Source organism: Molossus molossus, unplaced genomic scaffold (genome assembly GCF_014108415.1).
Source record: "Molossus molossus isolate mMolMol1 unplaced genomic scaffold, mMolMol1.p scaffold_m16_p_12, whole genome shotgun sequence".
Classification (NCBI taxonomy): Eukaryota; Metazoa; Chordata; class Mammalia; order Chiroptera; family Molossidae; genus Molossus; species Molossus molossus.
In genome coordinates this window covers 38123168-38183953 of record NW_023425347.1, presented here as the reverse complement: position 1 = coordinate 38183953, position 60786 = coordinate 38123168, and the positions used below count along the sequence as shown (strand labels likewise).

The 60786-nt window shown below is 38.5% G+C and overlaps 1 protein-coding gene across 1 annotated transcript; it reads right to left on the bottom strand.

Annotated features, from left to right (window-relative positions):
• Positions 1-20737: 20737 nt before the first annotated feature.
• Positions 20738-60426, bottom strand: SYDE2 (synapse defective Rho GTPase homolog 2). The gene is made up of 7 exons (XM_036256079.1): positions 59691-60426; positions 49508-50206; positions 41337-42439; positions 37211-37337; positions 31001-31182; positions 27009-27240; positions 20738-21213 (listed from the first exon to the last, which is right to left on the bottom strand). The coding sequence occupies exons 1-7, from the start codon at positions 60424-60426 to the stop codon at positions 20738-20740; spliced, it is 3555 nt and encodes a 1184-aa protein (XP_036111972.1).
• Between the last annotated feature and the right edge of the window lie 360 nt (positions 60427-60786).

Sequence of the window (60786 nt, the reverse complement as noted above, 5' to 3'; positions counted from 1 at the left end):
GAGTCATGGGTTCAATTCCAGTCAAGGGCATGTACCTCAGTTGTGGTTCAGTCCCCAGCCCTGGTTGGGATCGTGCGGGAGGCAACCAATCGATGTGTCCCTCTCACATTGATGTTTCTCTCTCTCTCTCACACACACACACACTCTGTCTGAAGATAAATGGAAAAATGCCTTCTGGTGAGGATTGAAAAAAAAAAAAAAGAAATACACAGCTTCAAACTTCTCTCCTACCCCCAGTCCTCGATATCCATTCAGGGCCCCAATCCCAGACAGAAGTGAAAATTAAACTTGGCTCCTAATTATCAGGTTGCTTTTGGTCACCTCTCCTAAGAGTGCTCCCTTTGGGCCACTGTACAGATTGTAGGGCCATGTGCTAAACAAAATATTAGCACGTCAAATCCAGAAATATATGTACAAACAAAGGATAACATGGGAAGATCATGCCGGGTTTATCCAGGGAATACAAAGTTAATTTAACAGTAGAAAATAAATCAGTGATTGATGAAAGGAGAGAAATCATGATGCCAAATAGATGCAGGGAAACATTTGATAACATTTGATAGCCAACCCTGATAAAACAATAGCAAATTTTTAGCAACTACAAAAAGGAGGAGACTTCCTTAATCTGATGCAGGGAGTGTAAAACAGTCCTACAACAAACATCGACTTCATGGTGAAAAGTTGAAAGCTTGACTCCGTTGTGTGGAACAAGACACGGTGCCCACCATCATGTCTTCCGGTCAATATTCTACTGGGCATTAAGCAGTGTGGACGCGAAAAAGAAACCTCGTGTGAAACTCAGTTGTGAAAGAGCTTGGTGTATCTCAACAAGAGATTCAGTGTCAGAGGAGTGACTGACAGGGAAGTGGGGCTGGAGGGAGACGAGGCTGGAAGCGTAGCTTGGAGCCTGGTTGTGAGACTCCTACAAACCAAACTAAAGAAGCTGGATTATAGTTTGCAGATAATGAGGGATTAATAGAAGGGCTAAGGAGGAAGGTGGCACAACCCACTTTATATTCAGGAAGATAAGGAATGGATTAGAATAGGGACAGTCTCATGGCAGGAAATCCTATTAGGAGACAGTAGGAATAGTTGAAGGCAAAAGATTAGGATGGCCAGTACTGAAGCTTAACGTGAAAACAGAAATGAAAGGCCAGTTGAATAGGGAAAGGAGATGCCAAGATTTATAAGTTAAGGTGCTAGAGGAAATGAATTCAAAGTTTTATTTACTACAAAGGTCAGACAGATAGCAACACTTAACCCTCTGTGCTCCTTTGGACAGATGTGTTTCCACTGTGCAACAAGTTCACTTCTATCAAGTCAGGCTGAGAGCGTTCACCTTGCACCGTGTTTATAAGGGGTGAATGAAGACCTGCACATAAGATGTCCATGCCCAGAACACGTTGGCATCATCATTGTGGGAAGGTCCTAGGACTCCTCATTACACTTGACATATTTCTTCTTCTTCTCTTCTCCTCCTCCTCTCCTCCTCTTCTTTCTCCTTCCCTCTCCTCCTCCTCTTCTTCTCCTCCTCTTCCTCCCTCCTCCTCCTCCTCCTCCTCCTCCTCCTCCTCCTCCTCCTTCTTCTTCTTCTTCTTCTTCTTCTTCTTCTTTCTCTTCTTTCTCTTCTTTCTCTTCTTCATTTTAGCCCACATACATGTTTTGGGTGAACCCATCCAGTCTCATAGTTTTAAATACTACCTATACCCCTGGCCTGGATCTCTCCCATAAAATCAAGCGCTATATATCTATTTGACTAATGTCTCCACTGGGATGTACAATAAGCATCTCAAATTTGAACTTGATCTAAAGTGAGTGCCTGGTTTTCCCTCCAAAACCCAGTTTTCCTGCAGTCCTCCCAATCACCTTGCTTCTAGTTCCCTGGGCAGAAACCTTGAAGTTATGTTTCATTCCTCTCTTTCACAATCCACACCCACTCCGCCAGCAAATCTTACTGACTACACCTTCAAAATATATACAGAACCTGATCCCTTCTCTCCTTTCTCACCATGGATCACGCCACCATCGTCACTGGCTTGGGTTGTTGCGGTAGCCCCTACCCTTTTCCCTGCGTCCGTGACCCACTCCAGTCTCTCTCAACAGCAGCCAGATGATAATTTCAGATGAATGTCAGAGGCTGCCGTTCTCCTCCTCGGCTTCCCAGCACACTCAGAGGGTGAGCCCAAGGCTTTACTCTGACCTACAAGCCCTCGTGTGATCAGATGCCCCCGTCACCCTGGTTCCATCTCTCATTCTCCTCCCCTCTGTCACACCACCCGTCACGCTGCCCTCCCCTATTCCCACATAGGACAGGTGTGCGTTTGCCCAGGATGGCACTTGCTGGTCTGCATTTTCTCCAGTCACTTTCCATACTTTGTTTTCATGTGTTAGACAAGAAAAGATATTCTGAGTGCCTATGGTGTGCCAGGGTTTACAGTTTTAAATGGGATGTTCAGGGGAGGTCTTACCAGGAAGGTGACATTTCAGCAAAGACCTGGGAGGGTGAGGTTTTTGCCCGGCAGTCTTCCAGGAGAAGTGCGTTCCATAACCCAGTGCCCCATTCCCACCCTAGCCGACTACCGCTCAGGTCTGCTGGACAGCACTGAGCTATGTGGACACCCCTCAGTCAAGGGCAGCTGGGACTACAGAGAGCAGGGCTGTCATGATTGTGTGACATAAGCCATTACCTGGGGCTGGCACATTTTTGTCTCAAACAAAAGCAAGGTTTTATTAGCACAGAAGAAGGGGGTAAAGAGTGAATGTCTGCCTTTGGGCTATCAGGTGAAAAGTTTAGTATAGCATCTGGCATATAGCAAGCAGTAAATCTGTTTGCTATCATTTTACCTAATTTATAAATACAACATGATTATAATATTCTTGCTATAGAAACTAAAACATGGAGTTCATCTAACTTATGAGAGTAGTTACTATTGATTCAGTGTGATATTTGCAGTGTGTGTGGATAACCTCAGTTTTTCCAGGTCTCATCAGCTCACCAGCCTATGGTCACCAATGGGATCGCATACAACAGCCGTAGCCCAAGTTTTATGAGATCCTGCCTCACCTGCTTATTGAGTGTCTGATCCTTCTGCAAAGGGTCTCCAGGAGTGTCCTGTAGTCCCTGGGATGAAGGTGGAGTCAAATATGTTTAAAAACAAGCCTGAAACCACTAGGTACCCAAGGTCCCCCTCTCTCAATATGCCTGATGGCCTGTCACAAGGGGGGAGGCTGTGGGACACTGCCCCTGTGCTAGTTTGTGTCCTGCGAGAAGGTTTACAGGTGGAAGAGGTGGGGGGGGGTATCAGGGGAACTTTGAGACCTGTATGCAGGTCTGGTGCCTGAGGAAGGAGAGAGGGAAGGAGGCGAGGGTAGAATGTCTTGGACTACTCAGCACATTCACTTCCCTTTGACTCTGAGGCACTGAACTCCAGCAAACTCCCTGTGCTGTCTCCTACTTCCCTGGGATGAGGCCCTTCCAAGGCTCCTCAACTCCTTAAGCAAATGTTTTTTTCTCTCACCCAGACTTTCCATTTGGCAGACAGGCCAGACCTGCGGAATCCCAGAAAAGAACACAGTCAAACCTCAAGCTAGGAAGCTAACTGCCTGTAATTGAAGATGTAAGAATATTGGGCATGAATAAAAACGAAATTAACTGGTGTGCCTCCTTTCATTCCCCTTAACTCCAACCTTTTCCCCTTTCCAAGTGCACCGTGGGATCAACCCAGTGTTCTTTTTCTGCCTTTAAGTCTTTTGGTCTGGCGTACAATGTACTGAAAAGAAAGGGAGCTTGGGATCCTAGCAGACCGAGTTCAGATGCCAACTTCATCACCCCCAGGCAAGCTGCACTGTCCCCTGAGTCTAGGTTATATCATCTGTAAAGTGGGGATAATAATTATACCTACTTAATACAAAGACAATGTATATGAAATGCCTAGCATATAGATGGTGCTTAATAAATGTAGTGCTTCCTATTTTGCTTGACCTCAGGTACACACACACACACACACACACACACACACACACAGAAACCATAGTGTTTCCTCTCTGTCCTATGCAATAATGTTTTATTTTAACATTGTTATTATTAATAATAATGGGCCCTGGCCGGTTTGGCTCAGCGGTTGGAGCATCGGCCTGCGGTTCCGAGAGACCAGGGTTCGGTTCCCGCTAAGGGCATGTACCTCGGTTGCAGTTTGTCCCCGGCCCTGGTTGGGTTGTGTGGGTGGCGGCCACTCGATGTGTCCCTTTCACATCGATGTTTCTCTCTCTCTCTCCCTCCCACTCTATCTGAACAAAATATTTAAAAAAAAAGAAGTGTCCTCGGGTGAGGATAAAAAATAAATAAAAATAAAAATAAAAAATAATGGGAATGTCTCTCCCTCTCAAATAGGACTTACGCAGGGACTCTGCATAGTTTAATATTAGCCTTTGATCATTTTAATAATTGGACTTAGTATTTAAAATCTAAACAGCAGCTTTCTTTTCTGCACAACTAAAATGCTTATGGCTACTTGGAAAATTAATTACTCTAATCATGCTTGATTTACTTAGATGGTTTAATCAACATTCAACGTTATAAATTGCTTTTTACCCACCAAGGAATGTTATAGAATTAAATGTATTTTCAGGTGCTCAGATAAACATGCCACCCGTGTGCACTTCTGTTGAAAAGGCAATGGGTCCAGTAGACGGCGGCCCGGGTCCACTCCGGCAGCTTCCCTCATCTACCACTGTAAATAATTAACATCTCACTGGGCCTCAACCCTGCAGCCTGCTTGGGGTAGATGGAGTCCCACCAGGTTGCTAGGCTGCCATCTCCAGGTCAGTACTGTGTAACTGAGCAAGGACCCAGGACGGAAATTAAATATCTCAGCGAAGGGCAAATTGAACCCTGTGTGATGAATTCATTCCCTCCATGGCTGATGAGCTGTTTGAGGGTCACAGGCTCACGAAAACAGCTGCACACACCACCAGAGTAGTATCCCAAACACCAAAGAAACCAACCACAAGAGCTCACTGGGGGAAACAATAGTTTAAGAGAAGGAAGTATAATTGCTTCCAAATGCTTTCTTGTTCACAAACAGGACATTAAAAACAGACACAGTAAGTATGGTAAACAATGTGGGTTGTGTTTTCCTGCAGTGATGCTAATGCTCCGAACTTAAAAGCACAGAAAATGAGTTTGCGCTAAGTCACCTGTCCACGTGACATTCTAGGCTGTTTTTATTCTTTTTTCTTAAAGAGAAAGCAAGATGTAAAATGGAAGATTTCATATTCTTCCCTGTCAACTAAAGATATACTTTCCAGCCCTTTTTAGGAGCTATATTTCAAGGAATAACACCCTCCCCCCCAAAAAAAACTCTAAAAAGAAAACACTAAGCCAAATCTAATATATGACCAATGTCTGCTTTATTTCAGCCTTAATAAACAAACTAAATTAACAGTTGAAACTGATAACTATTTTTCACTTATAATGAAGTTTCTAGACTGTATGGCTCTAAATAGAACAAATTTAAAAGAAAAAAAAAAGAATAAAATTTCAATTTTCCAGAATCCTAACAACCAAAACTAGAACTTCATTATTTTCTAGTCCTACAATGAACATTTATTATGACAACAAAAGACAAATAAGCGTCTTGTTCTTCAGAGTGCTGATGGAGTTGCTGACTAAGAGTGTAAACTTCTGGTCTCAAAGAGAGTCAATATTAGCCAGAACAAGACATAATGTGTAGGAGGAATCCACACACCTGCCAATAGGAAAATGACAAAATATGTTATATTCAACCAGAAAAGGAGCTACTCTTCAGTTGTGTTGAGAAATGATACAAATTTATTCATTCTGCCAAAGAAAGATATCCACAAATTATTTAGGGCAAAACCAACTTGTGCAACAATTCATATAATATGACCCCGTATATTAAGCTTATATAGGTATGTGTACAAATATGTAAATATTCATATTTACACTGTATATGTGCTTCTAGAAGTATAGCCATCAAAATGTTAATTGTGTTTGCTTTTGAGGGATGAAATGGGAGAAGAGGGGAAGTGTGCAAAGCAAAGAAGGAACAATCTGATAAAGACTGTACATGGCTAATCTTTTTTATTGGTTTTAGAGAGAGAGGAAGGGAGAGGGAGAGAGGGAGAGAGAAACACTGATGAGAGAAAACATCGACTGGCCACCTCCAGCATGCCCCCGACTGGGGATTGGACCCACAACCTGGGCATGTGCTCTGACCAGAAATCGAACCCGTGATCTCTTGGTGCATGGGTAATGCTCAACCACTGAGCCACACCAAATGGGCGACGGTTAGTTTTTTTTTTTTATCCTCACCCGAGGACATTTTTTGATATTTTGTTCAGATAGAGTGGGAGGGAGAGAGAGAGAGAGAGAGAGAAACATCAAAGTGAAAGGGACACATCGAGTGGCTGCCACCCACACGACCCAACCAGGGCTGGGGACAAACTGCAACCGAAGTACGTACCCTTAGCGGGAACCGAACCCGGGTCTCTCCAGACCACAGGTCGACGCTCTAACCGCTGAGCCAAACCCGCCAGGGCCGGCTAATCTTTTTTAATCTACTAGCCTTTCCCTCCAGATTATTTTGAAGCAAAGGGACTTGATTATTTTGAAGCAAAGGGACTTTTACTTTTATTAGATCTGTATTACTTAAATATTTTACAATAGGCCTTTATGATTTGACAGTGGTTGTGTTTACTGCTGAAAACTTAGATGCCACACTACTAATAACAATAACTAACATTTCATGAGCCCTTGCTACAGTGTCAGGTACTATTCTAAATACTTTAATACATTAGCTCATGTAATTCCCTCAACAATTCAATGAGGTAGTGGGTACTACAATGGTTATGCCCATTTTACAGTTAAGAAAACTGAGACATAGAAAAAGTAAGTTCCTTTCCCAAGATAGATAACAAGACACAAACCAAGACCATCTGGCTCCAGAGTGCATGCTTTCACCTGCAATAGTGTGCTCCTCTGTGAGAACTATATGTATAATACATACATGTACACATACACTTTCAAGAATGCTACTGAGTTATAACTTACATAAAATACACTACATGCATTTAAAGTATACCACTGATTAAAGTTTGACATATATATATATATACACACACATGAAATTATCACCAAAATCAAGAAATAAGCATATCGCCCTGGCCGGTTTGGCTCAGCGGTTGGAGCATCGGCCTGCGGTCCGGAGAGACCCGGGTTCGGTTCCCGCTAAGGGCACGTACCTTGGTTGCAGTTTGTCCCCGGCCCTGGTTGGTTGTGCGGGTGGCGGCCACTCGATGTGTCCCTTTCACATCGATGTTTCTCTCTCTCTCTGTTCCTCTCTCTCCCTCCCACTCTATCTGAACAAAGAATGGAAAAATGTCCTCGAGTGAGGATGATTAAAAAAAAAAAAAATTTATAAAAAAAAAGAAAAGAAATAAGGCATATCTATCACCCCCCCTCCCCGCAAAGTTTCTGCATTCCCCTTTCTAATAGCTCCCTCTAGCAGCTCTCTCCCAATTCCCAGGCAATCATTGTTCTGCTTTCTGTTGCCATAGATTAGTCTCTGCATTTTCTATTTTATATAAATAGAATCATATGGTATTTACTTATTTTTATCTTCTTCACTTTTGAGACTCATCCATGTTGTATGTATTGATAGTTCATTACTTTTTTATTGCTGAATAGTATTCCACTGTTTGGATAGACAGGGTGGGGCAGAAGTAGGTTTACAGTTGTGAGTACGTGAAACAGTGTATTCTTGTATTGTTCTTTATTAATTATTGTATCATGCTTCCATAAGAACATGTGGAAACCTACTTTTGCCCCACCCTGTACTTCCACAATGTGTTTGATGGGCGTTTGGTTTGGTTGTTTCTGGTTCAGAATTATTACAACTTAGTCTGCTATAATCATTTCTATACAAGTCCTTTTAAGGACATATGCTTTCATTTCTTTGAGATAAATATTTAGGAGTAGAATGTCTGGACCAGACGGTGTGTATACATTCAACTTTTTAAGATATTGCCACTCGTTTTTCAAGTGGTGTTCCATTTCACACCCCATCAGCAGAGGATGAGTCCCAGTTCCTCTGCATCCGCACCAGCGTGGCCAGTCCTCAGATTCAGCCATTCTAGTTAGTATGTAGTGGTAGGTCATAGTACTTTTATTTATTTATTTTAAGATTTTAATTTTTTTTTATCCTCACCTGAGGGCATTTTTTGCATTTATCTTCAGATAGAGCAAGAGGAAAAGAGGGAAGAAGAGAGAGAGAAAAAACATCGATGTGAGAGAGACACATCGAGTGCTTGCCACCCACACGACCCCAACCGGGGCCGGGGACAAACTGCAACCTAGGTACGTGCCCTTAGCGGGAACCGAACCCGGGACTCTGGTCTGGGGGCCGACGCTCTAACCACTGAGCAACTGGCCAGGGCTGCTAATAGTAGTTTCAATGTGCATTTCCCTAATGACTAATGATGTTGAGATTATTTTCATGTGTTTATTTTCCATCCACAGATCTTCTTTCATAAAATGTTTGTTCACATATTTTGCTTATTATTTTGAAGGGTTATTTCATTTTATTATTGAGATTTGAGAGTTCTTTATATATACGGAATGCAAGTCTTTTACCAGAGACACACAAACACTCCCCATCTGTGGTCCAGCTTCTCATTTTCTTAACAGTGTCCTTTGGAAGGGCAGAGTTTTTAATTTCGATGAAGTTTATCAATTTTTTTTTTTTTTTATGAATCATAATTTCAGTGACCTATCTGAGAAATCTTTGCATAACCCAAGGTTTTCTGCTAAAACTTTTATACTTTTGGGATTTACCTTTAGGTCTATGATCATTTCACGTTGATTTTTACATACAGTCGGAAGTGTGAATCAAAGACGTTTGGTGGAGATTGTTCTGGTGTGTGAATATCCAGTGATTCCAGCACCATTTGTTGAAAAGATTATCCTTGCTCCACTGGAACGCCTTTGTCAAACGTCAGTTTTACGTACATGTGTGAGTCTATTTCTGAACTCTGCATTTTGTTCCATAGGTTTATTTGTCTATTCTGATGCCAATACCACAGTGTCTTGGTAACTGCCACTTTATAAGTCATCATAAAATCAGATAGGATTAGTCTTCCAACACTGTTTTATTTTTCAAAGTTGTTTTGGCTAGTCTAGGCCCTTCATGCGTACATTTTTGTTAATCTACAGATGCAACTCTGACTTTCATAAAATTGCCACCAGGAGATTTGCTAGAAGCCCAGCTTCTCTGTCACTCGGTCACTGTGTCAGCACATCCTTTAACAACAGTGTGAGTGCTTTTCTGTGGCGACCGAGGACATAAGCAGGTATGGGAGGGCGAGGAGGCGGTTAATAAAAAAGCTGACAGCCTTCAGGAAGTGAACATGACATGGAAGGCAGCGTTCAGAAGGAACTGAAACTAAAGAAGTCCCTCTGATGTTCTCTTACGCATATTATTTACAAGTGGTTTAATAATAAGCTCTGGTTTTTAAATAAAGGGCAAATAAACCCCATTGTCATTAACACCCAGGATTTTAGTCAGATGATGACACTGACTGTGGGACTATAGAACCAAATGGAAGGCAAGTGCTCCCTGGAGGCAGAGGAGGATTCTGCTGGGAACAGAAGACAAAGGCAAGACTGGCGGGAACTCGGAGGCTCAGAGCTGGCTTATGAAACAAGCTTTATCAAGGGAGGGAGGTAGATGCCCAGTTTTGGCCACCGCAGATTAGCCGGAGTGCCCAATGGCAGCAACTGCCTACAATTACCTAAAAAATCCTTTCATGTTGTCTTTGGCTGCCAATCCGCAGCTCGCAGGTCAGCATGGCTGTTTCCTGCTGCCTTTGAAGAAGGGTCCCAAAGTTCATCCTGCGACATGCAGTCACTGTAGAGGGGAGCAATGGGAGGTAATTGTTGGGGGATAACATCCTGGACTTCTCAAGTTTCCATAAAAGGGAGGGAACTTCTCCACCTCTCAAGAGGGAAGAATAGATCACTTCCAGCTTCTCCCTGCCTCCCTCATTTACTGCTCCCCAGGTCACAGGGCTGACTCATCCAGTGATGAACCGCAGGGCTTGCTGGCGTTGGCTGGGTGCCTGCTGTGTTCTCTCACCCACAGCGCCAGCACTTGGTTTTTTGTAGCACTGACAGGCTCTCTGCCCCTGCCAGGAGAGGCTTGTTTTCAACCGCCTCTTCCAGAGACTGGGTGGAAATGACCACATCACAGGGGATGTAGGAAGAAGCCGACTTGGCCATAGACCTTAGCTGTGTTTTCCAGTTTACCTTTATCAGGAATAAACCTGGTCTTTGGAACTTCATATGTCTGCCTCCTATATGTTGGCTCTAATCTCAGGAAGGGAAGATAAGTGTGTGGTGGTCTCCTACAACCTATGCTAACATTCAGGTAGTCTGAAGACAATATGCTGGTGGGCAAGAGATGAAAGTATAAGCGAAAAACCAAATGAAAATGTAGCCAGGGCCTTAGCTCTCAGAAATCTACGAAGTAGAAACTCAGGATGCAAGGATTGGGTTTTGGCTCTGTTCTTGCCAGTGTGGGGTCTGCAGGGTAGCCGGGATTGACAACAGAGGGCTCATGAAGAATGGGCCCCCCTTGGGACACACACAGACAGGAGGCAGACCTTAGCCCTGCTGTAGGAGACCCTTCTCGTTGCCCATTACTAGCTCCAGGAGAGACGTAGACGAGTCTGGATGTGGTGCTTTTGTCCCTTAAAAGGAGAACAGCCTGGTGTCATCTGTGTTCATCTTCCAAAGCAGCTTTGACGTTTCGTGTGTCCACTGTCTGTGACTGGAACTCAGGATTTCCCAAGGATGGTAAGCGTGCCAAGGTGTGTTATACATTTAGCGTATAGAAAAACAATATGGTTACCTTGTTTGTGACAAAGGATACTGCTTTTCCTTTTATGGTAGCAATACAAAGTTTGACTCGAAAGATAAACAATTGAAAAAATATGTATCTTTGAGAAAATAAGAAAATATCCCACATAGAACTTGAATACAGTAGAAATCCAGACGTTGTCTGTGAATGATGGGAGACTGGGGTAGCTCAAAATAATGTGGAAAGAATCACAAATGCCCAAACAACGCAGAGGTGAATCATAATCACACAAAGTTCATCTCCAATTCAGTTTTGTGCTGTTTTTCCTTTGTATGTTTTTTTGCTTCCAAAATAACACATTGTAAAGTCAAGTCTTCAACTTGCTTTAAAATGTACCAAAATTTTTGCCCTGGTCGGTTTGGCTCAGCCGTTAGAGCGTCGACCTGCGGTCCTGAGAGACCCAGGTTCAGTTCCCGCTAAGGGCATGTGCCTCGGTTGCAGTTTGTCCCCGGCCCTGGTTGGTCGTGCGGGTGGCAACCACTCGATGTGTCCCTTTCACGTCGATGTTTCTCTCTCTCTCTGTTCCTCTCTCTCCCTCCCACTCTACCTGAACAAAAAATGGAAAAATGTCCTCCGGTGAGGATAAAAAAAAAAAAAAAATGTACCAAAATTTAGATAGTTAATGGTGGATAGATGATCAAACATAGAAAAATGTTTACAATCTAGCCGAGTTACAAACAATTTCCAACTTCATATTTTAAAACGTTCATAATAAAATGTTGATAGAAAAAGACACTTACGTGCCTTCTGACCTGTATTGTTTGGTTGGCTTTACAGATGAGTTTTGATGACGGACAGAGATCAAACACGTGACCTTGGACAGACGGCACTTTATGCTCAGACATTTCTTATCTACCAGTTTAGACAAGCTGTTCTCGCTTACCTGATGATCCAAACTTGCTCTTAGGTTAGAATGTGGGCTTTACAAAGGCTGTGGGGGTGGGGTGGGGGTTAGGCAAGAACAGACACAAACAGGCTGGCAACCTGCCCCCCTTTTCTTGAACAAAGGTCAAGAACAAGAGGTCCCTGTGCAAGGCCCGCCGCTGTGAAAGGGTGTACGAGAGCGTGTGCTGCGGCTTTGCTGTCTCGGAACCTCAGTAACTTCACAAAAAACACCTTGGCGCCGAGGGACTTTCCCTTTTCTTGATTTAACACCCATTGTACTTTTCTAAAGTTGGGATTTTAAACTCTCCTTGGAAGAGTTCAGTTTGAAAAGGAGAATTTTGTCAAAGAAGTATGTAGAACATGCACTACATAGATACCTCCATTAAGCAAAAAAAAGACGAACTCAAATGATTGTCAGTCATGTGCCAGTGGCCCTTATCAAACAATAGGGAGCAAATCTAATCCAACTCAGGCAAATATTTAGGCATTTTTTCTCACTTGTGTAAAACAAACACTTGATGTTGAGAAAAATGAAAAGCATTAAATGTAGTGCCGTCTCTCAAAGCGGTCCCCGCTATTCTTTCGAATGAGAGTTCTATTTGTCAAGTTCATTCAACTTTATGAAAATATTTTCTTAAAAAAGATGCATAATATGTTTTTCCACTTCTAGCAAAAAATGAATACTAGCCCTGGCCAGTTTGGCTCAGCGGTTAGAGCGTCAGCCTGTGGTCCAGAGAGACCCGGGTTCGGTTCCCGCTAAGGGAATGTACCTCGGTTGCAGTTTGTCCCCGGCCCTGGTTGGGTCGTGCGGGTGGCAGCCACTCGATGTGTCCCTTTCACGTCGATGTTTCTCTCTCTCTCTCTTCCTCTCCCTCCCTCCCACTCTATCTGAACAAAAAATGGAAAAATGTCCTCGGGTGAGGATAAAAAAAAATGAATACTAAAGTGAATCAGGCCAAAATTAAGAGGATTTATTTGCTCACAATTTCTCTAAAAAAATCAATGCTACCTTTTAACAAAAGCGTTTTTAGAGACCTTCCTTCTTATGGTGAGATGTGCCTTTTCATACACATCATTTAAATAATTGTTTCTATTGAAGTCTGCAGCAAAAAACTACTATAAAATATTACCCAAACTTTACCAACCCAGTAACTTTTTAGGTCACTAATTTTCCTAAGGCCACTCCAGCTCCAAAAAAAACATAAGTCATTCTATTAAAAAAGGTAATGTTACTTTCCCAACCACAAAGAATTTATTACTCAGGAATGAGTATCTGAAGAGTTACATAGACATGGCATTTCGTAGAACTTAGTCTTTTTTTCTCAGAAAAAGACAACCATCCTCTGAGAATCCCTTTACATTTACTCATTTATTAATAATTAGCTGAACATCTATGTTCTAGTTCCTAGGCGTATGGCAATGAGCTAAAGATATAAGATTTCTGCTGCCATGGAGAAGACATTCTAGAAGGGTGGACATAGATGGTGAATCAACCAGGTAACTTCAGACAGTAATAAATGCCTTGTGAAAATGAGCTGGGGTGATAGGGCAGAGCGACAATGGGTTTTTAACACTTTTTCTTCTCAAATTTAGTTTAAATGCAAATATTTTCCAAAGGTATAAATGTTTAGATTTTTAAAAAAATTTTTATATCCTCACCCAAGGACACCTTTGCATCCATCCTCAGATAGAGCAGGAGGGAAAGAGGAAGAGAGAGAGAGAGAAACATCGGTATGAGAGAGACACGACGACTGGTCGCCACCCACACAACCCCAACCAGGGCCGGGGACAAACCGCAACCGAGATACATGCCCCCAGTGGGAACCGAACCCAGGACTCTCCAGTCCACGGGCCGACACTCCAACCGCTGAGCCAAACCGGCCAGGGCTAAATGTTTAGATTTTAATCAAATAGTACCAGAACTATTGAGTACTTGTTAGGAGAAACAGAAATCTCCATCTTCTTCCCCTCCCGATTATCAAAGCAGGTTACTGACTGGGTTTCAGAGGCAGTCTCTGAAGTGACATTTGAGCAGGGAAGTGAAATGACAAAAATGAGCTACACAAGTGAGACCTGGATAAGCTTTCCAGATGGAGGGAATGACAAGAGTAAAGATCCCGAGGCAAGGATGGGGTCCTCGGTGTTGCTCAAGTGCAGGGAGCAAGGGGAAAGACTTAGGAATGATGCAGCTTATCATTTTAAAAGATTACTTTAGCACCAGGCCAGTGTGGCTCAGTGGACTGAGTGTCATCCCATGGACTGAGAGGTATAGGTTCGATTCCTGGTCAGGGCACATGCCCAGGTTTCAGGCTCAGACGCCAGTAGGGGGCGTGCAGGAGGCAGCCGATGGATGTTTCTCTCTCTCATTGATGTTTCTCTCTCTCTCTCCCTTCCTCTCTCTCTAAAAAATCAATTAAAAGTTATTTAAAAAAAATAAAAGATCACTTTAACTTTTGTGGGTAGAATGGAGTGTGTGTGAGGAGAGAGGACAGTGATCGCAAAGAGATGAAATAGGAAGAGATGGAGAGATGATGATGGCTTGGCCTAGGTGTTCGTAGTAACAGCCAAGTGCACAGTATCAGCATATAGCATAGTCAGGGCTGTTGGTGGGTTGGGCATGGGGGAGTGAGAGACGCCAAATTGGCGGGGGCAGAGCAAAAGGAAGAGAAGAAGACTAGGGAAGTGCTGTGGATATTTGTCACTGCTTAGCCTGCTCAGTATCTGAATTCCTTTATTTTCATATAATTTACCATTGCGTAAGTTTCTGGGAAAGGATGCTAGCTAATTGTTCTGACTCCTGGAAGTTGGGATACAATCTGATGCTTCTGGCAGGGACTTGGGATCAGGGAGGCTGTGGAGCAGGGATGTTTGGTGATCAGTCCCAGGGGTGCACCGTGGGCTGTTTTGTGGCAGAAGCAGCACCAGCAGCACCCTCATCAGCATAGCCTTGGGGACCGTTTTTCTGATCACTAGCCCTTCGTGGTCTTATTTTCCAAGTCTATTTCCCTAGCTTCCCCTTAAAAAAAATGACTTACAAAAATATAAAGGACACAAATCTTAAATTTGCAACTTGATATGTAAACACCTGTGAAACTTCTACCTACGTCAAGATACAAAAAAATTTTAGCCATGGCCGGTTTGGCTCAGCAGTAGAGCGTCAGCCTGCAGACCAATGAGTCTCAGGTTCGGTTCCTGCTAAGGGCACGTACCTCAGTTGCAGTTTGTCCCAGGCCCAGTTGGGGTCATGTGGGTGGCAAACATCTCTCACATCGATGTTCCTCTCTCTCTCTTCCTCCCTCTCTCCCTCACCCCCTCTATCTGAAGATAAATGCAAAAATGTCCTCGGGTGAAGATAAAAACAAAAAAAAAGAAAGAAAAAAAAACATCCTCGAGTGAGGATTAAAAAAAAAAAAATTTAGCAACCTAAAATAGCATTCCCTCTGATACAGTGGTTTATTTATCTATTTATTTATTTATTTATATTTTTTGTTAATCCTCCCTTGAGAATATTTTTCCATTGATTTTTAGACAGAGTGCAAGGGAAGGGGAGAGAAACATCGATGCTTGACCCTGATGGGGGTCACACCTGTAAACCAGGTACGTGCCCTTGACTGGGAATCGAACCTGCAACCCTTCAGTCCGAGGGCCAATGCTCTAATGGCTGAGCCGAGCCGGCCAGGGCTGATGCAGTGTTTTGTTTGTTTTTTTAAATAAAATCTATTTCTGCCTGAGTCATCCAGTTTTCTGCTGAGCCAGAATGCAATCAAGAACTCTGATTTCCGGAACTTCAATGTGTATCTGAATTCCAAGAGAACAGTGGGCAGGGAGAAGAGTGAAGCAGCGTTTCCCTTGTACCCAAGTGCTCAGGTCTGTGAGACGCAAACAGGTACTTGTTATTCTAAACATGTTGCAGCTTTATCATTGCCCAAGGACCTAAAACTTGGTAGTTTTAAATTATGAAGCCCTAAGACTCGAAGTCCTTCTGTGGTCTGGAAACTAAATTCCTTTCAGGAATCACACCACTACCTAAACCTGTTTCTTGGGGTCCCTAATATAAAGCTACACAATCTGAAAGTTCCCAGGCAGTTATGACGTGGGGCATTGCTTAGATGTGTATCAAGTCCTCCTGCTTTCTTATTCTTGCAGTGACTCCACGGCCATCATTACCAGGTACAGAAACATGAGTACTTTTAGTTAACAGATTTGATAACTACTATATTAATAATAGCAACCGGAGCGCATTTAAAAAAATAAAATGGAGTCATCTCAATCTCATTTGAAGTAATTCCACACTTCAGGTGCTTAGGCTGTACCCTTTCTTTCAGTCTACTACTGGCAGATGCTTTTTTGGCTCTTTCAAAATACATCTGGAATACAACCATTTCTCATCATGTCTATTGTTTCTTCCCTGGTCTGAATCACCATCTGTCTTGCCTAGATTACTGCAAAACTGGATGCTAGAAGATAATAGAGAAATGCCTGTGAAGTTCTAAAGGAAAACGACTTTGAACCTAGAACTCTCAGGTCCAATCAAAATGAAGAAGGGAGGGAAAATATAGGCCTGGTCAGATATGCAAGGACTCAAAGCTCATCTCCCATGAACCCTTTGTGTGTGCTGTGGGGGGGGGGGGGGGGGGGAGTACTTCAGCAAACAAACAACATAAAAAAAGAGTGGGATACAAATAGGCCATGGGCCTGCAAAGAAAATATATCCCAGGATAACAGCCAAAAATCACTTAGTCCACGTTTGATAAAGTTGATTAAAAAGCTTAAAGTGATCTTAAGAGTTAGAGTGAACAAGCAATTTTCTTTTGTCAAAGTAAAATAAATAAAGGCAAGAATAGGCTTCAGGAATCCCAGGATGAGAGATAAAAGCACTCTCAGCAAATCTGGTAATTCAATAGCATGATAAAAGAAGTGTTGTAGTGAAGAGAGCACTTTTCTTCTGTAAAAAGAAAAAAGAAAAGCAATTATCCCAGGAAAAATAAAAATCTGTGAAAGCCATGACCCAATTATGAAGACAATAACATATGGTATGATTTAGAGAAATTGATGGCTATAAATGATCCACTTGACCTTCAGCATAGAATATTGTGCTTAAATCAGCATATACTTTAGGATAGAGGATTGGATATGTAGGAAACACAATTACCTACTTTACCTGTGAATACTTTTGCATAATTATTGCTTTGCAGTTTTTAGAATCAATATATTTTATTTTATTTATTTTTTTGCTGATCATTAAATTTAGATTTTAATTTAGAGAATCAATATATTTTAAAAGCTCAATCATAATTCCCCAAAATAATATACATCTATTAACATTGATTATACAAACCAATATAACTTAGAGAAGTTAGAATGTAAAGGGCAGTAATAAGTTGGAAAGAAAGTACAAGGTACTTTCCACAACGGTAGGGAGACAAGAGATATGTTTAAAATTGATGAATCAAGAAATAGATAGCCCTGGCCAGTTTGGCTCAGCAGTTAGAGCGTCGGCCCGCGGACCAGAGAGTTCCGGGTTCAGTTCCCACTAACAGCATGCACCTCAGTTGCAGTCTGTCCCTGGGCCTGGTTGGGGTCATGTGGGTGGCAGCCACTTGATGTGTCTCTCTCACATCGATGTTTCTCTCTTTCTTCCTCCCCTCTCCCTCCCGCTCTATCTGAAGATCATGCAAAAATGTCCTCAGGTGAGGATAAAAATAAAGAAATATTACTAAAGTTATGAAACAAAAGAACTAAAAACGGAAAATGGGGAGAAGAAATGAAGTGAGATAAATTGCTTGTCATTCAGAGTGGAGAATCGAATCAATACTGCTTAAATGACAAATCAAGGCACAGCAGCAATAACCCTCAAGTGACGGAGGTAGTACCTGAGGTATAAAAAAGTGCACACCTGATATTTATATAATGTTATTAACCAATATTACCTCAATACATTTAATTTTTTTTTAAGTAGTTGTTGCCCTGGCTGGTGTGACTCAGTTGGCTGGAGTGTCGTCCCATACACTGAAAGGCAATGAGCTCAATTCCCAGTCAGGGCACACACTCAGGTTGTGAGTTCAATTCCTGGTTAGGGCATGTTTCTCTCTCACATTGATGTCTCTCTCTCTCTCCTCTCTCTCTTCCTTCCTCTCTCTAAAATCAATAAACATATCCTTGATGAGGACTTTTTTAAAAGTGGTTGCTACCTCTGAGAAGTGGGATTGGTACAGATGGCAGGAAGGAGCACTTTTACTTTTTATTTTCTATTTTTATTTTTATTTTTTCATCCTCACCTGAGGACATTTTTCCATTTTTGTACAGATAGAGTGGGAGGGAGAGAGAGGAAGAGTGAGAGAGAGACAGAGAGAGAAACATCGATGTGAAAGGGACACATCGAGTTGCTGCCACCTGCACGACCAACCAGGGCCGGGGACAAACTGCAACCAAGGTACATGCCCTTAGCGGGAACCGAACCCGGGTCTCTCCAGACCGCAGGCCGACGCTCTAACCGCTGAGCCAAACCGGCCAGGGCTTACTTTTTATTTTCTATCTGCCTGAATTATTTAAAATTTTTATTCAGGTACATATACTCAAATTCAATAGCTTTTAATCCTAAAAAACACTAGGGCTAGCAGGCTTCGAACGGAATGACAGTTGACAGTCTAACACTGTAGGAAGATCCAGGAGATTGTAAAAAGCTGGTCTAAAAACTCAAAAAAGATTTGAACTTGCCCGGCCAGTGTGGTTCAGTGGCTGAGCGTCGACCCATGCACCAAGAGGTCGCTGGTTCAATTCCCAGTCACCACACATGCCCACGTTGTGGGCCAAATACCCAGTGGGGGGCATGCAGAAGGTGGCCAATCGATGTTCTCTCTCATCAATGTTTCCATCTCTCTCTCCCTCTCCCTTCCTGTCTCTTTAAAATCAATAAAGTAAATAAAAGTACACATTAAAAAAAAAGATTTCAACTAAAAGGCCATTTAAAATAAAGGCACAAACTTATTGAGCACTACTGACTACAGTAAGAGTTGATTAAACAGGTTTATAGTTATGACTCAGTGATTTGTACAACAAAAAATGTTTAGTATTTTCTATTTAAAATGGCAGAGATTAACTTTAAAACTATTTGCATCCAAAATAATATAACAAAATAAATAACCCTTAAAGTGCATCAGATTCTAGACAATTAAATTTTGGACAAAAAAAAAGTTATTACATTATCTATGAATAACATATGATGGTCCAATACTTAATTTAACATGTTTGTTTAAAAAGAATGGCATTAAAATAAGTGATCCTTAAAATCATTATGATAATAGCATGACACCAAGGTTATATTTTAATAAAAGCTTTACATTTCTGGAACAGCTTACTCAATGCATATAATATACATGACATAGCAAACACAAGGAAGATGACTGAGTCAGTCTTCCTACAAATACATTTCTTTTGACTATTTACTCAATATATGTACCTGTCACATGTTATTTGGTATTTTTCTGGATTATTATACAAAGCTTAAAAACTGAAGATTTCATAAAAAATAGTTATTTATCTATGTTTTTTTTTAAAAAAACAACTAAGTATTCAAATTAAATAAAAGGTATTCTGTTTACCAATGTATATTGCATAAAAATAGTTAAATACTTTAATATTTAGAAAAACATCAAAAAGTCGGGTTTCTTAATGGCTGCTACATCTTTAAGTTGATAATTCAAATTTTATTTATAATTTTAAAAGTATACATACCATAGGTATAAATGTTTTTTAAAAATACATTCCAATTTGATTTTTTTTTTAAACTTCTAAATGTGCATTTTCAAACACTGCTGTGATTGCTATAATGACTACTCTGCAGATATACTTAGCCAAAATAAGTTAATTTTTAAAAATCAGTAACATGTAGTATGCTGGCAAGATTCTTTAGAAACAAATTAGGGTAATTATAAAGTCAATGCTATAAATGTACTACTACAAATAAATACATTTTTTGCAGAATTATTTTTTTTTTAAAGCAGAAATTAAAAAGGCATAGAATAGGTGAAGAGTTTTATCATCTAAGTCACCAGTGCAGAAATCTGGGCACTTAATCCTTTCAGTTAGAGGATTTCAATTTAAAGGATGACTTCTCACTGGGGATATAGTGACTTTCTGTAAATAAAAAAAAAAAATCTATTATTTCTATTCAGATGTGTCTCTAGTATTTTGGTTCATTGTGTTTCTATGCAACTCCTCCCTTGACTTAAATGTTCTTTCCCCGAAAACAACATTTTTCAAGCTAATGCTTTTGGCCTCAAGACATACATATTTTAAAGATACATGTCATTCTGCATCTAATCCCTCTCCCCATTCTAATACCTATACATATATGCACTTATAAATATATACATATTTTCAGGATTATAAAAATATTTAATTTTTATAAGCTTAAATAATTACTATTAATACAGAATACATTAATATTTGTATAATTTTACTTTTATTTATAAAAAGGTTTTTTCATATAGCAGCATTTGCATTGCAAATGAAATGTTATCAAATGATGTTGCAGTGTACATGGATTCATACTGCAAATCTGACTGAGTTGCAATATTCCTCTAAAAGGAACTTCTGTTTCAGCTACAGAAAAGCAGTTCCTATAAAATACAAAAATCTTGAGGAGCTATAACTTATCTGGACATTGTAAGTGCATTTAAAGTTATCCCCAAAGAACTGGCAAGATTTATTAAAGTATACCCAAGAAGTCCAAGTTATCTTTACCCCAAGTAAAATTTTCTAATGAGATAAGTAAAAATTATATTAGTGAATAGTGTTTTTAATTGAATCACATTAACTTATTAGAAATTAACTGACGGCTTCAAGAATAAAAATATCACTGTGAGAAAGATTTGCAACTCTAAAACATTATGGAAAAAAACAAGTGAAAACTCTCAAACACTCATACTAAGCTTGCTTTTGTTGAGCTCACGCTCCAGATTTCCAATCAATGTATCAATACTTTCTTGCAGATCTTTGAGATTGACCTTTCGATCCACTGTAGACTCAATTGTCTGCATTGTCAAATATGTCTGAAATGTGCATTCTTTGGACAAGGGAATTGGCTGTTTAATCATTATATCAGGTCCATACATTTTGTTGCAATTCTCTCCATCTTCTGAAGGGACGTCATCATAATCCACATCATTTAAATTTTCTTTTATATTTAAAAAGTAGTTTTCTCCACAGCTGCTCCAGTCTCCTGCATAACGATTGCTAAGTGGACTGTCTAACTTGGTTTGCCTTGGCCTAAGTACTTTTGATGAATCAGTACCACTCAAATTTAACATGTAAGGTCGTTCCTTCTTCTTCCTCAAGTAATTCAGAGAAGACTTCTGCTCTGTTGATTCTTCGACAGTTAAACGTTGCACTAGAAACAAACAACAAATTTGCTTTGGTGACAGTAATCCAACTGGCCTTTAAAAAACAGAGCTAAAGACAAGCCACTTAATAACTACAAACATGCATTAAAACAAAAACATGCACACTATCAAAGAAAGCATTCCATAATTATGTTTTCTATCACCAAACATAAGATTAAGGACAAAGCTAGTAGAATGTACAGTGGTGCTAATTCATGCCATATCATAACATCCCCAAACAAATCAAATTTCCAATGTTGATTAACTTCTGTTAATTATTATGTAGCCATAATTCAAACAGTAGCTAAGCCGGTAACTTCTTCTAAATTAAAAGCTACAGCAAAAAGCAGGCAAGGCATGTTGATGTACAAACAAAACAAAAAGTTCCTTCATTTGCAAACATCTAAATGAGGCAAAGGCATCTAAAGTGCTCAGTGTAAAAGTTCTGACCTTTGTATTTTTTTTGCAATTCTATTAGCAGCGGTGTCATAATTTACTTTACCAAGCAGCCCAAATTTCACTTTGATAAAATGCACGAATACTAGATTTGACCACTTGTTACCTGAGTTTGATTATACAGCATTAGCTACTAACAGTCTTCATTTATTGCCTGAAAATAGTACAGATATTTTATTTTCCCATTCTGGTTAGGTATCTAACAATCTCAAATAACATTGTTCCTATTAAAAGTAATTTCTTCTAAGGGTATGCATTATGCTGGCCATACAGATTACCAGAGACGCACATTATATCATAACAAATCAAGGTTTCACCATTTACTCTTGTTTATAGTGAACAAAACATTTGTCTAAGGCTCTTCTATATGTAAAACAATTCAAATATTGAAGCATAGCTATTAAAACCTGACCATAAAACCTCTCATTCTGCTTTATTCTCGGTTAATAAGTACCTCTCCATTTATACTTCCCTTCTCTAAGGTAAAAAGAACATTATATTATCAGTGATAATGCAGCAACTTTACACTCTCCAACATATACTGAATGCTCCTATTGTACAAAATAAAATAATTGAAAAATAATATAAACATGTATATGGCTCTAGTTGTTCAGACTTAGTGATATTTTAGCATTTTTCAGAGATCACATAAGTTTTTTACTTAGATTTTATTAAAATACTTGATAACTGTGTATAGCTTTATTTTTAACATTTCTGTTTATCTGCATTTTTATGATGGTTGATATATCCATATCAATAGCTAAAAGCTATTGATCTAAAATTTTCAAGAAACTAAAGGTCTGGTATATAAATTGATATTTAATTACAGTATTAACAAAGAATGCCCCGTACCATTAACTGATGCAATAGCAAAACAGGTATCTAAATTTTTCCACTGTTTAATTATTCACATTCCATTTTTTCCTCTAGCTTCTTATCTCCACTAAGTCTCCTTGCTTTTCTCTCTTCATTTCCTGTGCTGCTTCTGTTCTTACTGCTTAAGTGTTGTGCTGTTGTTTTCACCAACCCATTACAGTATTCTGCTAACCTTGAGGTCATCTGATTAGTGACTCAACCAAAGTAAAACATTTTTGACTGAGCTTGTGTTACTGTGCCCGCATTTTCTGACACCCACCTGCAAAACCCAGATTTATTGTACTAAATTGTCTAACTGAATCCCTATTCAAATATTAGTTTTGTATTTTTTCTTGGAAAATATTTAAGAAACTGATTATAATGTATGTATATACTTTAGACTAAAAATTCAATTTCTGAAAAATCAACCTCATTGGCTCTTTAAAATACTGATGGTGGAATGGTTGCCTATTACTTATGTAGAGAAAATGGCTAATTTTAACCACCCCCTAGAAGTTCTAGTTTTCCCAGCACTGCTGACTACCCATCTTCAACAGAATAAAATAAAAAATGCAATCTAGCCCTGGCTGCTTTGGCTCAGGGGTTAGAGCGTCAGCCTGCAGACCAAAAAGTCACAGGTTTGATTCTGGTCAAGAGCATGTACCTTGGTTGTGGTTCGGTCCCCTGCCTGGTTGAGGTCGTGCAGGAGGCAACCAATCGATGTATCTCTGTCACATAGATCTCTCTCTCTCTCTCTCTCTCTCTCTCTCTCTCTCTCTCTTTCTATCTAAAAATAAATGGAAAAATATCCTTGGGTGAGGATTAAAAAAAAAAAAGGCAGTCTATATGGTGCTGGAAAAGTTCCAAAATTTAATAAGTACTAAGAAACTAATTTTCTTACCTTGTTTTCTACCAATAGGTTTATATATTTTTTTAAAAATATATTATTTTATTGCCTGGCTGGTGTGGCTCAGTGGTTGAGCATAGATCCATGTACCAAGAGGTCACTGGTTTGATTCCTAGTCAAGGCACATGCCCAGGTTGTGGGCCCGATCCCCAATGAGAAACATGCAGCAGGCAGCCAATCGATGTTCTCTCTCATTGATGTTTCTCTCTCTCTCTCCCTTCCTCTCTCTCTAAAATCAATAAAGAAAAAAAAATTAATATATTTCTTATTGATTTTTTTAGAGAGAAAGGAAGGGAGAGATAGAAACATGGATGTGAGAGAGAAGAAACAGCTGCCTCCTGCACCCCCCCCCCCACTGGGATCGAGCCCCAAACCCGGCATGTGCCCTGACCGGAAATCGAACCAGGACCTTTCAGTCCATGGGATGATGCTCAATCCACTGAGACACACTGGCTTCGTGAGGTTTATATCTTGAATCACTACTTCATTAGCCTTTTATCTACAGTATAATTGCCTAATTTAACATACTATACATTGTCCACTTAGTGCCAAGTATTCTGCTAGGACTTGGGAATATAAGTCCCTGACCTCATGAAGCTTTGTCTAGTGAGAAAAATGAAATAAAAATGATTAGAAAAAATTAATAGCTTTTCCCAAACAAACCTACCCCAAATCTACTCATGAAAGAAAATGTGATATAGCAAACAGCTGGTCGAGTTACACTAAAGCTGTTTTCTCATCTGTAAAGTAAAAGGCTGGCCTTTCAGTAATGTTAAATAGTCCTCTTAAAACAGCAAACTAGCCCGGCCGGTGTGGCTCAGTGGACTGAGTGTTGTCCCATGGACTTTGAGATCAGGTTTGATTCCCCGTCAGGGCACATGTCTGGGCTGCAGGCTCGATCCCCAGTAGGGGGCGTGTAGGAGGCACCAATTGATGTTTCTCTCTCACATGGATGTTGTTTCTCTCTCTCATCCTCTCATAAACAATCAATAAAAACATATATTTTTTTTAAAAGCAAACCTATTTTTAAAAAGCAACAATTTTGTAAAAACTTACTACATTAAAAAATAAGAAGATGAAAAGAAGACTGTTTTGGTCAAAAGGGAAGTGGATTTCCATTTTGTTCCCAACGTTACCAATCTGGACCCAAGGCTGCTTCCAAAGAACCTTAGGGCTTTGGCAGAAGAAAATCTGAAAAACCACCGGCAGGATGATTTCACCTTCCAATGCCAATAGGTTAGGGTTCTAACTGATTACTTAGAAGACAAGATTTATCAAATGGAAAGATCAAAGCAAGTTATAATCTTGCCCAAAACAAAAAAATAGAAACACAAAACAAAAGGCTAAGAATGCAAAAAGAAAGGGTGGAACCAACTCTTTTTACCTCTGGAGTAGGGGAAATTCCAAATAGAAAAGTAAGTAGGATATACATAGCAAAGAGAGGCAAAACCTTCTGCTGAATTACGAGATGGGCATTCACCAAGGTCATATGCTATGGCTCAGTCTCTATGTCACCATCAATATTCTCAGGCTCAGTGACTGCCTTACATACACTTGATTTCAGCCTTTTCTTGAATCCAAAAGCAAAAGATTCAGAAGCCAAAACTAACTACTGTTTCCTCTCACCTTCCTGCCCTGTTCTGTCCTCTGTCTACGGTAGTATAACTAAAGAAAATAAAAGATTATAGAAAAGGGGGCAGTTATTGTTAATTCCAACAACACAAGTCTTTGGAATAAGGTATTAATACACTAGGAGTCCATTATTTAAGGCTATCATAGAAATATAGTGAATCTGAAATCTAAACTGGCCTTTTCTATAACAAAGAATATAATTTAATTTTTGCTTCTATACCCAAAACTAAGGTGGCCATTACAAAATAATGAAATGACATTAACTTCTAGTACAGAACTAATGATAAATGACTCAGGTACTGATAGTAAACTTAATGATATCTCCAGGCAAACAAGTTTTCATGTGTGATTAGAATGATAAGACAGCTCCTCTCCTAATTCCTGATGTTTATTAGAAGTAAAGCAGTTTTAGGAGAAGCTGGAAACCCATATTTAAAACTTTAACTTGAATGATTCCTTATACTGGACACCAAATGCAGAAATCAGTCCAATTATACAGAGAATCTTGACTCAGGATTTAAAAATAATAATACATACGAATTCGGTTAAAATATCAATTGGAAATTATTTTTAAGTCTGTGTTTAAAAGAAAGCAAAAATTTTAACTTTCCAAATTTAAAAGTTGAAAATTTTCATTAGCTTTTAAAAGTTAGATTTATTTTATTTTTTTAATCCTCACCCGAGGATATTTTTCCATTTTTTGTACAGATAGAGTGGGAGGGAGAGAGAGGAAGAGAGAGAGAGTGAGAGAAACATCGACGTGAAGGGACACATCGAGTGGCTGCCACCCGCACGACCAACCAGGGCCGGGGACAAACTGCAACCAAAGTACGTGCCCTTAGCGGGAACTGAACCCGGGTCTCTCCGGACCGCAGGCCGACGCTCTAACTGCTGAGCCAAACCGGCCAGGGCAAAACTTAGATTTATTTTAAAAGACTAAATCAGCATGCCTTTGTTTAATCTCTCCTCACATATATCTGTAAGAGAGTAACAAAGCACATTATCTGAGGACTAACTTTATACTCCATTTTCTTAGCTACTTGAGCTCAATCTTCACAACAACCCTGAGTTAGACACTCTTCACAGAGAAGCAAACAAGCTCAGGGAAGCTGAAGTATTTGCCTGAGCCCACACCATAGATGAGTGCCACAATCCAAATCTGAATCCAAGCCTGGCTCCAGGGTCAAACACCACGTGTTCCACTAGGCATCTAAGTACCGTGCAGTTTTGGGGAGGAGAGCAGGGGTTACTTTAGGATAAGAAAAGCTGGGAACATAAATACAGGATCCTTTATGAAACATCTAATTAAACACATGTTTCTTTTAGCGCTGAAACTACATAAGAGATATATGAGGAAAATAACTGTCAGCCTTTTGTTACTGACTGCTACAAGGGATGGAAAAGAAAGCTATAAAGATCAGAGTAACTGTCAGTTCAAGCCTGGATAATTTGAAGGATGACCACAAATACATAAAGACGTCGGGAAGAACTGATTTAAAGAGAAAAGTAAACTCTCCTCCATATCAGTTGAACTAAAAATGAGAAAATAATTAACATTTATTGAGTACCTATTATGTGCCCAAAATTACACATATAATTTTTTACTTAATCCTCTTATAAATTCTACAAACACACTAAATCCACATGACAAATGGTGATACTGAGGCTCTAAAAATGTTAAGGAACTTGCTCAAGGTCAAAAAGCTAGTAAGATTCCAATCCAGGTCTGACCAAATCCAAAATGTGTACATTGATCTATATGTCTATAATATCATCAACAAAAGCAGAAATTTGAAAAGGAGAAATCTAAAGGGCAGGTATCAATTTATAACTATTTCCAAAAGCAAAATCCAGAAAAAGATTTTCTTCAATCACATATGGGCATATTTAATGATTAGCTAATTCAAACACCCTATCATTAAAAGAGAAAAATATTTCCATAGAATCATTTACCTGGCCAGAGCTGAAGTAAGTAATGAAGAACTTCGATATGTTTTTTAAAATCCAAAGCACTTGCAAGTTCTTCTGAATCAGTAAAGACTCTGTTGTTATGGTTGGAAGTCTCTTGCCTCTGACTTAATAATACTGGTCCAAAGCACACAGCCAAATTCTGGCAGGTCATCTTATTTACTTCATGGTAAGAAGCCACCAATTTCAAATGATCCAACAACATCTTTAGGGTTGCCTAAATTTAATTAATATAATTATACAAGGGAAAATTCAAGGGCACAATGTATAGCAGCAAATATAGATAGGCATCCTGTTACTTTTAAACGGTTATTTCATGAACAAGCAAGATAAATAAAAACTCATAAACACAGAATGGTAGCTACCAGAGGGAAAAGGGTTAGGGGAAAGCAGTAAGGAGAAATTGGGGTCAAATATACAGCAACAGAAGGAGATACGACTTTGGGTGGTAAACACACAATGCGATATACAAATGATGTATTATAGAATTGTACACTTGAAACCTATATATTTTTATTAACCAATGTCACCCCAATAAATTTAATTTTAAAGGTTTAAAAAATAGAAACCCCAAAAAATAAAAATAAAAGGTTATTTCAAATATTTGCTTAGAAGTTTGGAACTTGAAATATACTCTATTATAGAAATGTCACACCGAACTCTTAGGTTCCAACAACATTATTTGATCCATTAGGCAGTTAAAATATATACTCTTTTTTTTTTTAATCCTCATCCGAGGACATTTTTCCATTTTTTGTACAGAGTGGGAGGGAGAGAGAGGAAGAGAGAGAGAGGGAAACATCGATGTAAAAGGGACACATCGAGTGGCTGCCATCCGCACGACCAACCAGGGCCGGGGACAAACTGCAACCGAGGTACATGCCCTTAGCGGGAACCGAACCCGGGCCTCTCCGGACCGCAGGCGGACGCTCTAACCGCTGAGCCAAACGGGCCAGGGCAAAATATATACTCTTTATAAAATTGTTCGTGACTGAATTCTACATTTCAGCTGGAATCCCTAGACAAACATACCATCAACATTTTTCTCTCTTCTCTCCTCTAAAATGACAAGAGCAGAAAGGCTGTGATAGAAAGCAGATTAGGGTAAAGTGTTCATTTTTAAGTAGGGATAAATCCTGAAGTCAAAAGTAGGGTACTACCATCCTTAAATCTAGAAAGCTAAACATTTCAGAACAGGGCCAGGTTCTATTGTGATCTAGATAAGGAAAAAGACCAATGTACTTCTTAACTAATCAATAGTTTAAGTAGACAATCCATAGAAAAGGGAAGAGTAGTATAGTAAGAAATTAAAGCAAATTTATTGAAAAAAAAAACAAAAAACCGTTTATTAATCCTGGAAGAAACTAATCGAGTAAGGGGAATTTGCTCAAGAAGTGGAATGGTTATTTAGGTTTAAGCAATTATGAAAAGGAATGGTATTTTCTTGAAGTAGTGGCATACACTCCATCATTTAACAAATAAGATGAGTGTATAACTTCTTCATAATTGTACAGAAGAAATGAATTACAACTAAAACTGTAATTTAAAAAAACTATAAGAAAAAAACAAAATGATATATTATTTCTGGAGCTAGACATGACACTTGGATTTGGTCATTAGAAGGTCATTAGTAACCTTGGCAAGAACAAGTGCAGAGAGATAAGGCAGGAAGCTAGATTACTATGTATTGAGTAATAAATGAGGGGCGAAGAAGGGAGGACAGCTGGAATAAACATTCTTTCAGAGTTTGGCTGTGAAGGGAAGCAATTAGGAGACAATGAAAGTAGAGAAGACTATAAATTGATATTCTAAAATTAAAATCTGTCACACACACACACACACACACACACCTACAAAAAATATTAGGTTCGCCCAGCTGATGTGGCTCAGTGGATTGAGCATTGTCCCATGGACTGGGAGGTCCTGGTTCGATTCCTGGTCAGGGCACATGCCCAGGTTGCAGGCTCCATCCCTAGTAGGGGACATGTGGGAGGCAGCCAATAAATGTTTCTCTCTCTAAAAAATAAATAAAAAACATTTAAATATATATATATATGTTAGGTTTAATCTCAACAGAAATAAAAAAAAAAAATGCAACTTAAAGTAAAAAATACATTTTGTCTACTAAGCCAAAAAAAAGCAACTGTTTTGTTCCTTTTGAAAAATTTATATAAAAAAGAAACATAATATAAAAACACGTATTAAGGAGCCTTAAAATGTTCACATCATTTAAATCAGCAATTCCACTCTCATATAAGTAATTCTAGCTGAAATGAAATCTGTGAACAAGTATATACAAATAGGTTCAAATCCTAAATATTATACAAAAGAGAATAATGATATATTATATCAAACCCACTCAATGGAATGTAACGCAGTCTTTTTAGAAAGGATGTTTATAGCATGAGCTTCAGGGCCAGAAAGACCTAAATTCATGTGACAGACTTACAACACTCTCAAAGACTATCTAGCCTTGGGCAAGTGATTTAAATTCCCTGACACTTACAGTTATACTCCATATTGGTGAGGGGATATTTCTACCCCTTCACCCCACCCTTCTGCATCTGCTCATCTTTATAGCTGTTCCCCTCCCGTCACCAAAGGGAGTAGAAACTGCTACATGGACAGAGCACAGGTAATTCAGAGCACAGGGCATTCAGAAGACTGCAATAAACCAGTAAATGAAGCTACTGGGCTTAACATTTCTACCCACTAACTTCACCATTCTGCCCTCACTTAGCAAATATAGGCAAAGTCGACCTCATCTGGACAAGCCAACCACATGTTTTTCCCTTATTTTTTCCTTTTGTTCTAGGAAAGAATAGCTAAAGTTAGGTTAAGACTGGTTCTGCACACCCAGCCATCCTTCTACCTCTCCTTCAGGTACACTTGAAGATACTGGTCCCAAGATTCAGATTGTGGGGACGGGCTAATGGGAAAAGGCAAGGAGGAAGGAAACGGCGGTGAGGGTTGCTTAAGACTTGAGGCTAAGCCACATACACCAAAACAGTTATCATATTTTTAAAATACTAAAAGGAAATAAACCAAACTGTAAATTATAGTTGCCTTTGGGTTTTGATCATTGTAATTTTCCAGTCTTCTTTTCTATATATTCCCAATTATTCTCTAATAAACACATATTATTTCAATAATAAGATAATACTATTTATTTATTTATTTATTTATTTATTTATTTAAGTATTTATTTAAATCCTCACCCAAGGACATGTTTGCATTTATCTTCAGATAGAGCAGGAGGGAGAGAAAGAGAAACATCGATGTAACAGAGACACATCAAGTGGTTGGCACCCACACGACCCCAACCAGGGCCTGGGACAAACTGCAACCGAGGTACGTATGTGCCTTTAGCAGGAACCGAACCTGGGTCTGGTCTGCGAGCCAACGCTCTATAACTGCTGAGCCAAACTGGCCAGGGATAAGATAACACTCTTTAAAAACTTATAAGAGTATTTACGCCTAGACTAAACTCATATACGAAAAAGATAAAACTTTGTTCTAAATTTATTCTGTTTAAGAAGCAGTTTCTAGCCCTGGTCGGTTTGGCTCAGCAGTTAGAGCATTGGCCCATGGACCAGAGAGATCCGGGTTCGGTTCCCGCTAAGGGCATGTACCTAGGTTACAGTTTGTCCCCAGTCCCTATTGGGGTCGTGTGGGTGACAACCACTCAATGTGTCTCTCTCATATAATGTTTCTCTCTCTCTCTTCCTCCCTCTCTCCCTTCCACTCTATCTGAAGATAAATGCCAAAATGTCCTCAGGTGAGGATAAAAAAACAAAACAAAAAGAAGCTATTTCTAGATTTACACTGTTTAAGAAGCCGGTAGTAAAGGCAGAGCTAGCTAAAACTCATGAGCACCACAAATGTCGAAAAAGCTAAAAAAATGATTTGTAGCTCTGGAGCTAAGGACAGAATTCATTGGCAGGCTTTCAGGAACAATGTGCAGCAGTGATACTTACCTTCTCAACATCAGGCAGGCAGTCCAGCAGGTCCACGGTGTACTTCGAGTCATCTGGATCGTTCTCACAGCCGTTTGATGACATTTTCAGGGGATTTTTTGCCATTGCACCTAATACAGCCTCATAAAGTTGCTTTGTTATCAGTGGAGAAGGAAGTTCTCTTAAATAATCCTTAAGAACACCTTTAGAAAACAAACCAGAAACAAGAAGCCATTGGTCTTCAAAGTGAAATAAAAAATTGTGGTGGCTTCAAGTATCATTACAGCCAACTTTAAATATTCTGAAAATAATAAAAGCAATAATTTTTAAAAAGTATTAAAACAAAACATTAGCATTTCTTATTAATTGCCTCATTAACTGACTTTCTGTTTTGAAAGCATGCTAAAAATGCACATGTATAATTTCCAGTTATCATACATATTAGGTTTGTTGCTCTAAAATAAGTCATTTTTTTAAAAGACGTTTACTGATTTTAGAGAGGAAGGGAGAAAGAGAAAGATGATCAATTGCCTCCTGAACACACTCCGACCAGGATTGAACCTGTGACCCTTCAGTGCACGGGACATTCCAACCAACTGAGCTACACCATGGACAAAAATAAGCCATTTTTGATACATATACCCTATTGATTCTGCCCCCTCATAACAAGCTCCTATAAGTGCATGTAAAAGTGAAGAAAGCAAGGCATATTAATATTGTAAATTATTCCAATTATATAAATTTCGAAGTTCTAGACTTTTATTTGCTAGTGAAAGAGTACCAATGGTCCAACACCCTTGCAAATAACTGAGCTATATAAACATATTTTCTCTTTTTAATACAGGACATATGTCTTAAATATAAGTATTGGATGGTTGGATTATCTCTAACACTACACTCTGGGGGGTATGGGGGGAGGATCATTCCCAAAAGAGAACCAATGAAACCAAAAGCCAAGAACAAAAAACATCAGACTTGTCACTGTAACAGGAAAGAGTCCATTTCAAACACTTCACTAGTGGTTATGAACTAAGATATCACCTGTAGTAGAGGAACAGGAAAGGGTAATTAATGGTTGTTACATATAAGCAATGTAGGTAAGATACTAAAGACTAGAATGTGACCACAAAGAAAAATAGGAGAAATTTCTGACACCAAAACCCTAAATACAGACAATATTGACTCAGAACATGCTGAGTTTAGAACTTAGTTTGAAAGCCTTGACCAGTTTGATTGGCCTGCCAACCAAAGAGTCGTTGGTTCAATTTCCAGTCAAGAGAATGTACATAATTTGCAAGTTCAATCCCTGGCCCTGGTCGCATCTTACGGGAGGCAACCAATCGATGTGTTTCTCTCACATTGATGTTTCTCTCTTTCTTACTCTCTCTTTCTCTCTCCCCCCACCCCCTGCTTTCTCGCTCTCTAAAAATAAAAAATAAAAATAGGCAACCTGCTCCAAAAATCTGCCTTTGAGAGGTGATAACCACAAAGGAGCAGAAAGGGCAAAGTAGAATTTTTTTTTTTTAAAGAAGGGAGAGACTTCAACATTTAAATGCCAATGTAGCCCAGCTGGTGTGACTTAGCGGTTGAGGGTCGACCCATGCACCAAGAGGTTGCCGGTTCGATTCCCAGTCAGGGCACATGCCCAGGTTGTGGGCCCGATCCCCAATGGGGGGCATGCAGGAGGCGGCCAATCGATGTTCTCTCTCACTGATGTCTCTATCTCTCTCCCTCTCCCTTCCTCTCTCTCTAAAATCAACAAATAAAAATTTTAAATAAATGCTAATGTAAAGAAGACATTAAAATAGTAATAAAGGTCCAGGAGAGAGGAATATAATCAATTGAGCAAAGCTCCCAAAGAGGATGGAAGAGACTCCTGAGAACACATGAAAGAATTAAGATTAGTCCAAAATGTGAGGAAGATCATTTCTATACTGTTACAGAAAGGATAGTGGAAAAGTGAAAAAGAATGTACACCAAAGAAGGCAGGATGGCAGGTTAAGTCACAAGAAGTAGAGGAAGTTCCGATCTGTTGGATTCTATTTTCTCTGTGAAGTTAGGAGGCAAGGTCATCACTAAGAGTGACATGGGTAAAATGAGATTCAAGGACAGTGAGAAGACTTTGGAGAATGAGAGAGAAAGAGAGAAGAATGAGAATTAGAAAAACATAATTATTAGCTATTTTATTTTTATTTTTAGCCTCTTTCATCTATTGTGTTCACTTCCATCCTCCCTCTACTCCCCCACCCCCCACCACTAGAATGTAGCCTCCTTGAGAACAGGACTCTTCTCTGTCTTTTTAACCCATGTTCCCAGAACATAGACCACTCTGGTGGTGCATGATCAACTCTCAATTAACCAAATCAACAGTCTCAGTTTCTTTCTTAAGAAACTATAAAAAGAAGAGTATATTATATTCAAAGTAAGCAGAAGAAAGAAAAATACAGAGATCAGAGTAGAAATTAATGAAATAGATATAGAAAACAATACAGAAAATCAACAAAACCAAAAGTTTTTTTCTTTGAAAAGATCAACAAAAATGGCAAACCTTCCACTGGAATGACCAAGAAAAAAAAAAGATAAAAGACTCAACAAAATCAGGAACAAAAGAAGGGGCATCATTACCAACCTCACAGAAATAAAAAGAATTGTAAGTTAATACTATGAATAGCTGTATGATAATAAATCAGATGATTCAGATGAATCATCAGAATTTCTAGAGATATAAATTAGAAAGTTACTCAAGAAATAGAAAAACTGCCCAGTTGGTGTGGCTCAGAAGTTGAGCATTGACCCATGCACCAAGAGGTCACCAGTTTGATTCCCGGTCAGGGCACATGCCCAGGTTGTGGGCCTGATCCCTAGTGGGGGGCATGCAGGAGGCGGCCAATCGATCTACTCTCTCATCAATGTTTCTCTCTCTCTCTCTCCCTCTCCCTGCCTCTCTCTCTAAAAGCAATAAAGAAAAAAAAAATTTTTTTTTAAAGATCAGAAGACATACTGTTAACATGGCAATACCCCAAATATGGACTATATTCCATGCAAAATCTATCAAAATTCCAAGTAGCTTTTGACAGAAATTTACAAGCTGATTCTAAAATTCATATGGAAATGCAAGAGACCCAAATAGCCAAACAAATCTTTAAGAAGAAGATCAGAAGACTAATAGTTCATACTTTCAGAATTTACTACAGAGCTTCAGTAATCAAAATAGTGTGATAATGGCATAAGGACAGGCATATAGATCAGTGAAATAGAATTTAGAGTCCATAAATAAACCCTCACATTTATGATCAATTGATTCTTAACAAGGTTCAAAAACAATTCAATGGGGCAAGAATGGTCTTTTAACAAATGGATTATGAATTGGTCATTTTTGTATGTTAAAATTGCTTAGGATGATGACAACACTTTTGTTGGAAATATAACAGTAGGAGAGATTATCAAAGTCTTTACTGAATAAATGGGAATGTTCAAAAGTTCTGTAGATAATGTTAAATAAGAAAGGTTAAGGCTATGTAGGAAAGTGCCATGAGCCTCAAGAGAGCCTTATTTCTCAGGAAAGCATAAGTTTCTATTCAACAGTGAAAGATAATAATTTGAAAATAGCACTGGGGAACCAAGAGAAGACTGACCAAACTTCTTTGATATAATAAAGATATATGACATATACAAAGTGCTCAACATTTCACAGCAATCAATACATGTTAGATGTACAGTGATGATAATAATAAAGCATTTTATATACAGTAAGCATGCCAATAATCGTTTACTCCCATTCCTTAACTTACACCATGTGATCTTTACCACCATCATTAGTTTTGCAGTCTAAACTGCACCTACAATGAACAGCAACAATCTGTGTTGAAGAACAACTGAGTTACAAGGAGTAAAAATAACATTTTCTGTAGCTGCCAGATAAAGAAACTACTAACCCTCTAGGAAGGCATAATTTAAAAAACATAAAAGATTCTATGTACATTCCTTTACAAAGCAAGACTTGTTAGTTCTAACAGAACTCAGTATGCCTTAGGTAGTTTGAGACTTGCCCTATAATGCAATTATATTAAATTAAAACCTAAATGATCTCCAGAAAAGATAACTTTATAACTTAATGACACATACATTTGATATATCATTATCCTTTACATAATTAATATATTAAACAATCATTAATGTAAGTGGAATTTTAAATTAATCCAAGATTCCTTATTTCACTATAATTTAACAGCAAATAAGGGAGAATTATTATTAACAAATATTAAACACTTAAAGTATGCTCAATGCACATTATGTTCAATGAAGTAAAAGTTACAGTTCTTTTTCTGTAAGTAGACAAAAGGTTTATAGAAAAAATAATCAAAATATTTAATAAAATGATACAGAGAAGAGATATTTATATATGTTGACACATAACTATTCATCAACCTAGAAATTAGCTAGATGGCCGTATCCCAAAAACTAAGTGACAGACAGGAGCATCTTAAGTTATACTGCCTTCTTAATATCTTTCAAACACTTTAGGGACATAAAACCTTAAGACAGTAAGTTTGTGATGATACTTAATGCTATGGGAACTACTTAAGGGAGAGTTGGAGGAAATTCGTGATAAAGTTTATTTAGTGCAACAGAGTAAATTTTGATCATGCACCTTAAAATGCGGGCAATTACAGGTAAATAAAGAAATGGTTCTGACCACACCTCTGAAGTGGCTCTGTAATAGACACAATGAAACCATACACCTCTCACCTTCATTCAGGCACAGAGACTAACACAGGAAAAGTCTACTCTTCCTATGGTGGGACACTGGTATCATTACACTAAAAAAGAAATAGCACTCTAATCACTAAAACCATCTCTACCTCTCAGAGGCTGGTTTGTAGTAGCTCTGTTTTATTCATTGTCAATCACGAAATTCACCCTGTTCTCTCTGCCAAGAACTCTGGCCTTAGATCTTCCAATGGTTAACTCCATATCATATAGATCTCAGCTCAAAATGCATTTCTCTGAGAGACTTTCTTCTCTGATCACTCAGTACAGGAGTCACCAAGCTGACTACCACCTCCAATACCAGTACCATGCCCATTGCACTACTTATCACTGATAAGTTCTTTATCTTACCACTCATCGGTTTGACTACTGACTTTCTTACTCCAATGAGACACTGTTCATCTTGTTCATCTGTCCCTGGTGCCTAGAAAAATGTCTGGCATATAGTAAATGTTCGATAAATATTTAGTAAGTAAACAAATTAGTTAACTTCAGATAGGGAAGGGTGAGTGATTAAGTGGATTCTGGTCATTCCTATGCACAGACTCCCCTTCTCCTTTGGGATTCTCACTTTAATTTCTACTTCACCATCACGCTAGCACTCCAGGAATGTATCGTGTTAGGTTTAAAACTCCAGTTCTTATTTGAAGAGAAAAATAAAATAATAATCTTTCAGATTTTACCCTTTAGCACTATAACACAAAGAAACCATTTTTTAAAGTTTGTTTTTTTCTCTAAACACACAGGAATAACAAACAAAAAAAAGGATTCATTACAAATTACATATACTTACCTCAAATAGTTGGTGATCACTACTCTCCTTCCTTTTCTTTCAGCTCTCCTAGCTACCTGTATGTCTCTAACATGGAAGGTGCTATTATAAAACCTGCTACATGGAAACTCTCGTCCAACTAACTTGGGAGGGAGAAAGAAGAGGGAGAAGGGGGTGGAAAAGGAAAGGAGGGGAGAGAGTGGAGGGAGCAAAGGGAAGAAAGGAAGTCAGGAAAGGAAGGAAGGAAGAAAAGAAGGAGGGAGGGAAAAAGGGTGGAAGGTGAAGGGGAAGATGGGGGGGGGGGGCCAGGTTCTAACTCTGCTGTTTCTAAATGATCCTCCTTGTCAGCTCTGGGTTTCAGTGAGAGAGCATCCCAGCCATCTTTTGCCACTGACCAGCCTGGTGTTTTCCTCTTTAGGAAGTGCTACAGGTTATACAGTTTCCTGTCTCCAAGTTTTTGCTAATAGAGTGCCCTCCTCCAACCTCTGCCTGGCTAAGTCCAGCTCACCCTTTAAAAGTTAGCTAAGGAGTCACCTCTCCCAGGAAGTTGTCCCTAATTTTCTCAGAATAAGTTAAGACTTCAGAAGAAAACCAAAATAAATTTAGGCTAAACATATAGTATTTCAATTTTCCCTCCTGCAGATGCAGTCTTTCCAAAATGAGTACATAAAATAAAATCTATGTATTACCTGTTATTACATTTATATCTGGGTACTGGTTTTCACACAGAACAACAGCTTTGCTATCCCTCTCAAAAGCCTCTCGAAGTTCTTTCTTGACTGCTGCCGAACCACATAATCGGTACAGGCCTACTACCTAGAAATGAAATCATGGCCATATTGTGGTAAATTTGATAAAGAGAAAATATAACAGCACAGTATGTATAAATCATATGAGCTTGGCAATCAAGTATGTTCTGATGGCATTTAATTAAAAATACTCCCAACACAACTTTTGAAATTTGACCATAGATCATATTGACTAGTTTAATACAAAATTCTATTCTTTCATGTAAATTCAAACAATACTTCTGTAGTGCTGGCTGTCTTAAGCAAAGATACAGTCCATTCCCTTCAGTGTTATATGCTCAAGCAGTATCTCCACGGCACGATCGTGCCCTTGCCAGCTTTGGCTCCACACTGAATTAACACAGCGAAGTTCAACAAGGGTTTTGAACTCATAAAGCCTCGCTCTATCACCTCTTCCGTGATGAATTTGGGCAAGTTATTTAATCTCTTTAAAACTCAGTTTTTATCCATGTACAAAAGTATATAGCTGAAATAAGGTTCCGATATACTCTTTGTGTAAATATCTTTTCGGGGGCGGGGGGAGATTATCAGGAAGAAATACAAGCACATCTAGGATTTAAAAAAATTTATCAGATTAACTGATTATAAAGTGATGGAGGAAATGCAATTAAAATAATGTATTAAAGGTCAAAGGAAACCTTCCGTTCAAAAGGCATGCAAGATGCAGAGATACCACCTATCCTCCCCTTAGATTACATTAAAAGGGCTTGTTTCTTAAATACTGTTAGCTCACACAGGTTCCAAAATATTAAGTCTTCAGAAGTTCACTATAAATTCACTGAGAAAAAATCAGCATGGCATCGGTAAAGACAAGGCATGCCTGATTAAGCAATTGAAGGTTTTTAAAATACATTTTATTATTTTTTTAAATTGATTTCAGAGAGAGGAAGGGAAAGGGAGAGAGACAGAAACATCAATCAGAGAAACATGAATCGACTGCCTCCTGCACGCTCCCTACTGGGGATCAAGCCTGCAACAGGGACATGCGCCCCGACTGGGAACAGAACCCAGACCTCCTAGAGCCAGACAGGCTGAGCAGCAACTGTAGTTTTTTAAAAGAATAAACCTTGATGAAAATTAAGGAAAATAAAGTGGCTGGCACCTATACTTCCACATCAAAGACTATTAAAATTCAATCACCTTGAATTGAAGAAGGTTATGGATAAAGAAATTGTTTCAAGACAGGAATGAAGTAAAAATAAACAATGGGGACCCCAAGAATTTGAAGTAGGAATCACTTTAAGATGTTATAAATGATCCAGAGGAAGGAATACACAAATGAAATTTCCAGGTTTACTTATGGCACTAACCTCTTCTAATTAAATAACTGATAGGATCACTACAGAAGGTGGTTCTTAATATAGGAAAGTGTCAACAACAGATACAGAGAAATGTTATCCAAAATGTTTGAGATGATAAGCTATTAGGTATTCATTGAAAGTTAGTAAGGCCCTGGCCAGTTTGGCTCAGCGGTTGGAGCGTGGGCCTGTGGACCAGAGTCCCGGGTTTGGTTCCCGCTAAAAGCACATAGCAAAAAATAAATTGTAGTAGAATCCATGTGACATCAAGTTTAAAAAAAAAAAAGAAAGTAAGGAACCTACAACTATTTCTAAGAAGGTAATGCAAGGTGCGGTTATATTCAAATGGAGCAACATGATGTGGGAAACCAAGTAATTTACTAGGAAGAACAATTCAAATGTCCTGCTCTTATCCACATTCATAGTGCATTCACATTGAGAACAGCACGTGCTATGCTGGTCACATCACTGCAAGAGAGACATGGAGAAGTGCAGATGGCCCAGAAAATGAGACTAAAATATTTGACAGATCGAAGGAAATGCCATCACATGAGAAGAAACTAATTTGAGTAGAGCCCTTCTTGTGTGGACACAGTAAGTGTCACATAATCCCTTAAGGATGTATCCCCTTGAACCTGAGAAGGAGATGAACCTAGAACAAATTAAAGAAAGTAATACTTTAATAGTAAGTAATGAATTAATGAAACATATTATCTCAAAAGCTGAAATTAAAACATAATTTTTAAAAGGTGAGTAAAGGGGAAAAAATCTAATACAGATATTTCAAGGAAAGGGTATTTTAGAATATATCCCTAACTTCAGAGGCTTAAAGTACATGCTTGATGCTTCTATCAGAGATAGAATCTATACTGGATAGACCATGAGTATGATTTCTATGTAATTTTTCCCATTGGAAGCAAGAGATGGGTGATAGTAACCTTCAAAGCAGTTGGAAGATGCCATAGACTATTTGTGAATGACTATCAAAACCTGACTTTCACGATGAAAAAACAAGAATAATTACTGCATAAAAAGGTAAATAACCCTGGCCGGTTTGGCTCAGCGGTTAGAGCATCGGCCCGAGGTCCAGAGAGACCAGGGTCGGTTCCTGCTAAGGGCACGTACCTCTGTTGCAGTTTGTCCCCGGCCCCGGATGGGGTCATGTGGGTAGCAACCACTCAATGTGTCTCTCTCGCATCAATGTTTCTCTCTCGCATCAATGTTTCTCTCTCTCTGTCCCTCCCACTCTATCTGAACAAAAAAATGGAAAAATGTCCTTGGGTGAGGATTAAAAAATAAATAAAGTAAGTTACAACAGTCTTATATGCCTGTTCTTTATAAAATATTTCAGAAAACAGACTATAAAAGTACAGTGCTATTTGAGTTATGTGTTTTAATACTCAATTGTAAAAGATTCTGTTTAATAATTAGCTTTGAAGTCTGCCTAATCTCTCTGACCTGTCTACATGCTGCTTCAGAGGGGAAAAAAATGAAGGGAAAACAGAGAACCTTAAAAAAAAAGTAACTGGACCACAAGTTGGATTAGAAACGAAAGGCCTCACTCCCACGTAGAGAACATGAACTTAACTTGATATATCATATATCTGAGAAGAGGTTTCAAAAGTTCAGATGTCCTACCTCTCAGCTTCAGGAAGCTACTGCATCTATTTTTGTAGATATAAGCACATAAGACCCACAGAGATTAAATGACTTGCCCAACATCACACAGCTATTATGAAGAAGAAACCAGAATCCAAGTGCCTGCATCTTAATACAAAACTCCACTCACGTATACTGTTCCTATATTTTTCATAAGTTCACGGTAGATTATTTGAATTTGTTTTTTATATATAAAGAAACAATTTCAGATTTTGTGTAGTTACTCTTGATATTTTTAATCAATGTTATAAATTCTGATAGCACCAACATAGAAATACCTCAGAATATAGTAAATTTTAGGCTTAATGTGTATTGCAAAAATGAATAAAAGTGCTTACTTATACCTCAGAGTAATATCCTCAGTGATATGCTATTTCTCATTGTCCTAGTCCACATGTATTAATGAAAATAAAGAAAAAAAAGCTCTATTAAGCAGTTAACATTTACATATCTTGTTATAAACAGTACCAGGCTTTTTGTTTGTTTCAATGCACTGCTTTTACCTTCTGGTTTAAAAGGAAAAGAGAAACAGATGTGTTTTCATTAGTAGGACCCATCTTCAACCTCCGTACTATCCCAAAGTTAAGAGACAGACTTGCTTTCCAAAGTGTGGGACTGAGGGAGGGTAGGAAATAAAAGCAGCGAGTTAACTTGAGCAGTGAAGCAGTGTTATCAAGATTCACCGCTGAGGAACTCTCTACCTTAGGAATCAAGCCATGGAGAAACATTACTTTAATTAACTATTTGCCTATGTTATCAGCTCTGTCATATCCACTATAACGCAATCTTGATCTCTAGGTATGAGGCCCCTCAGTTCTGCATTACAACATAAATTGCAGAACATCTAGGACACTCTCAGTCATTGACAACATAGGTTAAGGTATGAATTATGCCCTAAACAGTAATGTAATAAAAATAAAAAACAGAAAAGAGAAATGTCTAAATTTTTACCTTTAATTCCTTCCTCCAAGAATTACTATAAATAAATTTAATGAAATAACCAATTAATTCATAGATTTGAGGGTAGTAGAGAAACAGTGAAATAATACCTGACAGCCTCTCTTGACAATTTCCATAATACATTTCTGTATCAGGAGTGGCACCATTGATCCTGTATTCTCTTTCTCTACGACTTTTCTAATATCAACACCAAACATGACTGATTCTCGATTTATATCTAGTCCATGAAGAGAATTCTCCCACTGTTCCAAAAGAGTCACTTTTACATAAATAAGACCTCTAGGTTCAAGTTTGACAGCCAACTGGTGTGTCTTCGTCACTCTGAATAAGGTGGGGAGAACAACAGTTCCATGACAACACACTCTGTTTTTCCTTGGAGTGGGTTCCCAACTGAATACCACTAATTTCAAATGCTGAGCGTTTTCAATTTCTATGTTGAAAGTGTGATCCATGTCTAAAAATGTCGTCCGACAAGTGAGCAAAGCAGTTCTCGCTTTGTTTACTGAATCTACCTGAATTGCACAAAAGACATCCTTTGAATCTATCCGAGGCGGTTTTAAATCCTCAGCACCGTAGAAATGCACACTCATGAGCCCAGATATGTACTGTGAGCACTTAGGTTGATCAGAAAAGCTGTAATGTCTAAAAGCATCAATATCAATTTCATTCTTGCTACAGCTATTTGGAATGATTTCTTTTCCCTTTCCAAATTTGTTTTCAGATCCATGTTTGCTAGATTTGGTTATAAGTTCAGGTGAATCTCCATCGCTGAGATAACCACCTTTGCAGGAATACTTAGAACTCATAGAGCTTTTCTTCTGGTAGCTGTGCTGAGAAGACACACTAGTATCAAGATGGTACCGACTTATAACATTCCTCTTAGCAGCTGTGGTTGTGTTCCCAGAAGGTAGAATAACAGTATGGTGAATTTCTTGACAGTCACATTTAGACAAGGAAGGAGTATTATCCGGGCTGTTTACATAATTCAAGTTTCCTTTAACGCTCAGTTTTCGGCTAAGTTCTGGCAACCTTTTCATTTTCATGGAAAGTTTCCTCACAGTGCGTGGAGACTTTATTTTATCTGGGAAAGACCAATTAATTGAACTGCCTTTTTTCACAGGGCTAGGGCTTGGAGAAGATGTTTCTATAACTCCCAATTCAGTCTTATTTGTAGCAGCTAGAATCCCAGGACCTTTAAAAAAAAAAAAAGGTATTATAAGGGGATATGTTTTGATTCCTACTTCGTAGACAGTCAACTTAACAAGCTTTCACATGAACAGAATTCTTCCCTTGTCTCATCTCAATGGGGAGGTTTCGTTATAAGTTTGGGTGAATCTTCATTATCATGTTCAAGCAGAATAACAACGGCCTCCAAATGGCTTACAGGGGAAAGAAGCATCGTCTTCTCCACCCGCTTTTCTATTCTGAAGATTTGAAGGAAGGGTAATACAGGTTTCTTTTAGATCTTTCCCACTATAACATACTTCAGTGAGTATGTGTTTTACAACTATAAAGTGAATATCAGAGAAAACTAGGAAAGGTTTGTATTTTAATATACTAAAACATTTATTTTAACATATTTCCTATTTTAATGTTTATTTAGAAATCCTACTCTTATATAAGAATGTTTCCTCTATATTTGTAATCCTCTACAAAATAAATTTTGACCCAGTGATTCCACATCTAGGAATATATCCTAAGAAACCCGAAACACTGATTCGAAAGAACATATGCACCCCTATATTCATTGCAGTGTCATTTATAATAGCCAAGATTTGAAAGCAGTAGATAAGTGGATAAAAAAAGCTGTGGTACATTTACACATTGGAATACTACTCAGCCACAAAAAAGGAAGAAATCTTACTTTTTGTGACAGCATGGATGGAATCGAGAGTATTATGCTAAGTGGAATAAGCCAGAGGAAGACAAATACCATATAATTTCACTTACATGTGGAGTCTAATAAAAAAAAAAAGCCCAACCAGTGTGGTTCAGTGGACTGAGTTTCGTCCCATGGACTGAGAGGTCCCAGTTCGATTCCCAATCAGGGCACATACCCGGGTTGCAGGCTTGATCCCCAGTAGGGAGAGTACAGGAGGCAGCAATTGATGTTTCACTCTTGCATTGATGTTGTCTCTCACATCGATGTTTTTATCTCTCTCTCCCTTCTTCTCTCTCTAAAAAAATCAATAAAAATATATTTAAAAAACAGAAAAAGTAGAAACAGACTCATAGATATAAAAAACAGACTGACAGCTGTCAAAGGTGAAGGGATTAAGTAAAAAATAAAGAGACCGTCTGGTGCGGCTCAGTGATTGAGCATCAACCCATGCACCAAGAGGTCCCCGGTTTGATTCCTGGTCAGGGCACATGCTCAGGTTACGGGCCAAGTCCCAGTGTGGAGCATGCAGGTGGCAGCCAATCAATTTCTCTCATTGATGTTTCTCTCTCTCTCTTCCTCTCCCTCTAAAATCAATAAAGAAAAAAAATTTAAAAAAAAGAAACTTCACAGACACAGAAAACAGTATGGGAGGGTAAGAGAGGGTAAAGGGAGTGATAAATGATGATGGAAGGAGACTTGGCTTTGGGTGGTGAACACACTATACAATATACAGATGATATATTATAGAATTATACACCTAAAACCTATATAATTTTACTAACCAATGCCACCCCAACAAATTCAATAAAAATGTTTTTTAAAAAATATATAAATATATATGTGGTAATAACTATAGAAAATGTATCAGTAAGCCATAGAGTGAAACCTCTTTTTTGTTTTAGAAAATCAATTTATAATAAAAATAATCTCCTCTTAAAAAATAAAATAAATAAATGTTATCACATAGCAGTGCTAATGTAAAAAGAAGTTAGCCCTGGCTGGTGTGGCTCAGTTTGTTGAACATTGTCTTGTGTACCAGAAGGTCCCCAGTTCAATTCCTGGTCAGGGCATATGCCCGGGTTGGAGCTCAATTCTCTATACGGGACATGCAGGAGGCAGCCAATTGATGTTTCTCTCTCACATTGATGTTCCCCTCTCTCTCTCTCTCTCTCTCCCTCTCCCTCTAAAATCAATAAAAACCTATTTTAAAATAATAAATAAAATAAAAAGAAGTTAAAAACCAAACAAGTTTATAATTTCAACAACCGAGAGCCCCTCCTTGTTCTAAAATTCTATAAGAACACATCAGCAAAGATTATATAGCATGAACTCTAGTCAATCAGGAATAACTAAATATTAAATGGGAAATCTAACTGAATGATTTTCAAAACTGTAAAGACATTTTCTTTCTTGTATTATTTCTACACGATAATTCCCTAGAACTTCAAAAGCTAAAGCAGGGCCTTTCCTTGTAATTTCAACATGTTAAACAGACAACAGAGATATAAACAAGTTTTCTTATTTTTTCAGTTTTCATAAAGAGTAAAAAAATAAAATGTTTTTTAATTTTTTTCCACACAAAAAGAGCTTTACTTTTCTCTGAATGTTAAAATGATCCAGGTTTACAATAAAAAAGCTTTTAAAAGATACAAAAAGTACCAGTAAAGTAAATAACAGCTTAAACTGCATTACCAAGTGATTACATTGTAAATACTGTGGTGAAAATAATATTAAAAGTAGGCTAATATGAAATTATTAATATTTATTATTAAAAATAGTAACAGCAGCCAACACTTATTGAGCTAGACAAAATATGGAAATTTAATTTAATACTTAGTATGTGCAGACCCTTAGTCAATTCTCATTTTAACCCTATGAGTTAAGATACCACTAGCACCACATTCTTCAGATAAGGAACCTCATGCACAGAGCTGTCTAATTTGTCTAAGATAACACAGCTGATAAATGGCAGAACCAGAATTCAAACCTAGCCATCGGCCTTCAGAGCCTATGTTCTTCAATACTACACTTCCAGACTAAACATTTTTCTGTCCATATATACAGGGTGGGACAAAATAGGTTTACAGTTGTGAGTATGCAAAACACAGAATTTATTCTTGTATTATTATTTATTAATTATTGTATTATTTTCCATATGAATAACTGTAAACTTACTTTTGTCCCACCTTGTACACATTAAATTGATTTTTCAACCTTAAATTTTCAATCCCCTAGTTAAAAAAAAATGTACAGACTAATCAATTTTATTTTGAAATGTGAACCTGATTCTAGTAAGTTTTTAAACTAATAAAGCAAAATATAAATATCTTCTAAGATATTATATTACATAAATCTTATTCCAGTAAAGAAACAACCAGGTATTATCCCAATTATTTAAAATTTAAATTAATTTTTCATACTTGATCATACTATTCTTATAAAAATCCCTAATAACCGTAATATCAGAGGCTACTTTATGTAATATTATAAATGAGGGAAAAAAGTGTTTATTCATTTTAAAAATCAATAAATGAAATGATCTTTTTTTTTTTTTATCCTTACCCGAGGACATTTTTTCCATTTTTTGTTCAGCTAGAGTGGGAGGGAGGGGGGGGGGGGGGAGAGAGACAGAGAGAGAGAAACATCAATGTGAAAGGGACACATCGAGTGGTTGCCACCCACACGACCCAACCAGGGCCAGGGACAAACTGCAACCGAGGTACGTGCCCTTAGCAGAAACTGAACCTGGGTTTCTCTGGACCGCAGGCCGATGCTCAAACCACTGAGCAAACCGGCCAGGGCTAAATGATCTTTCTTTAAAGTATTAATACTATATTCTCCCTCCACCCCTCTTTATACGTCCTAATGACAAAGAAGTGGTTTCTTTATAGAGAAAGGACTATTTTAAGTATGCCTGCTGGGCTTTTCTGGTAAGCCACTAATAAGAAATGGAGTGTTTGATAAACTAGACAAAGCATTCCCTTGTACTGTAAATTGCAGTACAATTCTACTGGTTTACTGGTTTAAAACATTCTATAGTAATTGGAGTCCTGCTTTAGTCTACAATCTATTTTGTCATAGCATATAAAAGCTATCCAGTATATTAAATTGCTCCAGGTTTTATTAAATTATGAAGGAGTTAATTTAACATTCTGACTTTTTATTACAGTACAAATATCTAATTAGCATTAACTATTTTCTACTGAAGTCCTTAACTAATTATTAAAATAAAATACTGTATATGTTAGCAATTTTTACTGCAGACACGACTGAATTTATTAAAACAAAAATGCTTTGTTTTATAAAATCCCAAAGTGGAAATATTACCAAACTCAACAATCACTTTAAACCAAACCACGATTACACTAATCACATCACAGATTAGCAATAAGAAGAAAATACAAAATGAAAATGTTTAAATATAAATTTATGAACCAAGCTAGAATCAAGTGAAACTGGCTCACTACTTCAGCACCTAGAACAGTAACTGGCACACAGCAGAAACTCAGTATTTACTGAATAAATAAATTAATCATTCAACCAATTTTTAGTTGCCTGTAAATTGGTAAACTTTTTAGGAAATAGAATATAGGAATTACCTACAGTAGTTTTCAGCCATAAAGAACCAGTAATGATACTAGTTATCAATCCTAATGAAGCAAAAATGATAGTGATAAAAATCACTTCAAGAGTAATGAAAACAGTCTATTAATACTCATTAGGGAACCAGTCACACAGATTAGGGCACATCAACTCAATTAAGTACTATAGTGATTGGCCCAGCCAGCGTGGCTCAGTGAATTGAGCACTGTCCCATGGACTGAGAGTCCCAGTTCAATTCCTGGTCAGGGCACATGCCTGGGTTGCAGGCTCGATTCCCAGAAGGGTGTGTGCAAGAGGCAGCCGATGAATGTTTCTCTCTCACATCAATGTTTCTCTCTCCCTCTCCCTTCCTCTCTCTAAAAGAAAAATAAAATTAAATAAAAAATTAAATAAATAAATAAATAAATAAATACTATAGTGATTGGGAAACAATGTTAACAAAATGTTAAACATGTACAATACCAGACAAAGATATAAAGTGAAAATAACAAAAAACAAAAATAATCCACTATGATTACAACTATGTAAAAGGCATATACATCTAGAAGTTAATAAGCAAAAAGGCCATCATTGGGGTAGGATAATTTTAAAATTGTCATTCATTTTCAAATACTTCAGCTTTCCTATTCCTTGGTCAAAATTTATTTTGAAATTCAACCATTCTATGCCTATTTCTCAACAGCTGTCTGGCGATATTGTTAAAGAAAACAGATCGCTTTAGGTAACCTTTCAGATCAAACTAAAACAAACAAACAAAAAAACATGACATGTAAATAAACTACCTACGTATGTTCTTTGGTCAATTTAGGATTGTGCCTATTACATTTTAATATATTAAAGGGGAAAAAGACATAAATGACATTACCACTGCACTTTTTAAAATGTCTATCAGTCTTTCCAGGTTAAACACTTTGCCACCAACAGAAAAAAAGTTTAAAGACAGTAACTTAAAAGTGTGTAACATGTTACAGACACTGGCTTTCTAACTTTGCTCTAATCCTTATACCCTCTTGCCTTTTCTCCCCCATTCCACACCCATCACTATTCGCCACACACTTGTAAGCTTTCCCTCTGCACTCCAGATTATTATTTAATATAGTATTTATTCTTCTCTCCATCCAGATTACAAAAGACACACAAACGTACTTTGGAAAATCAGTCTACAATTAGAAATGCACACACACACAATTTTAATTACATTCAACCCTAACACCCAGTAGGGAAAAAACATTTCCAGTATAGCATTTCAGTGTTTCTTGCAAAATTGGCATCAAATAATACACACTGTTTTGTAACTTGATTTTTCTCTTAATAATATAACATTTACTCCACCTCCTCCTATCTCTAAGAAAGGGATTTAAATGCAAGTAGTTTACTTAAGTATAGAAACATCAGCAAGGAAGTGAGAAAATTCCTGGGAAAATTCCAGGTGAATCATCAAGCCTGCCACCACTAAGAGCACCTGGAGCTTAACCCCAAGAGAAAACTCTGGGAAACCTGTAGAATTATCCGACCCACGGAAGGAGGGAGCTGGGGTAGTCCTATCCCTACTCCAGCTCCTGTCAGCTGGGGTGAAGACTCCCAGGCTGCCCTACAGAGAGACTCCCTAACACTGAAGAGAGAGCCTCAAGCAGAGATGCAGACACTGATGGCTGGAAGTAGGCTGCCCCCATTTAAATTAGTAATAAAACCCAAGGGATATGGACAAGGTACTGACAGCATGTGTTACACCCCACATCTTTGAATACTCTGTACCATTTGAAATTTATAAAGGAAAATGATGATATAAAACAGAATTGCTTTCTTCTCAATATCTGATATTTGCAACTAAACATGCCTTCCGCTCTGCCTCCTGGGTGGTGTGTCAGTAACTTAATTTGAAAAGCACATCAGAAAATCGAAGATAATCAAGGAAAAATAAAACCATTAGGTTCAACTACATACTGTTTGTTTGGGTTTTTTGCAGATCAAAAATGGTTGAATATCAGCAATTTCATATGGTTCAAGTCAATATGTATCAAATTTCAATTATTTCCTTTCTAAATTTCATAACTATTGCAGAACCTATCTACAAGATCTTCTACCTCTCATTTCTTTTTCTCTTCTCCCTTTCCTTTGTTCATGAGGAAACATAAGGCATAAAAGTGCAAACTAATGACTACTACTGGTACACTGAAAATGCAACTTTCCAGCTGTACCCAGACAAGGTATGAATGAATGAATCAATGAAGCAAAATAAGATTTAAACAAAAAATATATCATTCTCTTCCTCTTTCCATTATGCCATTCTTTCAACTGAGAGGAAAATAATTACTATCTCAAAAGATCAACACACTGCCCTGGCCAGTCTGGCTCAGCAGTTAGAGCCTCAGCCCTCGGACCAATGATTCTGATCAAGGGCACGTACCTCAGCTGTGGTTTGTCCCCTGCCCTGGTCAGGTCTTGGGATGGGGCCCAAACAGTCGATGTTTCTCTCTCTCTCCCCCCTCTCCGTCTCCCTCCCTCCCACTCTATCTGATAATAAACAGAAAAATATCCTTGGAAGAGGATTAAAAACAAACGAACAAAGATCAACACACTAACAAACCCAAGTATGTAAAAATAATCACCACGTATGTGTTTATAAATGATTTCGAGTTTTATGTTCATGAAAATACATTCACTTTGTAAGGTAAAGTACATAGCCACAATGGACATCTATATTTAATTTTAGCTACCACCAAAGAATTGAAAAATGGAAGAAGAAAGAAAAGGCAGATATATTATCATCTTTACCTGCAAAAGGAGATTTCAACATGGGACTGTCGTCCACCATTATACCGTCTTGGATCTTGTGTCCAAGCCTTTGCTTGTACTGCTGCACAAACTCTGTGGAATGGGTAGAATCTACAGGCTTCGTTTCATTTGACTGTGTGGTCTGAACACTGCATATGTGTTCAGAAGAGTACAGCAAGTCTTCAGGATGCTGCTCTGCTTTCAGGAAGTCACTGCTGGATAATACTCTCAAACTGACAGCAGGAAACTTCAGAACAGTTGGGTTTGCCTCCCCTAAACTCAAAGCACTTGATATAGCAAAGTCATCATCCTCAGGAATGGGATTGTACCATATTTCCCCTTCATCATCTGCATCATTTTCCTCATTATAGTCTAAAGAACAGTTTCTTGATAATGAAGAATTTGTAGCATTACATACCACACATGTGCAATATTCTTCTGACGATTTGAGGAAAGGTTGTGATAGCTGATATTTAGGTAGAGAAGCAGGTGAGATGGATAAATGGCTTATATCTTGGCATTTCTTACTTTCTTCTTCCTCCAAATTAAGAGATCTCAGAGGACTCTGATATAGCCAATTGCGTTTCTTTGACACAGTGATGCTGGTAAGTGGCTTATGTTCTCTGAATCCAATATTACCCTTCAAATTATCAAGTTCTCTTCTCTTCATGGCAGACCCATAAACATTTTCAAAAAAATCTGTTTTAAAGAAAAAAAGAAGATAGAATATAATGCCTGGCATACCAAGAAAAACATGTCCCTTGAGATCAGTTGTTCAAATACTATTTTTAAAATGATAAATAAAAAGAAAAGTAATCATATTTGGAGATTAAAATTGAACAAGAAAATTTTGGATTTTCCACCTAAAAATTATTTATATTATTTAGAAATTTGACTGCAAGTATAAGTGTCACAAGAATTCTAAGAAAAAAAACAGAGCCCTGGACGGTTTGGCTTAACGGTTAGAACACTGGCCTGCGGTCTGGAGAGACCCAGGTTCAGTTCCTGCAAAGGGCACGTACCTCAGTTGCAGTTTGTCCCTGGCCCTGGTTGGGTCGTGTGGGTGGCAACCACTCAATGTGTCCCTTTCACATCAATGTTTTTCTCTCTCTCTCTCTCCCTCCCACTCTATCTGAACAAAATATCGAAAAAATGTCCTCAGGTAAAGATAAAAATAAATTAAATTAAAATGAAAATGAAAAAAAAAATAGACAAACTCTAAGACTGCCTTTATTAACATTATAGGGCTAACAAAGCCTTACCCTAAGAAAAGCATACTTTATAAAAAGCTTATATAGAATGCTTTGTACACAGTATGCCTTTAATTAATGTTTAATTAATTTTCAAATTACTATGCAGACCAGAAGTTCTTTAGAAAACACAATAGTCCTACCTTTATGAAGATTAACTTTAAGTAAATCTTTCAAAATAAATGAGCCTTACTCATTATTAAATGCTTTACAGTTTATTAAGATTTCAACATTTGTTTCCTAACCATATAATGTAGTAGCATCTTACATATGGTTTAAGTTCTAAATATCTAAGGCAAAAATATAAATCCCTTAAGAGGGCCCCAGATTAGAACCCAAAATACTGTCACACAGTAAGCACAACACAGCTCTTATTATTGGCCAGGCACAAACTTAAGCTGCAGAAATAAACAAAAATGTCCCTGCCCTTAAGGAATTCATTGTCCAATGGGGGATATCAAATACGTAGATATATGTACATGTTAATATAAGACTCCAGAATTGTATATATAACATTAACTCTATATAAAGAGGAAAAATTTTGCACTTCCAAAGAGTTGCATAAAGCTTCAATGATAGTCAATAAGCTAAATATATATCTATCATAATACAAATATACTGCAAACTGATAATTAAAACAAAACCATATTTTTAAAAAATTATGGTCATGTCAGGTGTGTAAATCACGGAATTGTGGTAATTTGAGTGTGTATATGGTTGATTCATTTTTTTTTCTTTTTTCTTTATTGATTTGAGAGAGAGAGAAGAAAGGAGAGGGAGAGAAAGCTAGAAATATCAATGAGAGAGAACATTGATTGCTGCCTCCTCCATGCCCCCTATGGGGGATTTGGCCCACAACCTGGGCATGTGCCCTGGCCTGGAATCAAACTGGTGACCTCTTGGTGCATAGGTGATGCACAACCACTGAGCCACACCGTCCAGACAGTGGTTGATTTATCTAATGTTACAGCAAATAAAATAAAATGGGTTTCGAGTTCAATTAGTTCCAGAGGCATGAATAGACTAGGAATCAGAAGGGAAGAAAGTTCTCATGAATGTCTATTATGCCAGACATTTATTTATTCAACACATTTATTGAGTGCCTATTTTGTGCCAGGTATGAGAGATAAAGCAATTAAGAAAGCCCTTAACCTTATTAAACCTTCACAATAAGCCTATGAGACAGGTATGATTATTTTCATAAGCCTCAAAAACAATGTGGAGTATGCTCAAGGTGCTAGCCCTAGAATGCAAATTTAAGCCTGTCTAACCCTAAAATCCATGTTCTTACCAGTCTTCCCAACACCATCCTACCCACTAAAAGTAGGGAAGTAAGCAACCCTCTCTGAACATGGTCACATCAACCTGGCTAACGTTATAGGCTGGTGGCTGCTGGTAAGACGTTGTTAGATAACAATATAGTACTAAGTCATGTAACTTGCCCAAGATCACCTAGTTGGAAAATGGAAGAGGCAGCACTCAAAATAAACTCTTTTTACTTCAAAGCCTGTAGTAGTATAGCTGGGCTACTAGGGAGGGATGCCTACCACCACCTTCCTGGATTTAATCTGCAAACATGTAACGGATGTTCAACACATATCTTGAATTCATCTTGTTTAATTTAATTAACAAAAACCTGAAGATTCAAGGGTCTTTCTTTGGCTCTGTCTCCTTTACACTTAAAATTCAGACCTGAAATTCAACACAAACACAAAAATCACTGGAGCTTCTGGTTTTTTAGTAACGACATCTTTTTGTCGAGTGCACTAAAATCTAGACCTATTTCACATCTAAAACCAAATCCCATATTATTTAATAGCATTTCAGACCTTCACAGAGTATTATATGTGGTTTTGACACAATTATAAATTTGAAGCACAAAGTTTAAAATTATACAATTCACAACTGCTATGAGCCACATTTATTTTACCTTTCTCTCAGATGTCTCTAAAAACATGCAAAATTTTAAATAGTCTGACATACTACTTTGAGTCATATTGGAGTTTTTGACATACACTATCAATATATTGCTACTTGGCCCTGGCAAGTTTGGCTCAGTAGTTAGAGCACTGGGCCATGAGCCCAAGAGTTGAGAGTTCAATTCCTGGTCAAGGGCACATACCTTGTTTGCAGGTTTGATCCCCGGGTCCGATTGGGGTCATTTGGGAGGCAACCAATTGATGTGTCTCTTTCACATCACTGTTTCTCTCTCCCTCCCATTCTATCTAAAAATCAGTTGGAGCCCTGGCCGGTTTGGCTCAGCGGTTAGAGCGTCGGCCTGTGGTCCTGAGAGACCCGGGTTCGGTTCCCGCTAAGGGCGCGTACTTCGGTTGCAGTTTGTCCCCGGCCCTGGTTGGTCGTGCGGGTGGCAGCCACTCGATGTGTCCCTTCACGTCGATGTTTCTCTCTCTCTCTCTGTTCCTCTCTCTCCCTCCCGCTCTACCTGAACAAAAAAAAAAAAAAATGGAAAAATGTCCTCGGGTAAGGATAAAAATCAGTTGGAAAATATCCTCGGGTGAGGATTAAACAACAACAACAACAAAAAATATACTGCTACTTGTACTACTACATTCCAAGGAACTACAATGAGAAAAATAAAGCAACTACCATCCCATATTTAAGCAATTTTAATACTCCTATTAATAAGAAGCATTTAATGAATGTGTAATATTGAAAGATATAATTACCACCACAAGACACATTATTTTTCATGAAACTACAAACTAAAAAAACTTAAAACCGCCCTGGCCGGTTTGGCTCAGCGGTTAGAGCGTTGGCCTGCGGTCCAGAGAGACCCGGGTTCGGTTTCTGCTAAGGGCACGTACTTAGGTTGCAGTTTGTCCCTGGCCCTGGTTGGTTGTGCCGGTGGCAGCCACTTGATGTGTCCCTTTCACATCAATGTTTCTCTCTCTCTCTCTCTCTCTTTCCCTCCCACTCTATCTGAACAAAAATGTAAAAATGTCCTCGGGTGAGGATTAAAAAAAACAAAAAAAAAACTTAAAACCAAATAGTTTCACTGCTATTGCTAAATATTTCAAAATACGTGATGACAGAATTTAAATTTAGATAAATAGGTACATTACTATAATTTCTGATAAAGGCCAAATTTATTCAGTTATTAAAACTGAATATAAGCAACACATTATTTAAGGCAATAAATTTTACTCGAGCAAGTTATAAATCATTTAAATCATTTCATTTACATTACAGTTGGATGTGTATGAATGTACATTATACAGAAATGGAAAGCTATCTGCAATCTGCCCTTCATTCCCTTTTTTTTTTTTTTTTTATCCTCACCCGAGGATATTTTTCCATTTTTTGTACAGATAGAGTGGGAGGGAGAGAGAGGAAGGGAAAGAGAGAGAGAAACATCGACGTGAAGGGACACATCGAGTGGCTGCCACCTGCACAACCAACCAGGGCCGGGGACAAACTGCAACCGAAGTACGTGCCCTTAGCGGGAACCGAACCCGGGTCTCTCCGGACCACAGGCCGACGACGCTCTAACCGCTGAGCCAAACTGGCCAGGGCCCTTCATTCCCTTTTTATGCTAAAATTAATGTTAAACTTTATTGATATAAACTTAAGACACTTTTAGCTTCAGCTTCAGGTATATATAAAAGTTAAAAACTATAAAGCACAAGTAAAAAATATAAAAAGTGTGCAAAGTTACAAAGCAAAAGTCTTTAATCTCTTGCAACTACACATGCTATGTTATGATTATCAGATTCTAATTAAAATGATTTTACTTTAGCCCGGCTGGTGTGGCTCAGTGGATTGAACATCGTCTCATGGACTGAGAGGTCTCAGTTTGATTCCTGGACAGGGCACAGGCCTAGGTGGCAGGCTCGATCCCCAGCAAGGGGCGTGCAGGAGGCAGCTGATCCCCAGTAAGGGACGTGCAGGAGGCAGTTTCTCACATTGATAATTCTCTCTCTCTTAAAAAGAAAAAAATCATTTTACTTTAAAACCTATGAGAAAATTCAGCAGTGGTAATTAAAATTTTTTTATTCAGAAAAATATTTACCTAGTGGTGAACTACTCAAGCCAATTTTGTGTTCTCAACTTTTATTTCATAATAAATCTAGATGACTCACTATTACTAAACATTTAACTAGTGCCCCAGCTCAAAATCATCAGCAAACTGTGAGAAATTATGTATTTCAACCCTCATTGAAAATGTACAATATCTACAGATATCTTTTCATCATTTCAAAATTTCTACTACAGAAACAAATGGTGTTGCTTTTGCTTACTTCTCTTTAAAAAATTTAAACACTGTATTCAAGTTTAAATAAATACAAACAGCCTTACTTAAGCAGTCAAGTCTGGCAGCCCACAGAAATGACTAGAATAAGCTTAAGTCTTAGCTTTAGGTATATACATATAATCTTTTCCAGATAAATCTAAATGGGGAGAAGAGCACAATGAAAAGGAAAGAAGTGCTTTTTCTATCTTTTATTTTTCCTCCCTTGTGAGTAGCTATAAAAACCCTTAAGAAAAAAAGCTGTGTTAGCTTTTGGGACAGGAAAGTAGAGAAGAAAATGTGGAGACTGTTTTCAGTTCCACAATAGAAATGAGGAGGAGCAAGAAAAAAAGAAGCCCCAAAGAAAAGATGAGTAGAATAAATAAGTGCCCCTAAAGGGGTATACTCTACCTCAATTCCCAATGCTCTGCAAGACAGTACTCCTCAACCTCTGATTATTTCACTCTCCATCCAGAATTCCAATGATCTGGGGCAAGGCAGTATTCTCACAAAGCCTGCTTGCCTTTCCCTTGTTAACAGGTAAGCACCAGGCATGGTACCAAATGGATCATCTTTTTTCATCCTCATTGAGGACTGAGGCTATGCAGAGTTGAGTAACTTGTCCAAGGTCACAAGCCTGGTTCAGTGGTAGATCTGATCAGAAGTCCAGAACCTCTATTCTGTTTACCATCATACTATATGGCTTGCAGATTCCAAAGTCTTATTTCTATTGGTGCAAGATCAGACCAATATGGAGGGAACTGCTTAAACTTGTCATATATAAGTAGTAAGTATAAATTCATACATATAAAACGAAAGCAGAATGAGCTCAAATGCTTTTCTCTAATAGGTGTTAGTATCAAGTATCAGAATAATGTATAATGGTTTTTTGAAAGTTGAACAAATGTTTTAAGATAGCTGACTGGGGGGACTGACTTAAAATGAGTACTAAATAGCAGCATCCTTACTGGGAGTTTGTTAAACTGCAGACTCTCAGGTCCCATCCCTGCACATATGAAATCTTCATTTTTACAAGATTTTCAGGGAATTCATATGCACATTAAACCTGAAAAGCACTGCGCTGTGTGACACACACACACACACACACACACACTGAGAGATAAAGGTCTAGAAAATATCCTTAATGATTCTCAAAACATAAACACTACTTAGAAATGTAGGACTTCCAAATAATAGGAATTTCTGCTGAATCTGTAATTCTCAGTTTTCCTGCCACCAGCAACGTCAATGTTCTATGGCACTCTTCCCCAAAAAACACAGAAATACAAAAAACTGGACTTGCTTCTAGGGTCACAATGGCAGAATTTCTTGGCGAGGGATTTAAATTTAGAAGACAGTCAAAAACTGTATGCTGATAGTTACTCATCTCAAAGGGGAGGTGAATAAGAGAATTTGTTGCAAAAATGTATAACGATAATTTATCTCATACAGAAATTAGGTGAGAAAAAAGAAGGAATAGGTGGAAATCTGTATTAAGTGCCAACTTCCCTTTAAGATATAATGCACAAGATCATACCTGCTAACTAATACTATTTTAAAAGAAGTGTCTAAGTTACATGTCCTAAATTTTTTCTTTCACAGATCATGGAGAAAGAAAAATAGAGTCAAAGTAAGGCTTATTATTTTTTAAAGTGTTAAAAGGATAAAATAGCTCAACCTGAAACTTTTGCATTTATTTCTGAGTACTGTATGCTAATTAAACCTTATTTATAAAGACTTATAATGAAGTATAGTTGGCAAATAGGTTAAAATTCCTTTTTAATATTAAGGCTTGCAGAAACTTGACAATATTTACTATGCGTAATGACTTTAGATTTCGTAAATAACCATCTCAATTAGGAACAAATTGGCCAATCTGTGAATACTACCTCCCCAACTGCATCAAATCATTGGCATTATAAGACTACCAAAAGTTTTAGTGGTTCTTAGTAGGAATCAAAACAGAATATAATTTTTTGGCTACCATTTGTCATATGGTCTCAAAATTTTCCAAAATACCTACATAACTTAGATATCTCTATCCAATTATATAGTTATTTTGTGTTATAAATCCTAAGTATAACTGCATTTTGAAAGAAAATATACTCATAAGTAATACTGTATAGGAAAATGGATATAAGCCTTTTAGGCTATTTAACATCTTCATACAACCAAGAATGTACTGATTCATCTGGACTGACCAATTAATTTTTTAGAAAACATGACTGAAAAGCAGAATCCAATTTGAACGAAGTAAACATTTAAAGGTAAAGGTTTAAAATGGATATAGCAGTTGATTTAAAAATATCTTAAAACCTATTCTAGAATTTTCCCATCTTCTTTGTGATTTTGAGGAAGTTACTTACCCTTCTAAACCTTTTTGAAATTCCATCCATCTCCTCAATCCAAACAATTTAATAGAATTAATTGACTCAAATCTCTAAAAAACTTTAAAGTCCCTTTGACCTTATGTAAATAGGGATTTTAGAGTCACAAAGATCTGAGTTTGAATCCTCATAAGAGTTTACATCCATATACTAGTATATACAAACCATAGACTAGTTTGAGTAACCTTGGACAAACTACTCAATTCCTCTGTTTCTTTGATTGTTGTTAAATGACAGTTGTCATACCTTCATTGGGGAGGGGAAGGGGTGTTAATAAAGATTATGTGAGAACCACATAAAGTATCCGGGATAGTTTTAATAACTTTAACCTTCAAAAAGAAAAAAATTAGTTGTGTCTGGGCTGCCCCACGGATTGAGAGGTCCCGGTTGGATTGCCAGTCAGGGCACATGCACGGGTTTCCAGCTCAATCCCAGTAGAGGGCGGGCAGGAGGCAGCTGATGGATGTCTCTCTCTCACATGGTTAAATCTCTCTCTCTCTTCCTCTTTCTCTAAAAATATAATAAAAAAATATTTAAAAAAAATAGGTGTTAAAAAAAATAAGCTCTCCAAATCTGTACTAGATATGTAAACATTGCACAAATTATTTTTAATTTATTTTAAAGTTAGTTTCATTTAATTTGTTTCTCAATACAAAAAAAAAATCAATGAATTTATTTGTAAAGATTACATTTATTATTGCTTTTAAAAGCCTTGAATGTTTACAATACAGCTGAGAGCATTAAAAGCCATCAGATGGTAAATGTTTAACCTTTGCAACAAAGGGTAAAAAAAAAATGTTGAAATTTTATACAGATTTTTTATTGTGGCTCGAATTTAGCTGTCCTACAAAGAGTTAACTGAACCAAACTCAGGGGAGATAAAGCTATAATGGCAATAAAATGTAATAAATGATTACAAATACTCTACTCCAGAAATGCACATTTTAATTTGAACTTAGCATAAAGTACACCTCTCTTCACACACACACACACACACACACACACACACACACACTAAATTTCACTATCCTGTTATTCAAGTGAAATGAAATACATTTGAGGGAAATTTTTGACTGGTGTGGAATAGAGATTTATAGTTTCATAGAAACTTTTCAAGTTTCTATACACTTTAAATGAATCATTTGATTTGTTCTTATTGTGCGATTAGAAGCTTTGTGAACTACAATTCTCCCCACTGTTTTGTGTTTATTGGTTAAACAAAGTTAATGTGTACAAACTTGGTCCTGTAGGATCTTTAATTCTTACCAGAGAAACTGCCAAGTACTGCAAATACTTTTTACATTTCAGCAATTAATAGTTTAAAAATTATTGCAGCTATGTGAGCCGTTTACTAGAAGTCTTTATATGTAAGAGTGTAATTCAAAAGATCACCTTGTTTTTTTTGCTCAATCTGAAGATATCATACTTCTTTCAGAAGAGAATTTTTGCTATTTACAACATAATTAAAAGATTTCTAGAACTGATAATCTAAACCTTCAGTGGAAATTTAAAATCATACACATACAAAATAGGCATCAAAATCCTATTAAAAGGACAAGTATACTTAAGTTTACAAATGACTTTAAATGTCTCCAGTTTCTTTAAAAGTACGTAAGGGATACTTTTCTTTTGATTAAAATAACTAGTGCCCTTGTTTTTCCACAATAAAAAGATTACTTACTTTGTGGGGGTTTTTTGTGGGAAGGGGAAGGGAGGAAAAAGTGGATAGAAGTATGCAAAATCCTACCTGACTAAAAAGAAATTTTACTATGGTAGTTTTTTGTTTGGTTGGTTGGTTGGGTTTTGGTTATGTGTATGTTTCTATTTGTGTGCACACGAACCTGGGGGGGTGGGGGGTGTAATGACTAAAATGAGTTTATGAAGCCTGTAAAGTCCTTGGATTAAATTCAAATGCACAAACTCCACAAATCTACGGATTTGCCTAGAGCTACAAAGAATAAAAAATCAAGGCAGCACCGCCCAACTCCAAACCTACTAACAGCGTGTGGTGAACTTTACTCTTAGGAAGTAGGTACACTGATTCATGGAGAAGAAAAACAAAACCCCCAAGTTCCTCATGCCACTGTCTTGAAAAAAAGAAAAGAAAGCAAAACGACTGAATGCATTACACTAAGTAACCCCGAAATTGCATTAAGCTGCCACTTACATGACACTTACTTTGACACGGGTACGTAACTGTCTGCAAAAACATACCTATTCTTTGCTCTAAAGACAGAAACCCAGTTAGTAAACATTAAGGCTCTAAGTGTTAGCATTTTGATTGCAAACCGTTCTACCTGTCAGCGTAATTCTTTCGTCGGGAGGCACCGAGAGGACTTGGCTTTCACGCATTTTCAAAGCGTCCAAATTTGGAGAGGTGCCCTGCGCTCCGGTGACTTTGGGGGGTGTCCCACCGGCGCGACCCTTCATTCCCAGGGACAGCAGGCGTCCTTTGTACATCCACTTCTGCAGCTTCTTCACTGTCACCGCGGGCGGCTTGAGGAAGGAGAGCCCCTCCTGGTCGTCTCCTTTGCTGCATATCACAGGGGACCCCGCAGGATCCCTGAAAGTGCCTCCCGGGGAACGGCCAGGGTCCTTGGAGCGGGGACTCCGGAGGCCAAAAGGCGCCGCGGCCGGAGCGCTGCCTCCGCTCCAGCCGTCCATCCCGCCTCCACGTGGCGGGGGCTCGTCCTGGTCCCCGCGCGCGCCACACCTGACACAGCTGTCGCTCGGCCACCGCTGGAAGGGAGTGGGCTTGGCACCTACCCGGAGGCTCTCGAGACTTCTGCTGCAGGACAGACGCATCGGAGGAGTCCGCAGGCGGCCTCCCCACGACTCCCTCCGAGACGACCAGGGCGGGGACACCTGCTGCCAAGGGCGGCCCCGGCCTCCCTCCTCCCAGTCTCGGGGGCTGGCTCCGCGGTCCACAGCGCCGCAGGCGGAAGGCGGCTGGCCCCGAGCCCGGGCTCCAGCAGGGCAGCCGCGATCCGCCCAGCCCCGCCGCGCGCCCGAGTCAGGGGGCAGGTCGTGCATAGCCTGGATCAGCAGATAATAGGCCTCTCGCAACTGGGTCTGCAGCCTGCCCGTCTCCAGGCGGCCGCCCTCCGCCCCCGGGGAGGAGCCCGCCGGGGGGGCAGGCGGGGGCCACTGCCCCGCCTCCGCCCCCTCGGGCTCCGGCGCGGACTGGGAGCCGCCGGGCAGGTTCTCGTAGTAGTCGGCGGCGTCCTCGCCGTCCTCCCCGCTGCCCTCGGAGGCCGGCGCGGCGTGCACAGAGGCGCGAGTGAGCCCGCGGCCCCGAGGGGCGGCCTCCTTCCCGCCGCGCGGCCGAGGCCCGAGCGCCCCCGACTGCTCCGGACGCCGTCCCGGGTCCCGCGCCTTCGGACCCCACGCCTG

Bases quoted from the DNA above. Each gene is read 5' to 3' on its own strand.
- SYDE2 (XM_036256079.1), bottom strand. From the start codon at position 60,426: ATGCACGACCTGCCCCCTGACTCGGGCGCGCGGCGGGGCTGGGCGGAT. The intron at 50,207-59,690 runs GTAGAACGGTTT...TCTTTAAAACAG, and splicing joins CGAAAGAATTACGCTGACAG to ATTTTTTTGAAAATGTTTAT. The intron at 27,241-31,000 runs GTAAGTATCACT...AATTAAATTTAG, and splicing joins GCCTGCCTGATGTTGAGAAG to GCAACCCTAAAGATGTTGTT.